At 38.5% G+C, this 72,089-nt stretch overlaps 4 protein-coding genes and 2 pseudogenes across 4 annotated transcripts; 4 read left to right on the top strand and 2 right to left on the bottom strand.

Annotated features, from left to right (window-relative positions):
* Positions 1 to 12,605: 12,605 nt before the first annotated feature.
* Positions 12,606 to 13,593, top strand: LOC121786390 (CASP-like protein 1F1). Its single transcript, XM_042185019.1, has 3 exons — positions 12,606 to 12,892; positions 12,974 to 13,094; positions 13,175 to 13,593. The coding sequence occupies exons 1-3, from the start codon at positions 12,690 to 12,692 to the stop codon at positions 13,397 to 13,399; spliced, it is 549 nt and encodes a 182-aa protein (XP_042040953.1). The 5' UTR covers positions 12,606 to 12,689; the 3' UTR covers positions 13,400 to 13,593.
* Positions 13,594 to 25,824: 12,231 nt separating this feature from the next.
* LOC121786303 lies at positions 25,825 to 29,864 on the top strand (annotated as a pseudogene).
* A 2,251-nt stretch (positions 29,865 to 32,115) lies between these two features.
* LOC121786899 lies at positions 32,116 to 32,976 on the bottom strand. The gene has a single exon (XM_042185499.1). The coding sequence runs from the start codon at positions 32,974 to 32,976 to the stop codon at positions 32,116 to 32,118; it is 861 nt and encodes a 286-aa protein (XP_042041433.1).
* Positions 32,977 to 33,995: 1,019 nt separating this feature from the next.
* On the bottom strand, positions 33,996 to 37,430 carry LOC121786503 (annotated as a pseudogene).
* Positions 37,431 to 37,672: 242 nt separating this feature from the next.
* On the top strand, positions 37,673 to 44,785 carry LOC121787674 (V-type proton ATPase subunit C-like). The gene is made up of 11 exons (XM_042186479.1): positions 37,673 to 37,933; positions 38,036 to 38,104; positions 38,179 to 38,306; positions 38,395 to 38,494; positions 40,446 to 40,513; positions 41,762 to 41,903; positions 42,149 to 42,265; positions 42,444 to 42,569; positions 43,654 to 43,737; positions 43,849 to 43,928; positions 44,403 to 44,785. Exons 1-11 carry the CDS (start codon positions 37,814 to 37,816, stop codon positions 44,500 to 44,502), a joined length of 1,134 nt encoding a protein of 377 aa, XP_042042413.1. The 5' UTR covers positions 37,673 to 37,813; the 3' UTR covers positions 44,503 to 44,785.
* A 4,029-nt stretch (positions 44,786 to 48,814) lies between these two features.
* LOC121786172 (transcription factor bHLH137-like) lies at positions 48,815 to 50,954 on the top strand. The gene is made up of 8 exons (XM_042184736.1): positions 48,815 to 49,268; positions 49,343 to 49,492; positions 49,567 to 49,632; positions 49,746 to 49,814; positions 49,889 to 49,975; positions 50,074 to 50,208; positions 50,310 to 50,412; positions 50,639 to 50,954. The coding sequence occupies exons 1-7, from the start codon at positions 49,002 to 49,004 to the stop codon at positions 50,382 to 50,384; spliced, it is 849 nt and encodes a 282-aa protein (XP_042040670.1). The 5' UTR covers positions 48,815 to 49,001; the 3' UTR covers positions 50,385 to 50,412; positions 50,639 to 50,954.
* The last annotated feature ends 21,135 nt before the right edge of the window (positions 50,955 to 72,089 follow it).

Below are 72,089 nucleotides of genomic sequence, written 5' to 3' on the forward strand. Positions count from 1 at the left end.
ATCCTCTAATCTCACGCTCCAATCCTTCCGAGAAGGATTTACAGTTTTCTCCAAAATCTTCTTTATCTCTCGATTAGAGATCTCGGCTTGGCCGTTAGCTTGCGGGTGGTAGGGGCTTGAAAGTCTATGGTGCACACCGTACTTTTTCATTAAAGCTTCAATTGTACGATTACAAAAGTGTGTACCTTGATCAGAGATGATCGCCCTTGGGACTCCGAAACGGCTGAAAATGTGACTCTTTAAGAATTTGGCCACCTCCTTTGCTTCACACGTACTTGTGGCCGTCGCTTCTACCCATTTGGAGACGTAATCCACCGCGACTAGGATATACAGATTGCCATAGGACGAGGGAAAAGGCCCCATGAAATCCATTCCCCATATGTCGAATAATTCACAAACAATAATCGGTACTTGCGGCATCTCATCTTGGGCAGATATTCCACCGGTCAGTTGGCAACGCTCACAGCTCCGGCAGAACTCGTATGCATCTTTGTTGAGAGTTGGCCAGTAAAAGCCGCTATCCAGAATCTTCCTTGCCGTCTTCTTGGATCCGAAGTGCCCTCCACATGCTAACGAATGGCAGTGGGTCAACACATCCCGCTGTTCCCAGTCAGGAATGCACCTTCTTATCACTTGATCGGATCCTACCCTCCATAGGTAAGGGTCGTCCCAAAAATAATATTTTGCCTCACTCTTGATCTTCATTCGTTGGGCTTTGGTAACACTTGGTACCTCTGGAAGTTCTCCAGTTACTAGGTAGTTGGCCAGGTCCGCATACCATGGCTCCTGCCCTACCTTCTCTTTTCCTTTTGCTGCATCATTCTGACCAGTAAGTTTGTACACTTCTTCCCAATCAATTTTTCTGGGTGCAAAAATCACCTCACATAAGTGTTCCTCTGGAAACTGGTCGTGCACCTCCTCGCTGTTTCCTTCTTGCACTATTCTGCTCAAATGGTCTGCCACCTTGTTTTCGACTCCTCTCTTATCTTCCACCTCCCAATCAAATTCTTGCAACAAGAGTACCCATCGGATCAAGCGTGGTTTTGATTCTCTCTTGGTAACTAGATACTTAAGGGCTGCATGGTCAGTGTATACTACGACCTTAGATCCCAGCAAATATGGCCGGAACTTCTCGAAAGAAAACACCACTGCCAGCATCTCCTTTTCGGTGGTATCGTAATTCCGCTGGGCTTGATTTAGAGTCTTGGACGCATAAAAAATTACGTGCCTCCTCCCATCGATCTTCTGACCCAGCACGGCCCCTACCGCAAAGTCGCTGGCGTCGCACATTACTTCGAAAGGATGGTTCCAATCAGGAGCTCGTATGATAGGTGCGGATACTAATTTTTCTTTGAGAAGATCGAAAGCTGCCTTGCATTGCTCATCAAAAACGAACTCCACATCATTTTGAAGCAGTCTGGTAAGGGGTTGGGCGATTTTGGAGAAATCCTTTATAAATCTTCGATAAAATCCAGCATGTCCCAGGAAACCCCTTATTCCCTTCTGATCAGTAGGGAATGGTAATTTGGATATGACATCCACCTTGGCTCGATCCACCTGGATACCTCTTTCTGAGACTATGTGTCCTAGGACTATCCCTTCGGTGACCATAAAATGGCACTTCTCGAAGTTCAAAACCAGACTCTTTGCTTGACACCTTTCCAAAACTATGTCCAAATGATGAAGGCAAGAGTCGAACGAGTCTCCGTAAACCGTGAAGTCATCCATAAATATTTCTATGCACTCCTCAATCAAATCGGAAAATATGCTCATCATGCATCGTTGAAACGTACCTGGAGTGTTGCATAAACCGAAAGGCATGCGACGGTATGCATAGGTTCCAAACGGGCAAGTAAAAGTGGTTTTGTCCTGGTCCTCAGGATCCACGTGAATTTGGAAGTACCCGCTGTACCCATCTAGGAAGCAGAAAAATTTTTTCCCAGCTAATCTCTCTAATATCTGGTCGATGAAAGGCAAAGGAAAATGGTCCTTCCTTGTTGCGTTGTTCAGCTTCCGGTAGTCGATGCACATTCGCCAACCCGTGACCAGCCTTGTTGGAATCAGCTCGTTCCTCTCATTCTTGACAACTTGGATCCCGGATTTCTTTGGAACCATGTGGATCGGGCTGACCCACTCACTGTCCGGCACTGAATAGATAATCCCTAGCGACAACAACTTCAAGATTTCCTTTAAAATTTCCTCTCGCATGTTAGGGTTTACCTTCCTTTGAGCATCTCGATGAGCCTTCGCTCCCTCTTCTAGCCTGATATGGTGCATGCAAACGTCGGGGCTTATCCCTACTAGATCTGTAAGGCTCCATCCGATTGCCTTCTTATTCCTATTCAACACAGTCAGTAGCCGCGCTTCTTGTTCTTTTGTGAGACTGCTGTTGATGATTACGGGATATGAGTTCTCCTCCCCGAGGTAGGCATACTTCAAGTTCGATGGTAACTTTTTTAGCTCGACTTGGGGTGGAAGTGTGTCTTCGGGTAGAGGGTTTTTCTGGGCCTCCCCGTCTTTCTTTAAGTCTTCCCCTGAAGGTTCTTCCGTACTGACTGGAAGCTTGGCCCCTGCGGCTCCAATGAACGCCGACTTTTGACAGAATTCCTTGATCGCTCCTTCTATTTCTTCGTCGGTCAACCCCTGGCTACTGATCAACTCACACCACGCAGCAGCTTCTTCGTCGGCCTGATCACAAGCATCTAAAGCCTGGAGTTTTTCCTGTAATAGTTCGGTCTCAAGAAAATCTTGGACTAGAGGGTCAATCACATCAACAAAGCATAGATTTTCAGAATCAATGGGTTTCTTCATGGCATCATTTATATCAAAAGTAAACTTCTCACCATTAAAATCAATGCAAATAGTCCCCTCGGCCATATCCACTATTGTCTTAGCCGTTCTCAAAAAAGGTCTCCCTAACAAGACTCCACTAGACTCTCTCGCTTCATGCTCACTCATTTTGATCACATAAAAATCAGCAGGGTATGTGAACTCCTGTACTCTAACCAACACGTTCTCTAAAACTCCTTCAGGGCTTATGCACGACCTATCAGCCAGCTGGATCAACACCCTAGTGTTTGACAGCCTCACTCCTTTCAGTCGGTTATAGATTGATAATGGCATGACATTAATGGAAGCTCCAAGATCACACATCGCATGTTCAACCTTCACATCCCCTATAGTTATGGGTAAAGTGAACATACCTGGATCGGCCCTTTTGGGCGGCAGTTTCTCTTGCACAATTGCGGATGCGATCCCTTCCACCATGATTTGTCCATCTTTTTGAGCTTTCCCGGCTATGAAATCCTTAATGAATTTTCCGAGCGGGGGTAGTTTCACGGCTTGGAGGAATGGTATGGTGACGTCCAACCTTCCAAAAATCGACAAGTAGTCGACCGGGTTCTCTTTCTTCCTCTTTGTAACAAATCGGAATGGGAATGGTTTCTCCCCTTTTTTCTCTTCTACGGGTTCCTCAGCAACTTTCTTTGGTAGCTCTTGGGTCCGAGCCTCCATTCTGGGATTTTTCTCTTGAGGAGGTTCCTTCCTGGTCAGTAAGGCATCGGGTTCACCTCTTATACTTGGTGTATCATCCAGGAAGAATGGATCCTGCATTCGAGGCATGAAATTCCCTATTTCCTCGGCTGAAATTGTCTCGCCTCCTATCTTCGTTCCATTCGATCCTTCACTCGGCTGTTTCGGTTGAGGTGCATCATAAGTAGTTCCTGACCTCAACGTGACCTTACTCACATTTGCCTTCTCGGGCATTTGGACTGTAGATGGGAGTTTTCCTGCATTTCCCTTCAAATCACCCATCGAACTGGCCAGTTGAGCTAACTGCCTATTCATCATATCCATGTTCGCCTTATGTTCTTTCTGGGCATTTTGCATCCCCTGCACGACCTCATTATGGGCTTGCAATTCTCCTTTGATGTTCTGTTGTGATGCTAGCATTTCACTCATCATGTCCTCAACGGATCTCCTCGGCCTGTTCGAGTTTTGGAAATGACCCGGCCCTTGGTGTTGATGGTTCTGGAAGGTTTGCTGTCCTTGATTAGGCGGGTATTGGTTATATTGGGCAGGAGGAGTGTACTGATCTTGAGGATATTGATTCTGGTGCTGGGCTTGGAATTGATTCTGGTTCTGATGGTGTTGGGATGCTTGGTTTGGTTGATTTTGGTAGTTTTGGAAATTTCTCTGATGGGGTGGCACGTAAACAGGGTTCGAGTTTGAGCTTTGTGGGTTATAGTTTTGGGCTTGTTGGTTTCTTCCTGACCAGTTGGGCTGGAAGTCTGGGTTTGCTGGTCCACGGTTAGGGTTTTGGTTTGGGTGAGGGTTATATTGGTTCTGGCCTTGACCTTGGTTCTGGTTTTGGTTCCCTTCTCCCCATCGAAAATTCGGGTGGTCCCTCCATGGTGCGTCCCGTTGTCTCCCCTGGATCCAATTCCCATTCTGGTTAAAATACCCAGCAGCATTAGCTTGCTCCGTACTGATCAAGTCATTCGGATGCTCGTATTGGGCCCCTTGATTCCCCTGCTCTGCACCCTTGTAGTTCCCAGTTGGGAGAGGTGGTGGAGTGCTCTTCTCGATGGCACTCAAAAGTGACTTCTTCAGTTCATCCATCTTCAAGTCCATTTTCTGCTCCAGCTTGTTCTCCTGATCAGTAGTCGATGCAACCGCAGCCCGCTCTCGGTTGTATCCTTCCCTTGAATGGTCATACTCTTTCTTTGCATTCAGTAGCTTCCTTAGGACTCTCTTCGCTTCGCTGACCCGTAATTGCGTGAAGCTTCCTCCCGAAGATGAATTGGCCAGGTCTTTGGTTACCGCGTTCATGCCCTCGTAGAAAGTATGATGTACTTCAATGTCCGCCATGCGATGGTTGGGACACGATTCCAAAAGACCCATGTATCTTGCCCAATAGTCGCTCAAGGGCTCGTCATATCCTTGCTTCACATTCGTTATTTCTCTCTTCAGTGCGCTTGTCTTAGATGACGGAAAAAACTCGCCCAGGAATGCTGACTTGAAGTCGGCCCAAGTCTCAATAGAGTCAGGGGGCAAGCGCATGAACCAGGTGTTCGCTTCCCCCTTGAGCACAAATGGCAGAGCTTTCAGCCTATAATCATCTTCAGTCGCTCCTGCTGGTCTTCTCTGCGCTCTACAAATCTTACAAAATTCGTGAAGGAACTCATACGGCCCTTCATAGCTTTTCCCGCAGTATGTAGGTAGAATCGCTATGACATGAGGCTTCACGTCACAAGCAGTCTGTCCCGGGGTGACCACGATAGCTTGCGGTGGTTCTCCTTCGGTATGCGCATTCAGCGTACCGATCTCTGGATCTTCGTCCATGTTGGCAGCCATTCCTGGATTGCCTTCCAACAGTGGTAACTCCACGGGAATTGGTCCTTCTATGGTGTCCTGTTCTTCGTCGCTACTCGTGTCTAGGTCAGACAGAGTTGTTGACAGGCCAGAACGAGTGGTCACAAGTATGGATCCTCGCTGAAGTATCTTCGGTTTCCACGGATTAGGATCCGAACTGCTTCTCATAAACTGAAACAAAAGAAAAAGAGAAAAAATTATACACAATATTTACGCCAAAGTATCACACACAATAGTATATAAAACGCCATCCATCCCCGGCAACGGCGCCATTTGAAGAGGTTACGAGGTGCGTAGGTGTCGTTCAAGTGAGGATATATCCTACTGGCAGGATAAAGATCCTAACTAAGCCTAGACCTCGTCTTCAAAGATTCCTCAACCCACTTCTACTGATCAGTATAGTGGAGGTAAGGGTCGAATCCCACAGAGATGGTGCGTTTAAACTACTGCGGTGATGTTTTGGAGGGTTGGTTAGCTACCACGCTCGGGTTGAGTTTCTACCTAGGCGAGTAATTAAAGGGTGGCGTCCTACTGACTAGGATGGGGGAGCAGATCATGGAATGCAACTGTGTACGTGGAAATGAGGGGACATGGTGTAACAGAAATTGTTTGGAAAGGACGGTATTTCTATTTTTGGCTAAACAGAATATTCAGAGTGTAGTGGAGGTAGTGGTGACTAGGCTGACAGATCTGCAGGTACAACCAGAGGTGAAGGACAAAAGAAAGCAAAAGTAAATAAAAGTAAGGTGGTCCCCAATCTGGATGTAGACATCGTCTTCTCCAACAACACAACTTAAACTCAGATAACAATTCCAGATCCAACCCGGCAAACGCAGATTAACAACTCGCGAACACAGATCTAAAACTAAGAAATCAAATCTGAAATCAAACGCTGAAACTGGACTACTGCATGCTGGTCAACATGAAAGATCGATTCAGAAAATAAAACGAAGCCTTGCATGCAACGATCTACTTCCAGATCAAATAGTACATGTTTACCTATCCTAAAGAAATTTGTTACGTAACAGAATTTAGAGATTTAGCACTTAAAACACCGAGATATCTTAGATCTAAGCTAACTAGACAAGGAAAGAAAAGAACACTACAATGAACGAAACGGAAATCAACTTCATAGCATTAACACGTTCAGATATCCAAGCAAGCATTTCAAAACAACAAAATCCCAAAATGTAACAGAAATCCAACGTAAAGACGGAGAACTAATTAAACTACGAAAGCAATTTAAAGATTGTTTGCCACTCCGGGCGATAAAATCTCTGACTGGAACTACGATCTAGCTAACTGGAACGGACGATGACTGGAACTCGGGAACATTCTGAACGTCAGGTGATCATGGCTCGGCGAGGCAAGAAGTGGACACGGCTGAAAGACTGAAATTACCGAGAGAACTCTCTACCTAAAGATGATGGTGAATTGAAGTCTATCCCCCCCCGGCTGCTCCTTCTCTCTCCAACTTGGCTACCTTTTATAGGGAGGCTACCCTTGATTTTAGGGTAAATCCTCGCTGCAATTTGACTTCTTTGCCCTTAATTGTGGGTAATCCGTCCCAGCTATCCGTCTTCTTCATCTCAAGCCGTTTCAGCACGTATACGGATCAGTATGAGACCATGCTGGCGCTTTTTCTACCCGAACACTCCGGAACTTCCCTACTGGTCAGAACACTTATCCTGCACACTTTGAGCAACTGCTTTGCAAATATAATCATTTAAACCTGTCATACTGACCAGTAACCGAGGCCTAGAATACGACTTATCATCCCCCAATCGGTAAACGTGTTGAGATCCCACCCGCCGAAGTTGCCTTCGCCGGACATTTTTTGATGAGATGTTTGATGAAAATTGGAGTGGAAATGAAGGTGATTTAGGAAGAATAGATGTGTAGTTGTGTGTGAAATGACGATGAATTAGGAGTATTTATAGAGTAAAAAAATAAAAATAAAAAACGGTAAAAATTAAACGATAAAATCGAATTTTTTTAAAAAAAAAGATTTATTGCGTCAGCACGTAACGACGCCCACTCGCGGGCCGGCGAGTGGGCGTCACGCACGACGCAGGGGCGAGCCACGTCGCCGAAGCGCGTGGCGGCACAGGCCGTGCCGCGTCTCGCGACGACGGCACCCGCGACGGCATGGGCACGACACGGCGACGAAACGCACCCCCGCAACGCGTCGCGCGCCGGTTTCGTTCCGCCGGCACGAAACACGGAACGCCGGCGGCCCACGTTGCGGGTGCTCTTATTAATTAAACAAAAATAACTTACAAATTAAGTTGTTTGAAAATATTGATTTAAATACAAGACATAATTAATAGTTAGCACAACTCATTGCCGGCCTCGTGGGCTTTATAAACCGTCACCCCTTAACTAGAATTTTGCTCATCATAAACGCTTTAGTCATGTTATCACAAACTTGGAGTGTAGTGCTGAAATAAGAGAATGAAATGATAATGATAGTGTAAAAGTTTGCTTTACCACAAACAACACTAATAAATTGTTTAATTATGGTTTCCAAAATTAGACATACATAAAATTAAGTCGGAGTATTACTAATAGTGCGAAAAAGCCGCAATCTTTGAAAAATGGAGTACTTACCAATTGATTAATTACATGCATTTAATATGTCGCATCCCAATTTCTCTATTTTATGGAGTATTTTTATAGTTAATTTAATTTGTCGCTTTAAAACACCAAACCATGCGACATTTTTTTGTGTAATTATGAAATATGGAATAGTACAAGCATGTCCAACGTCGACACTTAAGTGAGCACTTAATATCGTAACATCATTACTTCAAATTATGACCCAGGGTGCTTAAGTATAAAGATATCCATGTATCAAATATGTTTAGACAAAAACTTGTAAGAGGGATATTGATATTAATTTTATCGGGTCATCTTCTATTGCTTATAGCACAATACTCCAGAATCAAGACCAAATCTCCACCCTTAGATTTTAAAATGAGTGGATGAGATTAATCTTACGAATCTCAATAAATAGTAGGCAAAATATCAACAAAAGGGTAAGATCGTCATTTTGTTATCATATCATAATTTTCGTATTTTTTTATATTAACATAGTGTATTACAAATATCAACACAATGACATGAGTATTCCAACACAAGTACACGAAAATATTAACCCAGTTTTATTGAGATTTTACATGCATAATATTGAGATTTTACATGCATAATATTGAGATTTTATATGCATTATATTGAGATTTCGTCAAATCATTAACATATACGAAAACTGAAATAAAAATCATCAAATTTCATCATCCGAACATCGTCGAAATATATGCAATTGAAATCTCGTTAGAATCCTTATAAAGTTACCTTTAATTTGATATATTTTTTTGAAAAAATAATTTAAATTGAGAGAGTTACGCAAATTTAAAGTTTTATGATAATTTTAATAAGAGTGGATTGACATTAATACCATTTAATTTTATTTAATAATTATTTAAATTTAAAATATAATACACTTGGTATTATATCAATCACTAGATCCCCTAATTTAATAATTAGAGGATTGGATGGCTAATTAGTTAACAATTGATCACCTTCCTAATTCTATATACACCTTCCTAATTCTATATACATATATGTTTAGACATAAATTTGTTTGAGCTTATAATTCTATAAAAAGTACCGCATCATATCTAATTATTTTATTTCTTCTATATCAGTAATTCGTATTAAGTTGTTGTTGGTTTAATTCTATGTACATATATGTTTAGACATAAATTTGTTTGAGCTTATAATTCTATAAAAAGTACCGCATCATATCTAATTATTTTATTTCTTCTATATCAGTAATTCGTATTAAGTTGTTGTTGGTTTAATTCTATGTACATATATGTTTAGACATAAATTTGTTTGAGCTTATAATTCTATAAAAAGTACCGCATCATATCTAATTATTTATTTCTTCTATATCAGTAATTCGTATTAAGTTGTTGTTGGTTTATTGTTGGTAATTTTCTCGGTTAACTATAATGCTTTTAACATTAGTTTCGATCGGAATAGACGATGGAGAAGTGCGCGCGCAGCATTTTAATACTTAACAATATTTTTTACTCCATCCAATCCATAAAAAATAGAGCACATTTGTCATTTTTTTCTTGTCCACAAAAAATAGAGTAGATTTATAAAAGGAAAGTTTTCAACAATTTCTCTCTTTCTTTTTTTCTATTCCCTCTTACTTATAATATGGATTCCACATTCCACTAACCCTACTTCTCTCTTACTTTTTTCCCTTCTCTCTTTCTTTACCAATTCCACATTAAAACCCGTGTCATTCACAATATGTTCTATTTTTCATGGACAGAAGGAGTATAAAATAGGGTTGCACATTTCATCACTAAAAACACTCTAAACACGATACTTAAATATGTTTATTTTTAGTACTAATTTATTTTAATCTCATCTTTTTGTTTGGAATATGAATCACGCAATTCGGCAATCATTATTTTTTAGTTTTGATCATTTATCCTTTAAATACTTAATTTGATGCTTTATCAAATGTCATAGACAAAGCTTAGATAGAATTACATAAAAACAAACAAGTATCTCTGAAAATTATATACCAAGTAACAAATTAAATAATACTCGACATTGTAAAAGTTACTGTTGTTTTTATAAAATGAAAAAAACAAAACAAAAATTATACTTATAAAATGAACTTTGTATCTAATTTGTATATATAGAAAAGTCCTAGGTTGTTATTCAAAGTAGTTACGAATCCATCCCAATAGAATTGTGAATTAGAGTATCCGCAACGCGTCTCGCCCCGTCTCGGTCTCGTCTCGGAGAGACGAGACGGCAGCGAGACGCCGATGCAGCCCTCCGTCTCGTCCCGGAGGGTGGGTTCACGAGACAGCTCGCCACGCGCCAGCGCCACGTGGCGCGCGCTGGAGCTAGGCGTGACGCCCACTCATCGGCCCGCGAGTGAGCGTCGTCATGCTGACGCAATAAATCATTTTTTAAAATTTTTTTATTCTATAAATACTCCTCTTTCATTCTCATTATACACACAAACACACATCTATTCTTCTCAAATCATCCGTCTTTCCACTCCAATTTCCATCTCAAAACATTATTCTTCTCTCAAATTTAATTCATTCATTGATTCATTTGAGCAAATGTGTCGAATAATGGAAGAATCGCTAGAAGAAGATCGACGTAGGGAGGAGGAGGAGGAAGCCGAGGCGCCTCAAAGGCGATCCCGGATTTACATCCATCGTAACCGGGAGGAAGCCGCCGCAAGGTTGGTACGTGATTACTTCTGTGAGAACCTGGTATGGGGAGAGACCTACTTCCGTCGCCGTTTACACATGCGGAAACGGCTATTTCTGCATATCGCAAATACATTGGCAGCCCGGGAAGAGTACTTTCATGAAGGGTTCGACGCCGTTGGCCGTCCCAGTCACACGACGTTCCAGAAATGTACTGCAACAATCCGTCAGCTTGCTATTGGACAAACGGCGGATTTGTTCGATGAATACCTGCACATTGGGGAAAGCACTGGGAGAATGTGTTTGATGAACTTCTGTAAAGACGTCCGGGCAGCCTTCATCGACGAATTTCTCAGGAAGCCAAGCACCGCAGATTGTCAGTTTCTGCGAACAAGTGCACGGATTCCCCAGGATGCTTGGCAGCGTCGATTGCATGCATTGGCAATGGAAGAATTGTCATGTGGCGTGGAGGGGGTCATACACGAGCGGCCACAAAGGCACCCACCCCACCGTTATACTCGAGGCCATTGCCGACTACCGGCTATGGATTTAGCATGCGTATTTCGGGGTCCTCGGATCAAACAACGACGTCAACATGCTCAACCAATCCGACCTCTTTACCGAAGTTTTGAATGGTAAAGCATCGACCATCAACTTCATTGCTAACAACCGGCAATATAAAATGGGGTATTATCTTGCCGACGGCATCTATCCGAAGTGGCCAACCTTCGTGAAGACGTTCAACAGACCGATGAACGAAAAACAGGCCCTTTTGCGCAGAAGCAAGAGGTTGCTCGCAAGGATGTGGAGAGAGTGTTCGGGGTTCTCCAAGCTCGATTCAACATTATCAAAGCCCCGGATCGTACGTGGTTTATGGAGAATATGGTCGACATCATGTATACGTGCATAATCTTGCACAACATGATTGTCGCCGACAAAGGACCTGAGGCGGGAAATTGGTTCGACCATGAAACCCCGGGAAGCTCTACCGCAAGTAGTCCGCCTCGCAGTGGAGTGCATCCGTCTATGCAAGAGCAGTTGTCTGTTCGGGCAAGGACACGTGATTCTACCGCCCACGCCCAACTCCAGGAGGATCTAATGGAGCACATTTGGACAAAATTTGGCAACTAGTAGACGCACATGATCATCATTAGACAACTCTTTCTTCTGCTTCTTTGAGTTTTGAGATTTTGAATTTAGAGAGAGTGAGCGGAAGATTTTAAATTATGCATTTTTTATTATTTTTAGGATTTTATTAATGTGGTTTTTAATTTTTTTAGACTTTTAAGTTGTAATTTTATTTTATTAAATAAAGTGTGTTTTTATTAATTGAATTTGTTGGAAATAAAAATAAAAAATGAAATTGAAGATGTTGTCTCTTAGTTAAGAGATGAAGTGAAAAGTACAGTGGTGCTCATGAATAGTGAAGAGATGAGACGGATAAGAGACAGCGTTGCGGATGGCCTAAAAGCCATAGACCGATAGACGTGTAGCAACAATATAGGTTATAACCATACGAACTCCATTTATCATATACTCCCTCCATCCATGAAATGATGTCCAGTTTTTCCATTTTCGTCTGTCCGTGAAAAGTTGCCCACTTTGCTTTTTTTTTTTTCTACTTTTGGTAAATGGTCTCCACTTTCCACTAACTCTTTATACTCACATTCTATTATAAAATTAATATAATTTTGTGCGACTCCCATTCAACTAACCTTTTCAACTAATTTTTTTTCACATTTCTTAAAACTCGTGTTAAATCAAACTTGGATAATATTTCATCACATGTTTACTTTTTCTTAAAAAATAAATAATAAACTTCCATTTTATATAAAAAAAAATTCCATTTATCTATTATACTTAGATGAGTAGTTTGTTTACACGACAGTTAATGAATGGTATTAAATTCCGAACCTACCTTTATTCAACTAGTTTACCACGTTTGCGTTTAAATCTTAACTCCTCTCCTCTATAAACTACCCACCCTCATCACTCCCTCCACCTGTTTGCTCTGCATTCAATAACTTGCTGCAGAGAGAGAGAAAAAAAAAGAAGAGAATAATGGCGACAACTACAGCAGAAAAATCCCTCCCCATCCCACCCCTCAAAACCCACAAACTCTTCTTCCTCTCCCAGATTTCCCTCAGGCTTTTCGCCGCCGCCGCCACTCTCGCCGCCGCATGGATCATGCTCACCGCCAAACAAACCTCCGTCGTCTTCAGCATCCAAGTCGACGCCCGCTACACCTACTCCCCCACTTTCAAGTAACACACCATTTCCATTTAATCAATTCTTCTTAACAATCGATTTAATTAATATACTATATAACAAGGAGTATTTCTCAGGTTTTTCGCGTACACGAATCTCATCGTGTGCGCCCTGACGATCCTCTCGCTCTTCTTCGCCTACATCGGTAACAAGGCCGTGGATCCGGCTTACTACTTCTACATTTTCCTGCATGATTTGGTATCTACTCTATAAATGTTCGATTACTTTTAGTGAAAAATTAGGTTTAGTTTTTAATTTGGTGGAAAATTGGGGCGCAGATGGTGACGATGCTGCTGATGGCAGCGTGCGCGGCGGCGACGGCGGTGGGGTACGTGGGGAAGTACGGCAACAGCCACGCTGGGTGGGTGGCGATCTGCGGCTACTTTGGGAAATTCTGCCACAAGGCTACTGCTGCTTCGTCCATTTCCTATTTGGCTCTTGTTGTGTACCTCATTCTCACTGTCATGTCTGCCAACAAGGCGCGCCATATCGTCGTCGTTTGATTATATGTGTATGTATTTGCAAATTCAAGTTTATTTAGGAGATGATTTCTAGTGTTTGAATAGATATATGTTACTACTACTTATTAAGATATGTAGTTTGTTATGTTAATGTTAAGTAGTGTTTGGACCCACGTGTTGTTTTGACTATGAAGAAACATGAGAATGAATTATTTGCTCTATAATTGATTAGTCTATTAATGGTTCCCTTTTTATATTTCATAATATAAGATAGGAGTACAAATTAAATTTATACAGTTAGGTTAGATACAAAATTATCTAGTTTATATCATTTTTCAACACACCCTCACGTGTGCATCAAAATACATACTCACTTGGACATGTTCTGATATCACGTAGAAATGTTTCACTCGCCCATGTAAAATCTTCAAGTTCAAGCACATAACTAACTTGCACCACGACACTTGAAAATTTTGAAACCCCAATGCCCATTTCACAATTTAATTAATAGTACTCCGTATAAGAAAAATAAAGTACTAGGAATAATAGAAATTAGAAATTATAGTAGTACTACTAATGATGAATATGTTATGGGCTATCAACAATAGTGCAAACAGCCCATAACTCAAAAGTAATATGTGGGCTTTCGGAAACTTAAATTAGAAACAAAAATGATGGCAATATTTTTTCCCCATTAGGACCAAATGATAGTAATATTCTATTGGATTCAAGTTCATGCATGCATGCATAATTTAATAATATGGTCCTAACTCCTTACTATATCTGCAATTCTACATTCATCACAATACATTGTGTGAATTTGTCCCCCTCGGAGAGTATGGAAAAATTAATGAAATAGGTTCGGAAAGGAACGACGATTGGTTTGGATGGTTTAGGAATTGACTTACTAATATCTGAAGAGAGTGGTTGTGACATAGATTTACCATAATACTGTAATACATACGAAAAATAATCTCATTTTGTCATTTTAGAATGTCCAAAAAAAATAATCTCATAAATTATTACTCCCTCCGTTCGTGATTAAATGTCTCATATTTGACCGGCACGAGTTTTAAGAAATTGTTTAACTTTATGTAGTAAAGTGAGTAGAAAAGTTAGTAGAATGTGGGGCATACTTTTATATATTGATTTTATAATAAAATGTGAGTGGAATGAATTAGTGGAATGTAGAATCCACTTACCAAATATAGTAAAAGTGAAATGCGACATTTATTGACGGACGGACGAAAAAGGGAAAATGGAACATTTAATGGCGAACGGAGGGAGTATGATTCTTAATAAGATGTACTGCAAATTACAAAACTAAGAAAGACAGCTCTATGATTCTTAAATGATGTGTTATGCAATTCTTGCCATCTCATATTGGCCACACCACACCGCGTCCATACTTTTTAAATGGTGCAATTCTTAATATTATTATCACTTCACCAAATTGATTTAGCAATCAAATGATGCAATACCAATCATTTAATATCTTTCTAATATTCTTCTCTCTATCATTTTCATTAATATTTATCTTTATCAATTTTCTAATATAACAATATATTTTAGCAAACAAGCTCTAAAACCCAAATGCAGACAATTTCAAAAAATTTTATGAACTTGGCCGGTGCAGCCATCGGAAACTTGGACCACCTAAAGAGATGCCTTGATTGCACATGCAGGTGACGAAGAGAGATAGATACCTCTACACCTTCTCAACCAGACAATCAACCGCAAACTGGCATTAAATTATTACCAATTTTAACTAATATAATACCACCTATAATAAAATCTCAGTAGCTGAGCAATCATCATAGAATTATTTCTTGCTAAATATAAAATCTAAAGTCCACATCACCCAACTAACTTCAATAAGATTGTCAGTGCCATAACATCACATAACCAGTTTCTTTTACAAAATCCATTGTAAACTAATGCTTCAACAGTCAGAAGTTGAAGCATACATATCACAAAATAACATAGCATGATGGGACTTCCAAACTGCACAGATGCAGCCCGAGTTAACCGAATCGTTGGATCAACGAAGAGGACGAGCTCGAATGGCAAAGGGATTGCAGAACTAATAAGCTCAATTGAGTTTATTGTGATGAACACAAACAACTAATCATGTCAGCTATACAAGCACTTTCATCAGCTAACCACATTACTTTCCTACGACAAACTTCAACAACAGTTTATGAACAATGTGTAAGAAAACTAACAAACCATAACCAAAAAAATTACAGAGCAAAACCAACAAATAAATTATTTTACAAAGAGATTGAGACACGATTCACCTCAGGCGTTGTCAGGAGCGGTTAAAAACTCCCCACAGCTTCCCCCGTCCAAGGCTGTCGAGGAGCTTCTTAGCACCTTCGATATCTGCCTCCACGAGCTTCTGCAGGTGAGCAGAGGCGCCTGCCGCCACTATCTGCTTCTGGCATTTCTTGCTATGCAGCAGCGATCCTAATATCGACATGACATGCTTCTTATCCAAGGTGTCTAGTGAAGGATTCAGTAGCTGAACTGCACACACAATACCCTTGTCTTCCTTGCTGAAAATTCTCCTATTTCCGACATAACTCGTGAGATTCGACAACAATTCAGCAGCTGCCTCCCTCTCTTCGACCGCCTTACCATCCAACATGCTCACAAGGTGAGGAATGCACCCCATTTCCCCCAATTCCTTCCTTGTTTTGGTATTGTAAGCCAAATGAGGGAGAGCTTTGGCAGCTGCGATTCTAACCCCTAAAATGCCACAGCTCAATACACCAACTAAGCGGCAGAGGAAGCCATCAGCAACAAGGAATTCAGCGATGTTTGGACACGAAGCCATTGCTCTCACCATCTCCACAACTACCTCCAGACTTTGAGCAGAAGGGGCAGAGTTCCAGATATCTTTCAGCGTTTGAATTCCACCTTCCCGTGCAACGAGCAGCTTCAAATCATCGTCTCCGGCCACCAAATTGCACAAGCACCCAATCGCATTCTCCTGCGACAATGCTGTACCTGAATTGCACAATGCCAGCAATATCAATACACTGTTTTCCTCGATGAAATTCTCCCTCACATCTTCGAAAACGGCTAGATTCCGCAGAACCCTAGCCGCCAGCGCCTGCGAATTGGGGGTTCCTTCTCGACAGATTTCCAACAGCGAAGAAATGCCCCCTCTCGATCCAATTGCCCTAGCGTTTCCTTCGAATTGCTCAAAACCCTAAGCGCGATGCACGACTTCTCCTTGGCGTATACGCTCCCGGATTCGAGCACTCGCATCAAATTGTTCAGCAATACCAAACCCTCAGCCAGCAAATCGTGCTTGCTCGAATCCTCCGTCGAGATTTTGGCGATCGCGCTCACTGATTTCTCCTTCAATTCGGAGGAACTGCTGCAATCGAGAAGGCGCACGAGCACCGGAATAATCCCCTGCGCCACCGCAATCAGCAAAGTCTTAGGGTCTTCCTGTAACAAACCAATCAGCGATTCTAGGGCGGAGCTCTTCGACTGGGTGGACCCGATCTGCAGCCGGGTCATCAAGTAACCGATTTCAGCCCGGACGGATTCCCTCCTCGCGGAGGGCGAAACGTCGGCGTTTTGAGCGAGCAAGCCGCTGTTGACGATTATTTGGAGATCGTTGGTGTGGGCGTCGAGCTTCGCTGACAACGAGTCGACGTCGTTTTGGGTTTTGAGCTTGCCAGCGGGGGGAGTGGGGGAGTGGCAGAGTGAGGAGAGTGAGGCGGCGGAAGAGCACGTGGCGAAGATGGAGCGGAGGAGGTTTGAGGAGAGGGGGTTGTTGTTGTTGGCGGCGGTGGTGGAGAGGCCAGAGAGGCGGTGGTGTAAAGATGTGAGCTTGGTGGTTATGAGCGACCATTTGCCCTTGAGGATTTGGACGCGGGAGATGGAGTCCAAGAGGGAGTGAAGCTGCTGCTGTATCTCGGAGACGGCAGGATTAATGGTGTCTTCTTCCGCTTCCTTCATGGCGTCGCCGCGGCGGTGCGATATGCCGGAAAATGGCGCAGAGAGAAAGCGGGGAATTCCGATTTCGGGAATACTCACAATTATTAGGTCATCATTCTTACTCTTATGAATTTATATTTATATTTATATTCGTATTTGTATTATTAGGGTGTCCACTATAAGGTGGACACGCCCAATAGCCCCGCCCCAGTTTTTTGTCCATAGCCCCAATTTTTTGTCCATAGCCCCAAAATTCTATTTCCGCCACTATAGTGGACAACTCCAATAGCCCCAAAATTTTATAATCAATTTTCATTTTTAAATATTTTTTAGTTTCAATCAAGTGTAATTTAAATAATCGCAGTGTAAATAACTAGAATACGAGGTAATTAGGCCGAATATTCGTTGTATTGCATACCGGTAAAATTATACAACGAATAATGAAAATAAAATACAACAACAAAACTCCGGCACCGTCTACTCGGTGTCGGAGTCGGCTTCCTCGTCTTCCTCTTCTTCTTCTTCTCCTCCTCCTCTCTCGCTGCTGCCGGCCGCGGTATCCCCGGGCGCATTATCAACCAACCCCAGTCGACTCTCAAGCCGATTGATGAGCCTCTTGTAGACGTTCTTGACGTACGGGTCAGTTTCCCCTGCGTATGACCTGCATACGTCTTGCAGTTGTTGCATCAACGTTACGTCTATGCTATTGGCCAATACCTCGTGGGGTTGCACCGTGGGCTGTGGGATTGGGGCAGACTGGGGGATGCGCGATCCGGACGCGGCCGCCGTTTGGCGGGAAGCACTTCTACCTCCTCTGGCTCTGCGGATAGAGGCATGTTGTCCCATGGGCCGTCGTCGCCTAATGTGAGTCGCGGCTGGCTCTTCGACTTGCTCGTCGGACTGCTCGAACTCGTGCGAGCCGCTCCCACTGCTGTATTCCCCGGCAAGGTTGTGCCTTGTGCGCTTCGAGCCACCGGCTGTTTCCACCTCGTTCGCCACGATCGACCTGAATTTCGGACAATCCGCGAGGACAAGATACTCCTCCCACAAGGTGAACTTCGGCTGGCCCGTCTTGCGATATTGGCCCTCCGACAGGGTCTTCACATCTTCTGCGCTTCTGCCACTCTCGGCGTGGCGAAGGTTGTTCTCGTATATGGACGCGAACAGCTTGGTAGCCCGCAGTATCCTACCGAACTTTTTTCGGATCTGTTCTGGGTCGCGCTTCTCGGCGCCGTCGGGCTTCAATTCCTCGTATGCCATCATGACGCGCCTCCAAAAGCTCCCCGACTCCTGATCGGTACCAACCACGGGGTCCGAAGTGATAGCATCCCACGCCTTCGCCACGGCAATGCTCTCGTCTTTGCTGTATGGCTTGCCGCGGCTGGACCCCTCGGGCTGATCACCGCTACCGCCGGGGCCACTGCCCTCGCTACTCGCAATGCCGGGGGAGCTGCCCGAGTGTCCACCGACGTTGCCGGTGCCACGACTGCCGCCTCCGCCCCTAGGGCCTCTGCCCCTAGGGCCTCTGCCCCTACTGCCACCAGAGCCCCGGCTGCCGCCACCTCCTCGGGTCGGAACGGGTGTTTCCACCCGCGCTACCGGCGTATCTGGGATGCCGGTACTGAGCAGACCCAACATAGTATCAAATGCGTCTTGATCTGCTTCGGTGATTGGAGATTGGCTGGCTTGAAAAGGGGAACCCGGCCGCGCCAGGTGAAGCGCGTCTAGGTTGGGTCGGTAATCTCCAAAAGCGGAACGACTCAGATTCCGTTGTAAAGCGGGCGGCGTTGGTGAGGATCTCCACGACTGAGATGGAGGAAGGGGTGGACTCGATGCCCACGGTGGTGGTGATTGATTCCAACTCCAAGACTGTGACGGAGCCGCATATCCGCCAAATCCCGACGGCTGAGAAGCATATCCGGCAAAACCCGACGGCTGAGATGGATTGCTGTCATATCCCGATTCCTCAGTGTCGGGTGATTCGTCGTCTCCTCGGTGCATTTTGTAGAGAGTGTTTTTGTAGAAAGTGGGTGTATGGATGTTGTGAAAATGGGAGTGGGGGAGGAGGGAGAGTGGTATTTATATAGATATGAAAAACGAAAAAAAAAAAAATTCAAACCATGCGGCTAATCGCAACCGCCGCGGCTAATCTTCGTGGCACTATAGGCGCCGCGCCTATAGGCGCGGCTATAGCCACCCCGCCGCGTCCTCGCCCCACTCGCGGCGAAGCCTCGTCCGCCGCCCTCCCCCCACCAGCCGCGTCCACCCTCGCGGCGGACACCCCCTCCACTATAATAGCCGCGCCTACCGCCCCGCTTCCGCCCCGCTCGCGGCTATAGCCGCGTCCACATTATAGTGGACGCTCTTATAAAACCAGTTGGATGTGTTTGATTTTCAAGATTATATATAGAATTAAATTTATAGCTCGTTTGGTTAATGAAATTTAATCTCTTAATTCAATTTTAGATGGATAATTATAGGATAATTAATCATAACTAATTTCTTATAATTAAAATAATTTTACAACTCAATCGTATATTATATCTTGGTATTATTTTATCTTGGCAATCGAACACTATTTTAATAAATTAATCTCTTAGGTGGTGATTTTATATGAGTATTCGGAAATTATAAAGTGGGGGAGTAGGTTAAATTTAAATCAACAAGCAGAATAATGATTTTAATGTCTTGAGAATCAGAAATTAATTGTCACAAGAGCTAATGCTAAATGAATGCTAGGGCAAGCAACTTGAGCTAGGGAGTTAATGTTAGGGCAAGCCCCCTAACTCAAGTTGTTGAGGAGAGAGGCAAGGATACCGCGACATCCTTGAGGTCACGTGTTCGACTCCTGGGAGGCGCATCTTGAGGATTTTTTCCCCTGGGGCTTATGGATTCACTGGCCTAGACCCAGGCATCGGGGGAGTGATCTGGACCCAGGCATCGGGGGAGGCTGGTGGCCTGAACCCGTGCCAGGGGAAGGAAAAAGCTGGACCCGTGCTAGGGGAAGGTAGGTGGACCCGTTGGTTCCCACCTTGGCAACGAAGCGCAGCTCGGTGGTAAGACGCTTCACCTCCGACCGTTAGGTCGGGGGTCCGAGTCACTTCGGGGGTAGATGGGGAACCATCGTCGATCCTCCTTAAATAAAGAAAAATAAGAAAAAAAAAACTTTTTCTACTTTTATTGAAACTATTACTCCATTCGTTCCATAGTACAAGAGTCATTTAATTTTAGCACATAGATTGAAAAAAAATATTAAATATATTGAGTGAAGAGATAATAAAATAGAAAAATAGAGAGAATAAAGTAGATAGGGAAAAAATGTTACTTTTTGCTAAATAAAAAATGTCTAGTATTGTGGAATGGAGGAAGTATGATGTAATTTAGTTATCCAACGATTCCAATCTTTAAAATATTTATTACTCCTGCATAAAAATATTTGAAATGGAATTGGAGACAACCGGCGCCAAAATTATTAATTTTCATCATTGGTTAGGGTCTACAGTGGGACGCCCTAAAGCTTGCCCTATGTACCGCCACGTCAACATTTTATTCTCTTGCCCTTCCACCAGCAGTGGGGCGCCTTAAGGGGCACCCTATAGATTTTACTATTATTTTGTTAATTAATTTAAATGTTTTCAAATATATAAATGCAAACTAATTAAAAAACACAACGATTAAATAGAAACGACAAATAATACATTAATTAAGAAAAGTTACAATGGTTATAAATAAAAAAAATTGACTATTCTACAAAAGCCCCAACTTCCGGCGCAACTCATCGATCAACCCCTGGAGATATTCGGCTTTGGTCGGATCCGTACACTTCATAAGAGCGTTGTGCGTATCCAACAACGTCCGTGCCATCGAGGCCGTTGCCAAATTCGAGTAGGCAATTGTCGCCGGGGTCGGGGTAGGGGCCGTTGCCAAAGTTACAAATGAAATCTGAGGATGCGGTATTTATACGAACAAAATTTTCTAATTAAAAAGAAAAAAAAAACTTAAAACGCGTTGCATCGTCCGCGCCATCGTCCGCATTTCCCACAGTGGGCGGACGATGCCCTATCGTCCGCGCACCCACAGTGGCGGAGCTATCGTCCGCCCCATTGTGGATGCTCTTAAGTATATGATGCTTTTAATGTGGAGAGGAATATTTCGTCTGCCACATTTATTCGTTTATGTTGGATGGAACGATGCGCGCTATCGTCCGCCGCATTGTGGATGCTCTTATGTATATGATGCTTTTCATGTGGAGAGGAATATTTCGTCTGCCACATTTATTCATTTATATTGGATGGAACGATGGGTGCTATCATCCGCCTCATTATGGATGCTCTCATGTATATGATGCTTTTCATGTGGAGAGGAATATTTCGTCTGCCACGTTTATTCGTTTATGTTGGATGGAATTTAATTATTTTTACTTTAGTAGCATAAAATATCTTTACATAGAGTTCGAAAATACATCTTAAAGCTGGTGTAGCCACGTGTCAAAGATCATGGACCAGAAATATAAAGTACTCCATATAACTAAACTAACGAGAAGAGACTCAATAGGAAAGCAGTTGTGACCGCCATTTGGATTCTGTAAATATATTTATTTTGAAAACTAAGGCCATGTTTGGTTGGCGGGAAAGTAAAGTTGGCAAGAAAAATGATCCCTGGGAAAATGAATCCCGGGAATATGATTTCTAATAACTTTACTTTCCCGTGTTTGGAAAATATCAAGATTTGAAGTATATATTTGATTTAAACACCAAACTAAAAATATACTTATTATTTTTTATTTATAAAAAATAATAATACATATTATTTAATAAATTATTAATTACAAATGATAATAATTATATTATTTTATTTATTATTACGATGGATAGTTTAAATATGGATTATACATCATAATATATAATAATATAATAATAAATAAGATTATTATTATTATTATCATTATATTTACATAATTTTTAATTCAATAAATTTTATAATTTAAAATTTCACTACAATTTTATTGTTAATTACTAATTTATAAATTAATAATTATTATATTATTATATAATTACAATTATATTTAATTATTTAAAAAATTATTATTATTATTTTGATAATAAAAATAAAAATAAATATTAATAGTATAGTTATAATTATGATAATTTGAATTATAGTTATTTATTATCCTGAAATTAAGTATGGTTTATACTTTTAAATTATTTTTAAAACATTGTAATAAATAATAACAATAATAATAATGATGATGATGATGATAATAATAATAATAATAAACTGTACTATATTACATTAAATATGTAAGAATCCTAAAACTGGGAAAAAGAATATCTAAGAAAAGTTAGGATTCAGAATCCTGGAAAGTTGTACTAACTTTCCTTGTTTCAGGATTTTGATTAATTTCCCAGTTTGATTAAAAACGGAAACAAACACAGGAATTTAAAATTTAAGGAATCAGATTACTTTCCCAGACAGAATCCTGACAACCAAACATGGCCTAAGAGTATTCTATGTGCAAAATGCATTTTGAAGTGTGCATGCAGAAATTGGGTGTTCCAAATGGACCATATACTTTATTCACATTTTTTTACAAAGTTTGAGCTTGCTTTTCGTTTAAGTTTAAAGTATAGCTTTTAGATTTTGGTGATGCCATTCATTAATTTTTTGTGAATCCTAAATTCGTAAATCAACACTTTGTTGAAATTAAAAAGTAAAGTAAAGAATTGCGGGAAAATGTGGATGACAAATGAGAAAAAAGTGGTGATAAAAATGAAGAAAGACAAAAGATTTACAACTGTTGATAAGCTGGAATGTGTTCGTCATATATTCCGCTAATTTTAGTCGCTTACTTATATCGAGTTGAACATATTTTTAAGGATGGAAATATGTTTTTTATTTTATTGCATATACAAGTTCCAATAGTCAACACTTCACTTAATTAAGCGAACAATAATTATTGAGTAAATTATGAAGTCATTCGCATTTGGTACCAAATTAGAATGGGTTTCTTGCTAGTCCATTTGTAGGGCCGAAACAAGATCCTCTCTCAAAGGCGATATTTGTGTAAGAGCATCTCCAATGGTCGGCTAGCGGACCGGCTAGCCGATTCCCGGCGCTGGCCGGTCGCTAGCCGAACCATTGTAGGCGGCGAGCGGCAAAACGGCTAGCCGATCCGCTAGCCGCCATTGTAGGCCCAGAATCGGCTAACAGATTTTTTTTTAATTATGTAATATTTTTAGAATTTACTTTTTTTTAATTTAAATAAAATTATTGCATTTTTCCGTATTTGTGTCGTAAATTTAATTCCGTATTTGCGTGATTGTAATTTTTTATTTTGTAATTCCATAATCCGTGTGTGGAAGAGGGGTTTTTTTAATTATGTAAATTTTTTAATGAACTTTTTTTAATTTAAATGAAATTATTGAATTTTCCGGTATCTGTGTCGTAAATTTAATTTCGTATTTTGTGTGATTGTCAATTATTTGTTTTATATAATTTTGAGTGATGTGGCTAGGCTATTGTTGGGCTATTTGCTTGTCCTGATGATGTGACAGGAGGATTTTTAGTGCTGATGATGTGGCAGAAGGAGTTTGTGGCTGAGCTATGCCTGGGCGAAAACCATTGTGGTTGCCCTAACTATGCATCGTGGACCAATTATGAAGGCTTGAATAATGTGGAGGTTTAGTTGTTGACCTATAAATCAATAATTCATCTATTAATTAATAAAGTTCTTATTTCTAATTAGTGATGAATGTTTCGGAATGCATAATGAGGTAATTAAATATACAATATATTCTCTTTCATTATTGTAAACCTGGATAATTACAATTATTGTACTTGGATGAAAATGAACTAATCGATGTCAATTAATATGGCCAATTTCTTTAATTAATATGCACATCACACGATCAACAAGTCCACACTTTAAAAAGGATTGATTCTTGAAAGCAAATAGAGTCATTTGGAGTTGACATTGTTTTCTAACTAGTGGACATAGGGATTGGCTTGTGGTATACTACAAGAATATACGAAAAATAGGTCAAATGGAAAATATGGTTTAAAAGCTTGGGGAATTTACAAATGAGATTGGTTACACTTTGAATCTATTCCTTAGTTAGCATACAATGACATTTACACAGAATTCACACACACCCACCTCTCACAATCTCAATTTTATCATGTGTTACAAATTTTGGATTGAATACAATTACAACAAAGATATGGGTGTGGTTGATTGGTCCCTCCTTCAAGCTGCAAGATTCCATTCCCTCCAAAAGATGAAAAACGTATTGGATTCATGTCCAAGGATGAGGCACACTTTTTATCCTCTAATTATCTATAAATACTTAATTGCTCATTTGCATTCAAATTCATCTGATAAATAGAAAATGGAAGATCGGTGTAGCATGAAAAAGTAGAGGGAAGTTTGATATAGCCAAGGATGACTTGCCTAAGCTGTTTTATAGGTTTCGCAATTTATATCAAATTCATATAGATTTTGGGCATTTCATTCTTGGCTATTCAAATTCCCTCTTTTTTTAGCATGTTACGCCCTTTTTTCTTTGAAATACCATTTTGAGGATTTGTCTTTTCATATTATGAATGAACTATGAAGTAAGTGAATTCGTGACTAAATAATTAAACGATGCAAAATAATTTTTTAAGTCGATTAGATGTACGAGTTTTGTGTGTCTTTATTTGCTTCACCAATAGTAGTTCTTTTGATATTGATGTTACTTCTACCCAATGTTTTAAAAATCGGATCGGCCAGTCCGACCGCGGAGTAGTTCTTTTGATATTGATGTTACTTTTACCCAATGTTGTAAAAACCGGACCGGACCGGCCGGTTCGGCCGGTTCAACCGCGGATCGGTAGGCGATCCGGTCCACCCCTAGAAACCGCTGCTGACCGGCGAAACCGGCCAGTCAAATTTTTCAAAATTTATTGTTTGCAAGACTTGAGCCCATGATCTCTTCTCTATATACCAACACTTTTACCACTCCACCGTATGACCATTTTGAAATAATATGAACATTAATTATTCTTATACACTAAAAAATGATATTTTTATCCACATAAAATAATAATTCATTTTAATTTTATATTCTTTTAAGAAATTATTATAATATATATTTTAATTATGCTTTAATAATCACTAGATTTTTAAAATATATGAGTTTGTAATTACACATAAATTTAATATGTTTTATATGTAAATATAATTTATTATTACTTAATATTAATATTTTTCTTATACTATATATTTAATTTATATACACTAACCATTAATATTAATATTTTTACATAAAATAACTAATTATTCATGTTTAATTATTGCTTAATATAATATTATTTCGTTCAATACACTTTTTTAGTTATAATGAAATTTATCTATTTATATATAAAATATAAATTTTTTATCTACAATAACTAATGAATCATATATTAATTTTATTTACCATAAAAATATTTATGAAATTTAGTCATTTACTAGTAAATTTTAATATTTATATTACAACTAAAATATAAGGTTAATATTTTTGATATATTATTAATTAGGGAGATTATCAAAGTATAACTAATATTAAGTATATAACCAGAGAACAAATCTCAACCATTAGATCAAAATGATCTAGTTCATTATATGGGCAATTTAGTTCACTATAAGAGTGATTTAATTCACTACAAGAAGAAGTGAACCAAAACACCATTATAGTGAAATATTTACTTCGTGAAGGATTTAGTTCACTGTAAAGACGTTTTGGTTCACTCCTTCCTGTAGTGAACTAAATCACTCTTATAGTGAGCTACATTCGTGTTCTCTAGTTATGCATTTAAGTAGTGGTTTTCCTAGATCACTACTCTAATTATATGTAAATTTAATATATTTTGTATATTGTATACTTAATTATATGTATTTGAAATAGTAAAACGGTTCGACCAGTGATTAGACCGGTTGAACCATGAACCAGTAGCTTCGTCGGTTCGCCGACCGGCCAAGTTTTTAAAACATTGCTTCTACCGATAGTCACTATATGTATTTCAGTCTCACTCGCTCATTCTATTTTCTCTCATTACCCATCTTTCTCTCGCTCATTCTACCGACTATCAACGTTACTAGTGCTTCTGATAACACTGAACAATCCCACAACTTATAACAATAGTGGGGCAAACTCAGTTTTCTCCCACCATTGATTCTCTCTGTCTCTCCATTGGGTTCTCCTCTGCGATTAGATCAAGATGATCATCCCCTATCTCACCGCCTTGACCACCTACTTCAGCTATGGCCTACTCTTCGCCTTCGGTCAGCTGCGCGATTTTTTCCGCAAGTCTCTCGATTGGTGGTCTGCTAGCACCCTACAGGTAATCACAATACGCATTTATTTGCTTGTTTCTCCAATATGCATCTAGATTGAATTTTCATGCGTTCATTTTCTGAAATGGAAGGGATATGCGCCGATCTGTCCGGGGCTGAGGATTTCTACATTCGCCGCCTGTATTTGAGAATTCAGGTTCCTGTTTTGCATCCGAATTTCCTTGCTATGTTTTGTTGATTTCATCTTCGGCTTGTTTTAATCGATCAATGCTAAAGGTGTTTTATGATTTATTAGTATGATTTATGAAAATGTCAATAGGTTTTATTGTCATGTGCTTACTGGACTTCATATTACATTTGAAAATGGCTTGTTTCTACTAAAGTTTGAAACGTTGCCTGTATGTAAAGTTGATTCTTGTAACTCCGGATAGGAAACTATAGTAAGGAAAGAGGTTAAGGCAGTTCTTTCATCGATGATAAAATGTTATCAGTGCCTACAAAACAATTTTCTTCATTCTTCCCCACTAATAACAACCAAAGTCCCTGATTACTTAGTTATAAATTTTATTTTGATTTGTTCTTTTGCACTATGAGAGACCAAATATCCAGTTAGACTGGAAAATTCCAGCTTCCATATGAATTCAGGACCGTGGTTTTTCTGCATGTAACTCACTCTAAGTGCAATTCTTATTGTAATGGTATTTTCCTGTAGGCGAACAACAAAGGTTAATAGGTGCCTGAACTTGGGATCTTATAACTATCTAGGATTTGCTGCAGCAGATGAATACTGCACACCTCGTGTTGAAGAAATGTACTCCAAGCACCTGTAGTACTCGGGTTGATGGAGGTAAGTGTTTCCCCATGATATTGCCACACGGAAGCATGCATCTGCTTAAGTGTATTTTGATGAATAAAGTCTTTGATCAGGCACAACAAAATTGCATGCTGAACTGGAGGAGTGTGTTTCCAATTTTGTGGGAAAACCAGCTTCTATAGTATTTGGGATGGGTTATGTAACAAATTCAGCCATTCTTCCTGTACTAATTGGAAAGGTACAGAGAATTAGTTTGCTAAATAAACCTGACTTATTTTTTTTATTTTGTATAATAGTCCTCACTCTGGGCATTTTTCAGGGAGGTCTGATCATTAGTGACTCTCTGAACCATAACTCAATAGTCAATGGTGCTCGTGGATCCGGGGCTCCTGTTCAAGTTTTCCAGCATAACAGTATGTTCTACCTCCCAGCCCCCCGGTGTGTGTGTGTTTAGATGATTGATCATAATAACAATAATTATTACTTTATGCCATCATTTGATTCTCTTGATACCCTTTGTAGCACCATCCCATTTGGAGAATGTTCTGAGGGAGCAAATTGCTGATGGACAGCCCAGAACTCACAGGCCCTGGAAAAAGATAATTGTTGTGGTAGAGGGAATCTACTGTATGGAAGGGGAACTTTGCAAGCTCCCTGAAATTGTTTCCATCTGCAAGAAATACAAGGTAGAATCGATACAAGATATACGTATCTCCATGTTTGCTGATTGTTAGCATCTGCTTTCTTTTCTTTCAAATAGTTACTGCATTCATCAGTTCAGATGGTTTTTTGGTCTGTATTTGTCTAGGTTCTATTTATAAGAGTCTTCTACAAATAAATACACATATATATCTGGTGTGATTATTATAAAATAAAACTTTGAGATCTCCTTTTCAAGCCTTCTAAGTGATGATTTTTTTACCTTTTTCAAAAAATATCACCTTGGTGCTCTGGTTATATCATGAGATCCACATTTGATCTGTGTTACTCTCTCAAATTTTTTCCTTTTGAACAGGCATTTGTTTATCTTGATGAGGCTCACAGCATTGGAGCTGTAGGACAAAGTGGAAGAGGTGTTTGTGAACTCCTAGGAGTTGATACTGCTGATGTGGATATAATGATGGGAACTTTCACTAAATCATTTGGATCATGTGGTGGTTATATTGCAGGATCCAAGGTGCATCCCTTAAATACTCTGTTATGATAGCAAAGGGTAAAGCTTTCAGGCTTTATGCCCTCTTTTTCCTACGTACTATGCTAGCAGGCAAAATTAACTCCGACGATGTCATGCCATCTCATAAATTTCAATTGATTGGCATGGATGGTCTTATCACTCTCTTTTATATGACATGCTGACATGGAGAAGTCTGTTCATTTCTTGCTCTTGCAATGGTGCATGCTGACATGTTCTCCCAACCAGGAACTTATTGAATACCTGAAATACACATGTCCTGCTCACCTTTATGCCACGTCGATATCTGCACCAGCTGCTCAGCAAATTATTTCTTCCATCAAGGTTGTTCTTGGAGAAGATGGTTCTAGCAGAGGTAAAACTTATCTGTCGTTCGGTTTTTGCTACTCCACCTTTCAATTTCATGTATCTTCCAAGAGTTTTATCCAACTTCAGGCATTTTTATCATAACAGGGGCGCAAAAACTAGCTAGGATTCGTGAGAACAGCAACCTTTTCAGGTCCGAATTGCAGAAAATGGGGTTTGAGGTTCTAGGTGATAATGATTCCCCTGTTATGCCAATAATGCTCTACAATCCTGCAAAAATTCCTGCCTTTTCACGAGAGTGCCTCAAACGGAATGCAAGCCTTATTTTCATGTCCGAATTACATCCATGTTCCTCATCATTGTTTGATCTAATTGTATATAATGATATCATAGGTTGCTGTGGTTAGGGTTGCTTTCCCAGCCACCCCGTTATTGTTGGCCCATGCTCGCATTTGCATTTCTGCTTCTCGTTCAAGAGAAGACCTTCTCAAAGCTTTAGAGGTTAGCATTACTATCGGCCATTTTCATAATTGAGTAGCCAGCTTTCGTAAACTTGATTTGCTAACACATTTTGGATCACCAAACACATCAAAGCTACCTTTTCTCCAAGATTTTGGCATTGCATGATTCATTTTTGAAGGTGGGGTGATCGATATCTGACAATACGAGACTGACAGGTTATGAGCACAATAGGGGATATGGTGGGTGTTAAGTACTTTCCGGCAGAGCCGAATAAGCAGCAAGCGGAGGTAGGGCAGGTTAAGGTAGATTGAACAAACACCAATGTGACAACCAAGTTTAGAATGATTTAACGTATATAGGAATATCATTACCATTGCTTTTAGCCAATTTATCTGTGAAATTTTGTTCTACTTCTGCTGCGTACAGAAACAAGTAATTTATGCAAGTTGCTTGGTACCAATTTTGGGATTAATATCTTTTTGCAATTGTCAATGTTATCAACTTTGGGATTAATTAAAGAGGTTGGATTAATTAATTAATTAATTAACTAACTATTAAAAATGTTGGATGGTTGGGTGGCCATCGTGTTGGGTTGTGTTACGTATATCATATGAAAAGCCAAAAGATAGATTGATTTGTTACTATAGACTAGAGACACATCCATGTGGTGGCATGTGTTATGCTGGATATGAACCACAACTAAATACTTGCAATACTTAGAAATAATTTGTGTATACTGTAACTTGAAATTGACTTTACATATTAATCGCATTATCACTACACAAACAAATACAAACAATCTTGTGTATATATTTCATACTACTATGTCTAACACAAAATTTGTTAATTGAAAACATTTCTCATCAAAGACAAATAGTAGTAGTAGTAGATCAAGATGTTACGTCATAGGGATTTTTTAATAAATAAATAGTAGTAATTGTGAAGGTAAAATATAAGGAATCGTGTCCAAAAAAATTACTTACTCTGTGGAAGTACACCATTGTTACAAACGACATCACTAACTACACACAATGTAATATGGAAAACTGAATCCAACTATTCAAGGTGTTTATATAAATGTATGCTACCAATAATTTTATTTGTTAAGTTATATTTTAAAAATACAATTATTACATCTTGTATGCAAGCCACTTAAATCTTCGAATTTTATATTGCGTCACTGAAAATGTACTTCAGATTCTAAAGAATAAGAGCATCCACAACGGCGGCAGTCCCGGCGGACGTCCGATCGGGGGCCGCATTTGTCGAAGCTTGAGGTTGTTTTTTTTAACTATATATTTTTTTAATAATTATGTATGTTTTTTGTTTTAAATAAAATGGTTGCATTTTCTCCGTATTCGTGTCGAAATTTTAATTCCGTAAATTGTTTAATTCCGTAAATTGTTTAATTTGGTGAATTTGTGAATTTTTATTACTGTGAGATGTCCGTCGGGATGTCCTTGGGAATGTCCATCATTGTGCAGTGGGATGTCCTTATGATGTGGCAGTGCAATGAGATGTCCTTATGACGTGACAGGAGGTGTTTTTAGGAAGTCCGTCGGGATGTCCGTCGGGACATTCGTCCCACTGTGGATGCTCTAAGGAGATGTCCACCGGGACATCCGTCGCACTGTGGATGCTCTAACCAGAACAAAAAATCCCTAAAATTTCTCAGTTTCTAATCCCTAACAATAAAAATAACCCATACTTATATGTCATTTTCACTCTAAGAAGGGATAATATTATTGCACCAATAATGAAGTTTCACTCGAAAAAGGGACAATATTATTGCACCAATAATGAAGGATAATGTTATCCTTGTTTAACATGATTTAACTTCCTTGTTATAGATATGCATGAAGAAGAGGGATTCAATAAATGAAAATTTTCTTATCTTCCATTTTCCCCTCCCACCTAAGTGAAACCCATAGAAATGTAATTAGCTAAAACAACAAAACTTCAGTCATCTTTGATCATAGAACCAAAGCAATCAATCAGTCTTGGAGGACATCAAAAACCAATGATGGGAATCAGTAACAGACCGATTCTTCAAGGATTCGGCACATCCTACCGAGACATAGAGGTGATCAACCAGGTTCAACTCCGTAAATAAGGCTATGAAAGAACCAATCTTGAAAACGATCATGGTGAACCTTTCTACGCTTAATGCCTTTCATCACGAGCTAACAACGCTTCATTTCTAAGTTATACCTCACACGAATTTCTAACAGCTAAATTCTGATAAAGCCTCACAGAAATGGCATATATTTCATCCAGTCATTATAATGAACAGGCGAACGAGGCATATGGAGTTTTCACAAGGTCAGACACAAAGTATACCAAGCAGTAGCACACCAACAAGACATAGAGAAGGATGACAATAATTGTAGCAGACACCAAGTATTCTAAACTACAGGACGACTCATATCATTTCAAAAAAGAGCTCCAAAAGCTGTTATTCACATTCTCACTACAGCTGCATCATACGATAATAACTGCCACAATCTGAGCAAAAATATACCTCTAGTAGGTTATTATCAAACAGCAAGCTAACAGAGCATCTACACAAAACTAAAAGCAGCAAGAAAACTAATCAACAAAACCTAAACTACATGTAAACAAACTCGTATATGCACTATGATTTTTCAGCAAAACGAGCATCCAAAAACTCCACCAAAGAAGTCTCGCCATCACGAATCCATCAAGGAAACTCACGGGAACCATCTATCGAGTTTCTGGATAGACGAATACAGTTTCCTTCGTATCCCAACCTCATTAATCCCCATATCCTTGAGATCTTCAAGAGTCAGTAATGGCAGAACCGCGTCATCCACCCCATGAATCTCAAACAGTGTCACATATTTCCCTAATCCCAAATCATTCAGCCACATCCTCACACCATTACTATCCCCATCTTCTTCCCCGGCCATCAACGATCTTCCCATTTCACTGGAATGGCGATTATCACCCAATCCCCTCTGCTTTCCACCCACATTGTCACCATCTCCACTCAATTTTCGATTCTCTATATCATCGTCGTCGCCTAACGACTGATTAGGGCTAGACGGATCAGAATCCTCAGCTACTAAATCGTTGCTAAACCGATTCCCACCCAAATCTCCCTCTTCTTCGACGTCTACGGGTTGTTGTTCGAGCTCCCCACCCTCACCATCACTAGACAATCCAAGATTTCCATTTTCTTGATCCCCAATTTCCCGAGATTTCGAATTGGACGACCTGACCCTCTTTCTCTGGAAATCCCTATCCCTATTAGCGGCAGTGAAATTGCTCCAACCCCCAATCGCCGAATCGTATTCGAAATCAAAATTCCCCAATCCCTCGCCCTTGCCGCCCTCCTTAGCGGCGGCGTTCTTGGCGAATTTCGAATGCGCGGTTTTGGCGGAACGAGGCTTTCTGGGCGTGGTGGCGCCTTTCCTGGGCTTCCATTGCTGCTGGATCTTGCGATGTCCTGGGTTCTCGTAATAGGGCTGGTGCAATCTCACGCTGGGACGCCGCATCCGCTTGGGATTCTCCTGCGGCGCGGCCGCCGCCTCTTCGCCGCCGGGCTGCATTGCTTTCCACTCCGCAGCGGTTGTTTTTGTGTTTGCGCAAATTTCAAGAATATAGTGAGTGAGTTCGGAAACAAAAGAGTTATTATTAGAATCGGAAATGAATTAATTCAATTGAGGCGGTGGAGAGAGAGAGAGAGAGCCGGCGAAGGGGGCGCGGGTCTGTTGTTGAATGTGTTACGTGTGCGTTTCTATGTCTTTATATAGGGACCATTTTTATTTTTATTTTTATTTTTGTGAAAAATAGATTATGGAATTACATAATTTTGTCTTATTGAGTCGAGGGTAGAGAGAATAAAATATGAGAAATAGTAATAGTATTATCGAATTCTGCTACATTATGTCACTGTACAATATTTATTGCTATTGATATTTATAATGATTAATAGTTGCTACGTGTTTTTGAATTATTGCACATTTTATATATTTACACTCTATCTGCCAGCGAGTCAAAAATGATGATATAAGGAAAAACTAATAGTGTGAGTATTTTTGCGAAAAAAAAGGTATTCAAGTTCAAATATCACAACTAATCTCGAGTAGCATCAAAATTTTCTATTGCAATTTACGTGGTTTATTTTATAGTACAAGAAAACGATTTATTTGATGCAAAAGAATAAAATAAAAATGTATACAACATAATGCAGTATAACATAAGCTAATTATGTATATCTTGGTCAAAAAAATAATTAAGTGTAGATTGTAGGATACGACTTAGAGGGAGTTTCTGCCAAGGCGTATGGTTTGAGAGTTTCCTTCTTGAGAAGAAAAGCCAAGCCACGTTGCCTATTACTCCCTTTTTTGTGGTAAAGAAAAGTGGATAGGTGGAAACATAGAAACATTGTGAAAAGAATTTCAATAGATTGTAGGTGGGGGCAATAAATCTTGAATTTATTCGTTGCTCTAACATCACTTAAATAAGTAAATGAATAATGTCGTGGCACATGAATACAGTTACACTACTATTTACAGAAACATAACTGATCTAACAGATAAACAGAATATTATGACAAGATAAAAAGTTCATGTAAACAAGAACAAGGGGCAATTCTAAAAGCTACAAAAAGATGACCCTTTTTTTTCTATTTTTTTCTTCTCAGTCATCAATGTTGAAAAGCTGTGTAATTTATCTTCTTTTTTTTTACCAGGATGGAACTGTGCAGAGCTGGCCATGCCTAGGATGGTGCTCCAGAGGATACATTGTTGTGCCTTTCACGTATTTTTGATGCTCAACGGCAGCTTTTCTTGAGCTCGATACTTGCTTTGACTTGCCACTGATTTGCTTTGAGACGATGGAGCATTTGGCTAAGGGATCGGAAGATCCAGCTCCAACTCTCCTACGAAACAACACGACACAAGTTCATTAGATGAAACGTAATAAACAAGAGATATCCGAGTGCCATAATAGGTAACAGGATAATACCTCAATAACTTCTCTGATGCAATTCTGGCTGCTGTAATTAAACTGCGGCTTGGTACCGACTTCACAATCCGATTTGAATCAGACCGCATTGGAGAGTGGATCTTGATAAGCTGTCAAAACATATTAATTACTGAAATTTAGTGAAGGAGTCTGTGAAAAAGTATGAACTTTCGATCGAGTAATATTTACTTGCACAGATGATAAATCTGATGATCATTCATTACATATCGACAAAACTTACTCCAAGACATTCCATCATTTGATAGTATGCCCGACCATGCAGAGGGGTATGCCCTTGTCAAGATTCTGAAAAGTACCTAGTCCTGAGGTGAACAAAGGGTCCATTATAAGTAAAGCATTATGTAAAAATGCAAGTCATTCAGCACATTTTCCAATGATACGTACCATTCTTTATAACCAGGATCAACGGTAAAACCATACATATCAAAAGTGTCACAAATGGAGAGAGCAAATTCAAGAGCCTTTAGCCCGGTGCCTTTTGCAGCTGAACCAAAGGATGCTCCGAGCATTAGATAAACCGGATTTAGTATGGGAACTTCCTACAAAAAACGAAAAAAGATAAAGACTTAAAAGTAAGAGTATTGCATGTTTAATTGCCTATATATCTAAAATGAGTTCCATCTGAAGGGAAACACAACTGGCTAATGATAGAAAAACTCAGACGATGGATCTGAGGGAAAACAATAGTGACTTGCAACTGGAAGGGGAAAACGTATTCTGTAGGCAGAAGGAAAATGATGATCTCATAGAATGAACTTAACATACTAGATGGAAAAAAGTACACACCCGGATCATCTTGTTCATGATATCATGGATTGTTGATTTGATGATCAAGACCTCCTTTCCCTTCTCTGTAGGTTTAAGATCATTAATATGCCTGCTTATGTAAGCTAACAAGATGTGAAATGTGTACATACCATACAACTCTGCAACTTTATCAAGAGCTTTTGCAGAACCCCTGTTGAGGAGGCGAAACGTGCTTTTTGTACCAACGTATTCTGTGAAATTCTGCATAAAAGATTAATTTGTATGCAAGAAAAAGGATAATCTATATAAGTTAAGACTTTCACACAGTATACAAACCTCTATAGGCGCTCCATTCTCTCTGAAAACAGCATCATATATATCTATTTCTTCTCCAAACTTGTTCCTTAGGAGATCACCTGAGATACCAATGACAGCACATCGGCTATATTTCCTTGGTGTAAAAGGAGGATTGTCCGGAAGCACCAGTAATAGTTTCTCAATGCACAGAGTTTTATTCTCACATTGATTCCTGCAGCAAAGAAATCAAAATTTGGTCCATATAGCTTTATTTTAAGAAAAATCGGCATTCGTTTACATTTAAGTAGCAAAGATGATCCAGAAGTTTTTCCCAAAGAAAAATTTTACATCTTCACCAAAGATTACATACTAAACGTACGAGCAAGCTTGCAGTAAACTGTAAACGAGAACGAGAATGTTATTTTTCAGCATTTGGAGGTTTCAGATTTCAATCAGATCTTCCAAGCCATCAGTCACCACGAACATCATAATCAATACCTAAGGAGTTATTTAACAGATACCACATAAAAGCTGAAACAGTAGTAATGATTTGGGCCTCGTATGTGGGATCACAGCTTATATACTATGAGATTATTATGCAGGGCTTATGTATCAAAGCTGCTTACAGTAGTGCTCCCTTATTGATCCTCTGCCAAGCATAATCTCTCCACCCATTTGGCAAAGCATCAATGTATTCTCGAGTCAGAACAGTAGTACTATTTCGCACCTGCAAAAGTCCCTCACTAAACATAAATCAACTATAACACAAGATAGTTCCCAAAATAGAATGTGGACCAAGAGCTATAAGTGAAGAATTTAAGATTATTTATCCACAGAAAGAATGATAGAATGCTATTAAAATTACACAAGCTGCGTATTGAGAGACAAGTAGTTGTTTCATTTTGTTAAGTGATAACGAATAGAACATGAGTATTCTATATAAATTTTGCACAGCACCAATAACACTAACCTTCTCCCATGTAGCTACTGCTTCGCAAAGATTGAAATCAAAAGTCAAGCCTTCAAGTTTTCCTGATTTCGGATCTTTCTATTCAAAAAATTTAACAACAGTATTAGTGATAAAAACACAACAAAATACATCCAGGGGCCGAAAATATTAACTTTCAGATTTTTGCAAAATTATGGTGGGAAAATCTGCAACTTAAAAATAATTTGAAACAAACAATGATGTTAAAGTACAGCATTTACTAAATGCATACCCATTTTGGGACAGTGTCACTGGGGAACTGCAGCGAAACCTCACAATCATCCCTACCCCTTACAGCTTGTAAACCTAATCCATTTGCACTCTGGAAGGTATCGAATGCATCAGATGGATGAACTACACAATACCAATTAAAATCTCAAACATGATCATCGTAGAGTATAATGTGGGAAACGATAAAATACTGGTAGATCTTGTCACCAGAAACTCAAGAGATGAAGCTAGGTTGAGCTGCTATTTTATCCTTTATCAGGAAAATTAAGGTCAAAGTGGCATCTACCACCACTGGGGAATTCATGCAGGGAAAGGTTGTCCCTAGAATAGGCCAACTAACAGCAGAAAATCCTATGCTTGGAATACAATCAGGGACTGGGACTGCAATGGCCGCCATTTCATCCCACTTTCAAATAAAAAGATCATAACCCTTATTTATGCAACATTCTAGCAACCTTTCTAGCTCTACAATCTAAACTGAAAAATATATAGTACAGTAGTAAAATTTAGCATGGCCATGAAACTAGTCAAGTAGTATCAATGTTTTGATACTCAAGAATAAGTTTTGATATAAAACGAACATTGTTTTTGATATATACAGTTACACTCCAATCAGAATTTTGAATGCAAACTGAAACGAACCAAACTTGCATGTTGATTACCAAAATTCGAAACACCAGTAATGTAAACGAGAAGAGCTCCAATCCCAGAGGCTAAAGCAGCAAAAAAGGCCAGCTGCAACAGCCTCATCTAAACTCTGCAATTTCTCGGCTAATATTTCGCCTAATTCGAACGAGAATGCATCAAATCAGAGTTTTCTCTTTTGTTAATCACTTGGATCTTGGCTTTTGTAATTGAGCATTTAAAATGACCCTTCCTCTTTTGACAACTACGATAGCACCCATAAATAATTTCATAATATAACAATGTGGTCCCTTTTGTTTTTTTAAAGGACTAAATCGCAATAACTAGGAAACCAAAAGGGAGAAAAATCACAGGTTAGTCGTTATAACTTATAACAGCAAGAGGAAGCAGGAGCTAATCGACTAAAGCAATTTCAATCATCACATTTCACCTTCGATCTGTCTGCGAATATTCGATCGCATCGCTCGATTTATCTGTGATCGGCGGCAATGGCGACTCGTTACTGGGTGGCGTCTCTCCCCGTTGGCCAAGGCGGCTCCGCCTCGTCCGTATGGAATCGTCTTCAGGAATCAATCTCCAAACAAGCCTTCGACACCTCTCTCTACAGAGTATTGTTCATGCACTATTCGTTTTTTTATTCGTGGCAGATCTCTTCCAAAACTCGTATTTTTTGCGAATCCTGATTCGCCAATTGTGTTGTTTTTGTTCAGTTCAACATACCGAATCTACGAGTAGGCACCCTGGATTTGCTTTTGTCTCTCAGCGACGACCTATCAAAGGTGAGTTGTTTAGCTGATTTGGTTTAAATTGTTATCCTGTTGTTTCGTTGGAGTGTGATTTATTGTTTTGGCAGGCAAACAACTTCATTGAAGGAGTGTCGCACAAAATCCGTCGTCAGATTGAGGAATTGGAGAGGGTGTCCGGAGTTGTTAGTAGCTCGCTTACTGTGGACGGGGTTCCTGTGGACTCTTATCTTACCAGGCAAAATTAGATGCAAATTATTGAGTTTTTCTAATGCTTTGAAGTTTGTTAGCGTTAGGATTTGGTTAAAGGTTTATGATTTCTGTAGATTCATGTGGGATGAGGCAAAATATCCAACAATGTCGCCACTGAAGGAGATTGTGGACGGAATCCATGGACAAATTGCCAAGATTGAGGATGATCTCAAGGTAAGCTCACTCTTTTAAGCCGAGGCCAGTGGGCATTGGTTTTTATAACTTTATATGATACTCCACTATAATATTACTAATCCTTTTGACATTTTGTTTTCAATATGATTTTTTTCAAATAAATAAGCCTAGCAAAGGAATCTTTAGCGGTACTATTACTATTTGAGAGATTAGTTGTGTCATCTAACGTTACCCTTACTTGCTTATTGTGAGAAAACCACCAAAGTTGCTTGGTTGCTCTCTAGTGCACTAGTTTCCTTTTTATGTCCATGATAGTTCAACAAGAGGTTCCAAGCATGCATAATGTCAAGAGAGAAAAGAAGAGAGGTTTGGTCTTAGATAGGATGTTGATGTTATGTATGTACTTCTTTTTTCCCCTTAATACGCATTTTATTTAGCTAGTGTGAGACTACAATCTCTATATAAGTTTAAAGGACCTGACCTCACTTATATCCCATATGCTTCTTTAGTTGTGTAACTTATGTTGGTCGCAGGCAGCAACCTGAATTAATCCTTGCCAAATGTAATGCTCTGTGGGTGGGGTTATTTGACACTTTGCTACAAAAACTTGTCCGTTTAATTCTTTGATCATGTCAACGACATTTCTTCCTGTATACCTTCTTGACCCATCCTGCCTTTCTGGTAATAGTTGCCAGCATTTCCTTTTATGACATGATTATCACTCATTACGTAGTTCAGATATGCTAGGTTCCTGAGTATTTTATGAACATACTTTTACTCATGGTTGAAAGACATTTCTTTCATCCTTATCCATTCGTTCCTCAAACCTACCAAAAATCTTCATTAATACATCTTCTAATCACCTGAAATATCATCACTGAAGATGCTTCTGGTAGTCTCCTGTGTCAGTAAGTAACTGATTATTTTAGATTATAATGATAAAACAGGAAAATCTTTCTGACTGGAAGCCTTTTTCAAATGTGCAAGGGAAATTATTGATTTATATTTCAATTTATGACTGAAGTGCTTGGTAAGATTTTGTGTTATGAGAGTCGTGATAGACTTCATGAGGATATTATAATCTCATAATAGAACAGAGTACTTTTTTCTGCATAGATTCCTTTTCAACTGTCCTCTAGAAAAATTCTGGTATCTGGAATTCATGAATATTCTATGTAGCCTGCTGGATTCATGTAATTGGACCTGTAATTGTTTCATTAGAAACTCTCCAAATAAGTCAATTAGTTTTCTTCTGACCAGGTCTGCATTAGTTGTTAGCATTACGCACTTGTTCTTCATCTTATATAAACTATAAAGTATGTGGATGGTCCTGCGTCTAGTGGTTGCACTTTGCGTTTATTTCCCTATATGAAGTTGAATTATTTGGTATTCTTTGAACTTTGAAGAAACCTGTCTAGTTTCATGCTAAATTCTATTTGGCTACAATCCATCCGACCTGATTATTTTCTGGCTAGGGAAATATTTTCTGCTCTTATTGGTCATCTTACTTCTTTTTCTGTTCTCTTGTGACTGTTGTTATATGTTTCTTACAGTACTTAAACCGGTAGAAGCGTTCACTTTTTGATAAAATTTTGTACAAACACTCGGTAAATTTTCAAATATAAATTTAATGAAATATAACAATGTAGTATGAAACAACAAAGCAAACTTTTTTGTTATTGCTAAATTTTCAAAAGCAATTATGATTGTAGCAATTGCAATCTTGATGTACATGCCAGGTGCCACTGTGATTATGTCAGTTACCTGGTGAAAGGCATTATGGTCAATAGGTCTAAATAGATGTTCTGTCACTAGATACGATGGAAAAGTTGATTCTACGAGTGCATTGCTACTGCGCTCAACCATCCCTTTTTTTGTCTCTTATGTTTTTTTGTTTATGAAAACAAATATATCTATCATGGTCTTGCATGCCTTGTACTGGGCCTGGAGCCATTAGGATGAACATTGAGCTGGTTTATTTCCTTCACAGGTTCGTGTCTCTGAATATAGCAATGTGCGCAGCCAACTGAATACAATTAATAGAAAGCAAGCTGGAAGGTATGTGAGTACTTGAAGTTATGATATATCTGGGGTTTGTGGTATGGTAAGTTTAAGAATGAAACAAACTATTCGTGAATGAATAAAAAAATTATGTTTTGTAAGATTCAAGGTATATGCCAAAATGCTGCAGTTTTCATACCATATAACTATTAATTTAGAACGAGTTCAAATTTTGCTCAGATCTTGAATCTTGATTGAATGTTGTGAGTACTGGCACTCCTTGCTTTTTGTGTGTGACAAACATAATCACTTGTACGTAATGCAAGCCTTTCTGACACAAGTTATGGAATAAAACTGGGAAGTCCATTTGCTATGAACTCTATCAGGATTTAAGTTTCCCAGCATGACTGTCTTGGTAGTTCCTACCGCTTTCGAATATAAATGCCTGTTTTCTCAATTTGGTGGCTGTTAGGCGTGAATGGTTTGGATTCTCACGCACCAAAAGGATTATATATATAAAAAGGAAGTTGGAATAAAGTTGTTTGGTGTATTGAAGAATCAATTATGGGAATACACCTGGTTGAGGACTATAAGTCTATAATACAACTAATACAGATGATGAAATGTCTTCTTTGAGCTGCAGTGGTTTCAAAAACTATGGCTCTAGTTGCTTTGTTGGTATAAATCCTTTATATTCCAAGATAAATCCAAATCCAACTACAACTCCCCAAAAGCGGGAAAAAATTCAATATAGTTATTATATTTCTATCTATAATCTACTTATATTAATTCAGTCCTCATAATTGACTTCTGAAAGGTGTTCTTCTGGATACCCTTCTATCTTTAACAAATCACTTGAGACTTGAAAGTTGAAACATCATTTTGAAATCTAGAAGTATATCAATGAGAGTTTCCTAATACTTTTATTGGGAAATCACTCTCTCAATAATTCTTAGATGGAACATGCAGTTGATATTTTAGAGTTTTCTACTTACTAAGACTTATTCTTAATTTGTTAAAGAAAAAATACTACTCCCAGGATAGTTATTAGATAATTGTTAGTAAGGAGAGAACTTTGTGGTTGGAGGCTTGGTGTTCGTGTGTATTCACATTCTGCTGGAAACGAGAATGGTCTTATATCTCTCTCTCATGCAAAACACGTGCATGTATACACGCACACACAGTCGCTTGCACGCAGTTTGTGCAAACAGGTTTAAGTTTCACGGTGATAATAGCACTCTACTGCATCACTTTATTCAATTATGAATGTATTCTAACTCCTGTTCAACTGATTTCTAAATGCAGCTTAGCTGTTCGCGATCTTTCAAATTTAGTGAAACCAGAAGACATTGTTAGTTCGGAACACTTGACCACCCTTCTTGCAGTTGTGTCAAAGTATTCCCAGAAAGACTGGTTATCAAGCTACGAGTCTTTGACATCATATGTGGTAATTACTCTAGTTACTAAGTGGGAGGTTCTCATTATTCATCCGGACTGCAGAAGAAAACCTACCTGCACTTTTTCCATTACGGATTGTATAGACTAAGTGCTGAGGAATAAAAAAGCATCTCATCAAACAAATTTTTTTGGCATAGAGCTTGTTTGCAATTAACAGCTTAGTTTAGTTTCCTGAATACATACATTCGCTTCTGATTTGGAAAATACCATCTCTTGATTATACTTTTTGTTTAGGTTCCCAGATCTTCAAAGAAGCTACATGAGGATAATGAATATGCTCTTTACACTGTGACATTATTCAGTCGTGATGTTGACAATTTTAAAACCAAGGCCCGTGAAAGAAATTTCCAGGTAAGTAATGGTAAATCCCATTTCTTTTACTATTTTTTTAATCATCTCTACGTGGTTTTATAGTACATCTTTCAACTATAGCACAAGTTATGTTAAATTTGTACTTTTCTAAAGCTGTATCTTCAATAAGACCCTTCACTGATATATTGTATTGTCTTTTACTAATATTGATGTATAGGTTCGTGATTTTGAATATAATCCTGAGACACAAGACAGTCGGAAGCAGGAGCTTGAAAAACTGATGCAAGACCAGGAGACAATGAGAAGCTCTCTTTTGCAATGGTGCTATACTAGTTATGGAGAGGTCTTTATTCCCCCTTCTATAATTTTCTGAAATTAGTTTCTTCAGATGTATATTGTGGCAGTATATGAAATATGTTCTCCGAGTCTCGGTCACTTAGATGGAAACAATAGAAAATTATCTGCGGAGTTAGATATGGACCATATGGTTTCTTACATGGTCAAACATGCCTTCCTTGGGAAGGCTGGGGACACATTTTCTGAAATTGACTAAGTTTAGTCTTGTTTCTAATGCACTTTCCTTGGGAAGGTTGGCGACAATTTCCTGAAATAGTTTCCAATTTAAAGGAATAGGAAATTTTATTTTGTGCAAGATTTTAAACTGGGGTAATTGTATTCTAAAGCCATCAGATCCATTCCATGGATGTTGGATTAGCGTATTTCCTTCTCTTTCTTCCTTTAGATTTATACCAGTAGTTACAGGATTTTTCTTTTCACATTCTGTTGCAAATTGGTTTAGCTCCATTTAACATCTTGTATTCCAGTCATTTATATGACTGGGAAACTATAAATTTCATCATTGAAACAGAATATAAAGTGAAGATTCTTTTGAAATATTGAAATTTATGAGATTGGCAGTTTGTCATAATCATTTGTTCCTGGTGGTGTTAAAACTTAAAAGCAGCCAACAGATTTATTCCATCTCCAATTTTAGAACATTTCACACCTTCTTTAAAATCAATACCCATCTGCTTTCCTTCAGAGCTGAAGTATAGCCAAGAATCAAACAGGCCTGAAAAGTAAACTCCATCAGAGTACTGAGAGATCATTCACGTGTCTGTTGTAATCTGGACTATAATCATTGGATCTACTGTATTTCTAATTTTTTTGATTAACTTGAGTCTACTAGAGGTTATCATCTTCCTTTTCATTTTGAAGCTATTTTATTTTCACGTTCTTATCATGGAATCAATTTGATAACCACTTATATCTTTTAGGGTAATGGCTAATTTTTGTGGCAATTTCTAGCAATTTGTGCATGGACCAAGACTCACTAGCTGTTTTCTGGAATCATCAGCTTACTCCATTGTTTTTCCATATGTTTTATTTTATCCATTTGAATTTTTATTTTTTTCATTCTATTACAGGTTTTCAGTTCCTGGATGCACTTCTGTGCTGTAAGAGTCTTTAGTGAAAGCATTCTCCGATACGGCCTGCCACCATCTTTTCTGGTAATTATACTGCCTCTGTCATTTCTGTTGCTATTTCTAACCATTGGCCTTGTAGGGACCTCTTACTAACCATCTCTTCTCTCTTTTTCTTCGTCGCCTTTTTTCTCTCAGTCTGTTGTACTGTCACCTCCATTAAAAAGTGAGAAGAAAGTTCGCTCCATTCTTGAGGGAATGTGTAGCAATTCAAACAGGTACTACTTTGATTTGCTTTTTAGTTCTTCCTGCATCTCATGAAACTTTTTTGGACTTTCTTTTGATAAAAAACCCAAAGCCTGTGACCATGTCGGGCTATAACTCGAACTAGATTCTGCTGAACTGGTAGTTTTGTACGATGAATGATTTCTGGATTAATTTATCTCCTGTCACCTCACGAGTCATGACTTTGTGGATTCTTTTTCACTCATCATACAACATTTATATGAAGGAAAAATTGCAAAGCTTTCAATGTGATATGAATGTATAGCAGTTACTGTTATATAGTTATGAATAGCTTGTCACCTATCAATCTGAAGAACATGCATCACTTCTGTTTAACCAAGTCAAACAATTCCCTCTGTAGGCAACATTTGTTATAGTAACTCCCTGATCCTTTTGAGCTCGGATATTAGAAAAATATACCACTGAAGAGTTATGTTGTTTCATCATTATCTTCTGTGTTACTGCAGCACGTTCTGGAAAACTGAGGATGATGGAGGAATGGGCGGCCTTGCAGCAGGCGAAGCAGATGCTCATCCTTACGTCTCATTCACCATTAATCTTATTTAAGGTGAGACACTGAAGTGTCACTTTCCCTTTTTGCGACCCGTTGTCTTGTTTTATTGGTCACAATAAAGACATTCTGTCCTTGTATAATATAGTACTAGTATATTCCCTATTCTTTTCTTCCTTCAGAAGCATGTGCTGCCTGTAAAACACTCCCCACATATTCTTTTTCTGCAATTGCTCGCCGAACTTCTGTTGTCTGAAGTTGTGTTTTGATGGATGTTATTGAATGTATCATCAGCACCAAATAAGTTATTGCTATGAAAATAAGTCACTTTGCTCTGAAGCTTTCATTTTCTCATCTCAATGTTGGGATGTTGACATCCAACAACAGCTTTCATAGAGAGATAGAACAGGGTAGATACTGTTAGCCTCTTATTTGTTTGCTAGATTACATGAATATGCAGTCGACATGTCGCAAAGGGAGGGAAATGCATGATCTCTGCAAGTTGGCAAATTGACAGTATGGTGTAAATGTAGTAGCCCCAAGATGTGGAATATAGAATGGATCTCTGTGATTTTACTTATTCGCAGACAACATTGCACATGTTATGCATAACTTAGTATTTTATGAGTTTGTTGCATAGTGCAAGAGATAGATATTTGCCAATTTTGCACTTATCTTGACAGTTGACACAGTCAGTATGAGAAAAACAGGTAGAGATGCTGATCACAACCCACAGAAACACTGATCCTTCATCACCACACCATCTATAAAGAAGATATGAATAGCAGAAAATATAACTAATCATTCGTAGGCTAAATAATAAACCATTTTATTATTTGTGCAAAGAAAATTATAGGCTTTTAAGAATTTCCAAACTGAGATGCATTAATTAAGAATTTGGATTGATGTTGAGAGTGGATTTTGTCTTTTGTGGTATGTTTGAAGAAATTGAAATGTTTGTGAGCATTATGGTAACCTCTGAAATGTATTAATGGGAGTGGTCCTTAATCCTTCTAGCCCATAGACCATATTCCAACTTTTCAACTGTAATTAATCACAATTATTTCTCCTCATCATGCTTATTCAAGAGGACCAGTCTAAAACCAAACCAAAAATAGCCATATGGCACACTAAATAATAGAAATATTTTAAGTATATGAATAAAGAATCATCACTCATTATTTTCTGATTAGGTTGGGCAGGCAAACTAAAACATAATGATATACATCCAAATGAAATTTAAAGATTCAATAAAATATAGAACATAGAAAGGGACCAGACCATTGTCCCAAGTAATCAATAAGACAAATAGATCATAAAAATATTAAGAAGGCAGAAGAAGCAAGTAGGGATAAAGAGAATAGTTCATATTAGGCTGGCCAACCCATATGTTAGCTTCTTCTCCCCTAAACGGATACAAAATTAAGGAGACAGTGTGATTTAATATGAATATGCACCATCCCTCACCAACTAGGTTGGTGGTCCGGTCCCATCAGCCTCCGCCCTAGGCTGGACCAACACAATGCAATTAAATACATAAAATTCGAGGAAATGGTCAAATTTGCGCCTTGTAATAGTATTTTCATTAAGAACTTTTATTTGTTATATGTATCAAATTTATGTGATTCAATGTGTGGTAGTGTTTGTCTGGAATTAAACATGTTGGGAAATGATAAGGGAGATCAGATAGAATCATTGGAAGAAAAAGACGAGAGCAAGGAGAGAAATCCAACTTTGTGTTTTCTTCCACACAACAACATAACTCATGATAGGATGGATATATCTCTACTAATTTTATGCTTTCAACTTTTATTTTATTATCATTATTCACAGTCTAGAATTGTTAGTTATGGCAATGACTAGCTAGAGAGAGGAAATATGCATGGCAACAGATGATAGCAATTTTTTTCTTGATTAAAGTCATCATTATTTCATTGTGGTACTTACCTAGCATATGTAGTAGACTAGTACTATTATTGAATGACGACTTTTTAATCACCGACAAATTATTCCACAGAATTTTTATGTTGAGTTTCATATTAAACTTTTAATAGTTCACCAACGACGTGGTTAATTTGGAATGATAGAATTTATTTTGATTTCTTACAAATTGGACGACAATGCATAAGTAATCTTTTTTAAAAAAAAATAAAAAGAGATCTTAAACTTTTTAAAGATCTTATTACAACTACAGTAGTCTACAGAAACAATTTGATAACTTTTTTTATTAGAGCATTGTTGGACTTATTTTGGCCTTCAATTAAATCAAAGAAAAACATCAAAAGGATTGAGGCCACTTTACACATGGAAAAACTTCAAAGAACCTTATGATTTATCCACTTCAATTTTATTTTAATTTATATTTATAATTCTTTATTTTGTATGTTTGGAGGCAGTTGGATGAAGTTCTGATTGACTCATCACATGTCTTTCTATAAAAATCGAAATAAGAATAACGACACATATATACCACATTTGATCTGAGGAATTATTTCAATCTCGTCAAACTTCAGATATAGTAGTATAAAATATTACACAAATGGATAAAGACAAATATAAACTTGTGTGAGCTCTTTCACATTTTATGACCTTCTAAGTAAGAGTGTCCACTATGGACTCGGCTCGGCGGACGGCGTGAAGGAGGGCGGAGCGAGGCGGGAGGCGCGGCGGTCATAGTGGGTGGGGTGACCGCCGCGAGGGAGGACGCGGCTGGTGGGGGGGAGGGGGGTGGAAGCGGCATCGCCGCGTGCGGGGCGAGGACGCGCCGGGTGTGGGATAGGCGCGCCTATAGACGCGGCGGCCATAGTGGCGGCCTATAGGCGCGGCGGTTGACGTTGAATTTTTTTTTTTTTTTCCTTTTTCCTCTATAAATACAACACTTTCCCCCTTATTTTTACCATTTCCACAACAATCATTCAACATCTCATCTCTCTAAAAAATGCACCGAGGAGACGACGAATCACCCGACTCTCAGGAATCGGGATATGGCAGCAATCCATCAAACCAGTCGGCTAATACCATAGACGTGACGTTGATGCAACAACTACAAGACGTATGCAGGGCGTACGCAGGGGAAACTGACCCGTACATCAGGAACGTCTACAAGAGGCTCATCAATCGGCTTGAGACTCGACTGGGGTTGGTTGATAATGCGCCTGGGGATACCGCGGCCGGCAGCAGCGAGAGAGGAGGAGGAGAAGACGAAGAAGAGGAAGACGAGGTAGCCGACTCCGACACCGAGTAGACGGTGGCGGAGTTTTGTAGTTGTATTTTATTTTAATTATTCGTTGTATAATTTTACCACCTTCCAATACAACGAATATTCGGCCCTAATTACCTCGTTTTCTATTTATTTTACACTGCAATTATTTAAATTACACTTCATTAAAACAAAAATATTTTAAAATGAAAATTGATTATAAAATTTGGGGGCTATTGGAGGTGTCCACTATAGTGGCGGAAATAGAATTTTGGGGCTATGGACAAAAATCCGGGGCTATGGACACAAAACTGGGGCGGGGCTATTGGGCGTGTCCACCTTATAGTGGACACCCTAAGTGTTACTCCTTTTGTCCATGATTAGAAGTTTCGATTTATCCATTTACAATAATCTATTATTAAGAGTCTCGATTTGTTATTTCGATCCGTTCGCTATTAGGAGAACTATGCATGGACAGAAAGATGAAAGTGTCGACTTATGGAGAAAGAGTTTATAATTAATTGTCCCAAAATATTAAGAAAATAGAATTTATGGGTCATCACACCAATTTTCTTTGTTTCTCTTTTTGGCAAGCTGGATCCGAATAAATTTAGGTGTTAGCAAATGGAGGAGCAAGATAGGCCAATCATCAAATCTTGGGGTCAAATATAATTAAAGTACCCTCCCAATTCATTAAACATACCCATAATTTATCTTATCTATTTATGGGTTGGATTAGACTTTTAGATATATATATATAGAGAGAGAGAGAGAGTTACTTAATTAGCACCATATTAGTTTATTCATAATGTAAGTGATAAGTTGCAATTAAATATAAAGCAATTTGCTCATAAATCATAAATGCCACATGCCATGCCTCCACAACCAAACAACATTACTTTTGTATTTTTCCTTGCTCGATCAATATGTATTTAATTCTTCTTGCCCAAAATCCCATTTGGATCGGATATTCAAAGACATCATGTTTCTTCATAATTTTCAAGACTTCTAATATTTGAGACAAATTTAATTATTAATATAAGACGAACTTATAAAATTTATAATAATATTATTAGAGGGAAGACTAGTCAATCTATACGTAGTATATATCTGCATAAAATCTAAACTTACTGCATGGTTATTATTACTACTATTAGATATTCTCTCTCCCTCTCTCTAGTGCTTATATGTATAGCTGAGCCCTCTTGAAATTGCAACAGAATCAGAACCATAATCTGATATCATAGAGAGAGAGATTGAAAGAGAGTAACAATCATCATCCAATTCTTGAGAATCTCTCTCCTATCACTTTCTAAAAATTTTCTTTGTTCCAATTCCAAAGCAAGAGCAAAAAACATGGCAGCCTTTTCATCAACATCATTTCAACAGCACCACCCTTTTCTCCTTGACTCTCTCAATTTCCTCCCAAACTCCTCCACCATTCATCACCAAAACCTAATTCAAACCACTGCCAATGATTTTCTCCCAAACATGGATAACAATTCCTCTTCAATTGTGACTGATCATGATAAGCATGAAAGCAGTGATCAAATCACTCAACACTTCACGGATAAAAAGAGGAAATGCAAGCCGAGATCTTGCGTGAATTCTGCTCAATGCAAGGTTACTATTTTATTTCATTAGATGTACATTATTTTTTTTTTACATGGCTTGTAATTTTATGTGTATTGTTATAGGATAAGAGAGAAGTGAAGGGAAAGAAGCAGAAGAAAATAAAAGATGATGAAGAAAAGAAGAATAATTCCAAGGAAAATAAAGCTGCAGACTACATACATGTAAGGGCTAGGAGGGGCCAAGCTACTGATAGTCACAGTCTTGCTGAGAGGGTATATTAATTCCACATATTTTTATTTTTTTTTAATTTGGACAAAAATTATATAGTACTGTGTGTATATATCAGGTAAGGAGAGAGAGAATAAGTGAAAGAATGAAGCTCCTACAGACTCTTGTTCCTGGTTGTGACAAGGTGAATTCTTCAACTTCAACAATTTAATTTGGGAAAAATATTGATATTATTATTGAAATTTTTTGTTTAGAATTTTTTGGTGACAGCTTCATGTGGTTTTGTGTGACAAACAGGTAACTGGGAAGGCCCTCATGTTGGATGAAATTATTAATTATGTCCAGTCCCTCCAAAATCAAGTTGAGGTGATTATTTATTTATATAATACTACCATGCTAGCTAATTCTTTATATATTTCACTAATTTATATTTTTTGCAGTTTCTCTCAATGAAGCTTGCTTCTGTGAATCCCATGTTCTATGACTTTGGGGTGGATTTAGAATCATTCATGGTCAGGCCTGATCAGGTACGCATATATGTTTTCTTTAAAATTCAACAAACTATTTAATTTTATTTATTTTACTTTTCATGTTTGTTTCTAATTAAATTGAAATTTGCATGCAGGAACTAAGTGACTTGCAATCTCCAATGGCAAGCATGCAAGAATGCAGCCCCACAACAGCCAACAACTCTAATTTTCTTGAAAATCCTATTGTATTTCAACAACCCCAACTTCCATGTGTCCTCACACACCCACAGGTAAACTATGCATCTACATTTAATTATTTTTTTAGTTTTTGTATATATATTTTTTTATATTTTAATGTAAGATGGATAAATTATACTACTATCATTTTCAGGGAAGCAGACAGACCTTGTGGGAAGTGGATGAGCATAGGATTCAACAACAGCCTGTTTTCATTCCATTAATATAAATTCCAGCATCTGCCCTACAACCATCTGGTTAGCACTCATTCACTGTCTCAAAATAGTTCTACTATTATTTTGTTAATTAATTAATCAAAACAAATTGAGTGTATACAGTGGTTTAATTTGAAAGAGTTATTTGCCATTTATTTGATAATGAACTAAACATTTATGTCTTTTAATTTATAACTTGATATATATTTATGCTAAAAGTTTTTAAAATTTTTACTAACAAATTGTTTTCTCCCATGAATCTTTTCAGGTATGTTGTAAAAAATTGATATTGATCGAGGAAGAAGGACAGTGGGAAATCAAAGCTAATGCTCATAATAATTCTAATTAAAAGAGGGGGAAAAATTCAAGTCGCGTTGATAGATTTTATGAGTATCAGATCCCTTCGTTCCTCTTTAGAATTTGACTCTCAAAATGGCAGCACATTTTCCTGTGCTTGTAAATTTAGGCACAAATTATGTAATAGGAAAAGATTTATAATCAGAATTTTCATGCGTTGAGACTATTGTACTGTATTTAATTAATGTTGTGAATTAGTGTATTACGTATAATTTTATTATATCTTATTCTTGCCGACATATGGTTATTTTATTAATTCAATAGATCGACTTATTTTGTTGTATATTTCTTTCAAAAATATTATTTATTTTTGTTAAATTCTACTAGTAATTTATTCGTGAGATTATAAGCCGTGAATTAATTGACCATTAAGTAGTAGGATACGTAAATTTTCTTATCATAACATTATTATGTGACATTGTGACTTGTGTCTAATTAGGAGGACAAATCTCTAAAACTGATATTTTGGGTAAGGGTAGCCAATTTGACGAGTTGGGTTGTTATCGTGTCAACTTGATAATGATCTAATCTAATAATGTTTAACCCGAATCTAACTTGTTAATGAAATTCTCAACCCGATCATGAATCGGGTTTGTTACGTTCAAACACAAACATGTTAACGGCATGATATAGTCAGTGGCGGATGCAGGATTTCTACTATGGGGGTTCCAAATGATTGTTAACGGTTGAAGTGTGTTTTTCGATATTTGTCTCACATTAAGTAGTTGTGGCATTGGTGGTAGGAAGTTATGAGATAGTATATAGATAGATAATGATTGACGAATAATGAAAGGACGGTGACAATTACTTATATGTTCCACTAAATGTGAAACAATTATTTTTCATAACAAGATTTTATTTATTGTTATTCTATAAGTTAAGTAAAGAAATAATAAATAAGAGAGTGAAAAATATGTTAATGATGTTGTTATCATTTTAATGAGAGTAATAAATAAGGGGAAATTTTTGTATTGCAAAATTTGTGCGAAACAAAAAAAAAAATAAGTGTGTGTAACTTAATTAAAACCTTGTGCATTTGAAAAAAATGAAAAGTATTAACAAAATAAAAGGAAATATGGGAAGCATTAAAATTACAAAGGCCTTAGGAGGAATCAAACTCGAATCTCAGCAAAGGGAGGACCAAAGCGCCCGCCACTAACGGATGAAGGTTGAAATATTGTAAAACTTATAATATACTACTCCCTCCCTCTGTCCTATAAAAATATACTCTTTCTTTTTTAGTCCGTTCCACAAGAATATGCACTTTTTAATTTTGGAAACTATTTTCTCTTTAATAAGGTGAGACTCATTCTTCACCAACAATATTTTATTTACTTTTTCTCTTCTTAGAGCACCCTCAACGGTGGACGGACGGCGTCCGTCCGTCCGTCCGTGCCAGCGGCACGGAAGACGACGTCTGCCGCTGCGCTCGCGCCGCTGGCACGACGCTGCTCGATGCATCGAGCACGTCCGTGCCAGCGAGCAGGTGACGTGTCGACGGCTGATTGGGCAACGACATAGCCGTTGCATTTGAATATTTTTAATTTTTTTTTCAAAAATTTGGTTTTTAATTATAAAAATCGATTAAAAATACAAAAAATATTTTCCCCATCCCAAAAAATGGCCGTTTTTTTGCCAGTTTTTCTGTATTTTATTTTTTATTTTTTTCCTAAATTCATCTATAAATACACACATTCATCATCCATTTTCCACATCAAATCATCTCTCATTCATCTCTCATTCATATTTTTCATACAACTTATCTATACCTTCATCTCCCACTCAAAACCTCAAATGGATTTCACCCATCTTATTGCGGAAGCGGAGGGCGAAGAACAAGAATACTACGAACAACATCATGCCGCTTATGATGCATATGTCGCAGCGAATACCCCCACCCCTCCTCATCAACCAACCAGATCAACTCGCCGCTACATCCATCGTGACCGGGAGGGAGCCCACGAAAGGCTCGTTGCCGACTATTTTGCCGACCAGCCGCGGTTTCCGGCGGATTATGTAATTTTTAATTTTTAGTATTTTAATTATACAATTTTTAATTTTTAGGAATTTAATTATGTAATTTTTATTTTTTAGGATTTTAATTATGTCCTTTTTATTTTATTTGTAATTTGTAATATTATTTCGGTTTTTTAATGAATTTTAATGTTATGGGAATGTTTTTATTTAAAATGAATGGTGCTCATCCTTGCGGAAGAGCACAGCTGTAGGTGTTGTGCTCTTGCCTAAGAGCAGGCAGGAATAGTGGCGTCGGGCCTACAACCGTGCTCGTTGGCAAGAGCACGGTTGTGGGTGCTTTTACTTTACCAATTTTGCATTAAAACTCGTGCCGTACATAAAGTGCATATTCTTTGGGGTGTTGGGAGTATATATTATAGCTGCGAATGTTGGGGGTTTCATGGGACCCCATGCCCCATAGTAGGTCCAGCACTGGATATAATACGTGTTAATATATATAACCTGATTTACATGATTAAAACTAACTACATATTATACAATTATAGCGATTAGCAAGAACTTACTAGTTAAATTGAAGTAAAGTCTACTTTCATATTAAATTGAAGTAAAGTCTACATATTATACATATTATACATTTTAATGGATCAGCAATCTGAACTCAATCCAACTCCAAATTATAAAAGTGACACGATAGGATACATGCAATGCGTCCCTAAAATATTTCATCTCCTCAGAACACGACACATGGGACATATTTTGGATGCCTAATTGTGAATTAAAACCATTGCTCCTTCTAAAGTTTACATTTTTAAATAATTGTTGGAGTATATAAAGTAATTCTTTTATAATTTTTGAGTGATGATTGGAGTATATAAAGTAATTTTTTTAATTAGGTTTAAATATAGAATGGACATCTGATCAAGTCTGTTTCAAATAAAAGGTATGATCTACAGAGCTTTAAAATTCTTCTAGGCGACAAAACTATTAAATAGTGTTATAATGGTATGAATTAGACCATCCGCATACTTCTCTCTTAACTGTCTCATCTCTTCACTATTTATGGGCCCCGACTGTACTTTTCACCCCATCTCTTAATTAAGAGACATCACTTGCATCACTCCATCTCTTAATCATCTCATTCCTTACCTATTAATTCAATTTCATTTTTTATTTTTATTTCCAACAAATTCAATTAATAAAAACACACTTCATTAAATAAGAGCATCTCCAGTGGGCGGACATCCCACTAGGACATCCACTAGGACATCCCAAAAACACCTCCTGCCACGTCACTAGGACTTCCCATCCCACTGCCACGTCACTAGGACATCCCCTCCTATGTCCTCCCTTCCCACTAGGACATCCCGCAATAAAAAAAATCATACATTTACAAATAAAACAATTTACATTTACGGAAATAAAATTTGACGTCAACCCCTCCGAGTCCAAACCTCATACATTATTCGAAAAAATTACGGGAAAAATTAACAACTTCATCGGAAAAAACATACATGATTCGAAAAAAAAATTGCATACTAATAAAAAAAACTTCATACATTATCACGTGGTACTTGAGTTCGACGATGGATCGGCCGAGGTACCGCCGCCTGCTGCCGCCGCTGCAACCTCTGTTGTAGCAGCCTCTCTATCGCACCTTCAACAGCGACCTCAAACTCATTCTCGCTATCACTTTCACTAGACATTCTAGATATACTTGAAATTAGAGATGTAGAGAGAGTAACTTGTTAACACAAGTGGTGCGAATGAAATAAAATTCGACGAGCCGTATATATAGAGTTTTAAAAAAATTTAAAAACGGGACGTCCGACTGGACGCCACAATGGCGGACATCCGCCCGCCCGTCGCGCCGACGTCCTCACGGGACGTCCGTATCCGACCCTAAACGCCACAATGGCGGACGTCCCGGTCGCCCGTCGCGACGTCCGACCGGATGTCCGACCGGACGTCTGCCATTGGAGATGCTCTAAAATAAAATTACAATTTAAAATCCTAAAAAAATAAAAAACACATAATTAAAATCCTAAAAAATTTAAAATACATAATATAAAATACAATTTTATATAAATTATAAAAACTACTCCGCCGGCGTATCATCCCCCGAAGGCGGTGGCGGTGCACTCAAGCTACTTGGAGGCGGAATACCAATTTGTCTTGCCATATACTCAATTCCGGCAAGATGAGCTTGATATTGGGGAGGCGTCATGCGGAAAGTGTCAGCCATCGTGGCGACCAAGTACATCGACATTAGGGTGTTCGAGCCCGAGCCCGCCTGGCTTGATTCGCCTCGGCCGCTCCTCCCTCTAGCCACCTTCGCCGCCTTGGTCCCTTGCGGTCGACGGCGTGAACGGGAGGAGCCCCCTGCATCGGTGGCCGTGCCCTCTACCTCTTGTGAGGTGTTGCCTGACCCGCCCTCACTGGACGAGTATTGGCCACTCGCCGTGTGCTTCGTGAGTTTCGAGCTCGAGCCTGTGCTGGACTGGACATCGCCAGCCCACCTTTCAACATCTTTGACCGACTCCCAAACATCGACATGTTTGAATTCTTTATTGCTGTCGTCTTTAAAGACTCGTAAAGCCACTCTCAGAATGTCGGCTCCACTGGCTCCGCTTTGGTAATTCGCCGCTTCATTCTTGTAGATTCCGCAAAATTTTTTGACATCTCTGTCGACTCGGTCAAAATGACTGCGGAGCATCTTCAAGGTGCGTCGGCGGGCCCCCTTTGGCTTATTCTCGTTGTAGGCGTTGGTGACCTTTTCCCAAATACACTTGCGGGTTTGTTGATTCTCGACGATGGGATCGTACGAGATGCTGACCCAAGCGTTGAACAGAGTCATCATATCCTTGCGGCTGTATGGATGACAGCCTACATCCTCGTCCTCCTCCTCGTCCTCCTCCTCCTCGGCGTCGAATGCGCGACCCCCGGAGCTTCCACCGCCTCGTGTTCCTTCCGGAGTGGGTTCATCCGGATAATTCTCCCTAATTTGGGATAATCCCTGCGATTGCCCATACCTCGGGGCAGAGGACGAGAGTATGCATCCACATCAAAATATGGTGTTTGGTACGCCGCCGGCGTCGACGAGCCTTCGGTGCCCGGCGTCGACGAACCGGAACCGGAAGCACCCAAGACATTGTGCATGCCCCCCCAAGTCGCCAAACGTGTTCAAGTCATAGCCGCCAGAGTTTCCGTCGCCGGACGTTTTAACATAAATTGGAGAGGAAAGAGAGATGATTTGAGAAAAATAGATGTGTGTTTGTGTGTAGAATGAGAATGAAAGAGGAGTATTTATAGAATAAAAAAGAAAAATAAATAAAAAAATTTACCGTTCAACGGTAATATTACCGTTTTTTTCTTCTGAAAATTGAATTTATTTAAAAAAATTTATTTATTGCGTCAGCATGACGACGCCCACTCGCGGGCCGGCGAGTGGGCGTCACGCCTAGCGCCAGCGCTCGCCACGTGGCACTGGTGCGTGGCGAGTTGGCGCACCAGCTCTCCCTCCGGGACGGGACAAGGGACGAGACCGGGACGAGATGGAGGATTGCATCGCTGTCTCGATGCGGTCTCGTCTCGAAGAGACGAGATCGAGACCGCATCGAAACGCGATACGGATGGCCTTATTGAGAGCGGTGCTTTATATCACGTGACAAAATTTGTTAACGTGTGAGGGCAATGAGTCCATGGATACTACATGAGTGTATATAGGTAATACTCCCTTTGCCAATAAATATTTTATATTATTATTTAGAGATTTTCATCATTTAATATTCTATTTTATTTTTACTTTTAGTCCATAAATTGAACATTCCATTAATTCATTTCACTATCATTTGGAGCATATAAAAGTAGAACTGATCATGTTTCACTAACTCTTCCTTCCATCACTTTTATATACGTATTTTTTTTAAATATGCGTCGAGGGTCGTTTTTTATATAAGCAAATGAATATAAATTTAAAAATCCGTAATGATGGACTCGAATACGAGACCTATGACCTTTAATATTAACCACTTTACAAGGTCAACTTACGGACATATAAAAATTTGTCAGTGTCGTATTATTTTCTATGCAAGTGTTGTGCTCTTAACGAACTTAGTGTTTCAAAACGAATAAGCAAATAACAGCGACTTTATAGGTGTATATATAGTAAATCTTGGCATCTACCAAAACTTTTGTAAAAGTGAATATTAAAGTTGGTTCTTTTGGAGGAAAGATAAGTGTAGTGCAAGAAAATTTTTGATTGTGATGTAAAGCATAAAAATTACTAGAGTCATAAATAAAATCGTACAGTTCCAAAAGAACTTGGATATATAGACATCACCACAATACATTTGGTAATGAACTTACCCTCATCGGGATGCTTAGAACGAGATGATGATATATTGATATTACGCATAAGCTTTGATTGTAGGAGTTGTAGTCTAACGCATAAATTGAGAGAATTAACTCGATAGAATTTGAATATAGGCTGAGTATAACGTGCATGATGCATGTAGGGTCTAATAATGCACGTCTAAGTATCCCATTTAACAAAAAGAAGCAAGTCAACCTCGAAGGGGTTAGGGTTAGGGTTAGGGTTAGGGTTAGGGATAGGGGTAGGTAGGGTAGGGGTAAGAGGTTATTAATGATATGAAGGTTCGATCCGTAGTTGAGTCAATTCGATTGCGAGGTTTGGACTAATTTATTAGTTAGTCCAATTGTTAACAGTTGAATGACAGACTTTTTTCATAACCTTTAATTCAATCATATTGAGAGATGTGCATCAGTGCATATGAGACCATCCACAACGCGTCTCGCGCCAGGCTCGCGTCTCGTCTCGGAGAGACGAGACCCCCGCGAGACGCATTGCAGCGCCCATCTCGTCTCCAGCTCGCGCCCGTCTCGTCGCGTAGCTCGTCTCGACGAGACACGAGACGAGATGTCTCGCCACGCGCCAGGGACACGTGGCACGTCCCCATGCGTGCGTGACGCCCACTCGCTGGCCCGCGAGTGGGCGTCGTCACTGATGACGCAATAATTCATTTTTTTAAAAAAAAATTGATTTTTAATAAAAAAATTTTTTTTTTTCAAACGGTAATATTACCGTTAAATATTTATTTTCATTTTTTAAATTTTTAATTTTTTTACTCTATAAATAATTCTATTCCATACTCATTTCAAACACAAACACAAACACACATCTATTCCTCTCAAATCCTCTCTATCACTCCAATTTCCATCTTCAATCAACTCAAACAAATGGATCCTTTTGAGCAAATGCGCCAATTAATGGAACAATCACTCGAAGAAGATCGACGACGAGAGGCGGAGGAAGCCGCACCACCCCCACGACGCTCCCGGAAGTACATCAATCGGAACCGGGAGGAACCCGATGCCGGAAATTGGTTCGACCCCGAATCCCCCGGAAGCTCAACCGCAAGTAGTCCGCCGCGAAGTGGAGCGCATCCATCTATACAAGAACGGTTGGCTATTCGGGCAAGGACACGCGACTCTAGCGCCCACACCCAACTCCAAGAGGATCTAATTGAGCACATTTGGGAAAACTTTGGCGGAGAAGATTAAATTATGTCATTTTATTTTTTTAGAATTTTAATTATGTCTTCGTTTTTTTTAATGTTAAGTTGTAATATTGTTTTAATTTTAATAAAGTGTGTTTGTTTAAATTGAATAGGGTTTTAAAAAAAATTATAAATTAAATTGAATGAATAGTAATTAAGAGACGGTATAGAGACGGTTAAGAGACGGAGCGTTGCAGGTTCCGTCTCTTAGTTAAGAGATGGAGGAAAAAAGGACAGTGGGGCCCTCAAATAGTGCTCAAATAGTAGTTAAGAGACGGTTTAAGAGACGGTATAGAGACAGCGTTGTGGATGGCCTGAATCTGGTAATATCAATCATTACAACACAACGAAATAAATCAATTATTTTAGACAGTTCTTTTTTTTCTTAATTTAATTCCATAAAGTCCATTTAGTAGCATATAAAGTCAAACTAGTGACATTAACATAAGAAAGTCCTTAAATAACATTAATTAACACAAGAAAGGGGCTTCTATCATAAATCATAATCAAACCAGTTCAATTTAAATCCTAAACCAACCATAGATTAGTAGTATGAGTTTTCTGTCTAGTTCAAGGGATTGCAAGCCAATAGAAATAAGACCACATTCTTCCTTTTAATATGATAATTACTAGGTTGTTATTAGATGATTATTAATTATTTATTTAATGATTTTGTAAGTATTCTAATTATAATTAAGAGAATGGGAAGGTTATCTAATCTTCATTTTCATCTTTATCATTTCAGTACAGCTTTCATATTTTTTTGTGTATTTTTAAATATAGTTGGTTTTTTTATTGAATGTAATGAATATAGCAAAATAAGAAGAATAAAAATAAACATGGACAGTAGCTATTATTGAAAATATTAATAAGTCAGAACACATGCTTAAAACAAGAGTACTAGTAATTAAGAATCACACAAGATTAATCAGAACAATAAATGCCTATACAGTGATAATAAACCAAAACACAAAAAACCCGAAAACTTTTGTGTAATATATAAACCTATATTTTTTAAAAATATTAATAATCAAAAAAATACATAGCAACTTACTTTTGTGTAAACACATGTTATTCACGAATTGATATCTTTAATTGATCACCTCCAAATGGATTACAAATTTCCACATTGCATGCTTATAACTAAAACTTACAACAAAAGTTTTCGAAAAGATGTAAACCAAATATTTGATCCCAAAAACTACATATTTCCAACAACTACTATACTCAAAAGTGGAAGTTGAGTCATTGTTGATAGGGGGCTTCAAGATTTTTGCCACTTCTGATGGAGCCACCATCATAAAGAAAAGAGACGAATGAATTGCGATAAAAAAAGTATTCTCTATTGCATATGTCAAATCACACACATACTCATGTATATATGTGGCGTTATTAAATAACTAACACATCCCAGAAACACCTGGAGAAACATGAACAGTATTGATGAGATCTATGTCGAAAAAGAAAATAAAGCATGACTTGTGGATTCTATCTTGCCATTTCAAGAAGTGATAAGAAACTGATTAATAAGAGGTTTAATTTGTCATATCTAATTAAAGAGTGAATGAGTTAGTATTTATTTTATTTGATTTTACTAGCTAGGCGCTCTTATATAGATGGACCATCGATGAGCCCACTTTTGATTAAGATGAGACATTCATATTTTAAAAACACTAGAAAAATAAAATAATTGTGGAAGCATCTCGAACATCTCTGTGGCTTTGTACATTTAATGCTTTACTTTTAACCATTCAATCACAGATTTTATCCATGTACAATTCATTTACCATGCAATTTTATAATATATGATGTTTGTATATTTAGGAATTATATTGTCGAGTCATTCCATGTAAAACAATTGAAAAATGTGAATATTTAATGTATTTTGTTTTTCATCCTTGCAGTGGAAATGAAATGGGAGAGAATGAATTGAAAGAAGAGTTAAAAAGTGTATGTACTGATATATGTAACGTAGCTTTCGAAATGACTAGAATTATAAGTTAATACATGTAGTAGAAATAGGAGGTTTGATTGAGATATGTCATTTCGTAACGCTTTAATTGTGTTTCGTTGAAACATCCAACTCATGCCTCCAGGCATCTAGCTAGCCACCTAGATCCACATCTAGGATTATTTATATACTCTATACAAATTCTTTCATATGGTACAATACAAGAACGTTTCACAATTATTTCAATGTTGATTAGTGTACCAATCGTCATATGGAAAAGACAAAATCAATGTCAAATCGATGTAGGGTTGGAATAATTGAGTGGACAATTACATAAAGCTCTCTATGATGATTAACCAAGAACAACGGAGAAGGATCATAAACTGTAGAGCGGAAGCGTACCTTGATCCATAACGAATTAAACGGTGGAATTGCTTTGCAGCGGCTATGGATCTTCCAAACGATCAGAGACGTCCTTCACAATAGTCTGCCGAGAGAATACAGAGATATTGAACGTTCTTCTGACGTCTGGGGACCTAACCCTAGCTTATATTTATATTAAATATAAGACCCTTTATTTTATATTCGGTCCCTCATCAAATAGAAAATTCCATATGGTATCTACACTTATTTCCATAACAAATAAATACACTTCAGCCCAAACTTTAATCTTTAATAGATCACTTTAATTGGGCAACTGAAAGATAGCCATACACATTAAATTAGTCACGTGGAAGCCCAAAATTCTAACATGTAGGACAAGAATAAGAGTGTCAACATGACTACATAATGTAAGTGTAGTTCGGAATACATATCGAAATTTTATACGGGAATTAAATCTAGAGATCTACATGAATGGGCCAATATACACATCGAACTTCCATCGTCGATTTGGGATTGCTCTGATACATTTTATAATGAGTACTTATAATTTATAAAGCCTCATAAGATGGTAGGATTACCCAATAATATATTACTATTATAGAATAAACATAATCGTATCAAGTCGATGTGGAACAATAATGAGTGTTTCAATAAGTTCAACATTTTCTCATGTGGAATTCTTGAGTTTGGTATTTGCACTTTGTTGTTGTTTATATATCTACACCATTTACACATTCTAAGCATTATAACTGAAACATCAGTTGAAATGATGTATTCAAAAACTGGAAATAGACACTATAAAATGTTTAACGTGTATGTATGTGTGTGTGTGTATAAAGATGAATATATATGTTGCGGGTGCATGGTACAATAAAATAGTGTGTAGGCAGTGTATATTAAATGCAATGAGAGAGGTGGTGTGGTTCAAAATTAAAGAGACGAAGAGTTGTGAATCTAATCGACGTAGCAGTTTTTGTTGCAACCTAAACGACATTTCTCTGATAAAGAAATCACCCTACACGGCGCCCCCACCTTTTCTCAATTCATACGCCTACAATTCTATTTCAATTTCTTCCATCATTTTTATCAAATTTAGTTAGCATGTCTCAGTTTATATATGTAGCTATTATTGTTGCATAACATACAATATTAAGGCTAACATATAAATTAGTAGTAGTAGTAGTATTTATTATCACACAAACTAAAAACACTACTACAGTCTACATAAGATATATAAAGTCAATGCATTAGTGAAATTAAATATACTTTACAAGAAATTATTTTTAATGATATAGCCACCGACTCAAGTTGCTTCTTTTTCGGAAGCTGCATGAAAACATACAAAATTTGTAAATGTCGTGTAAGAATTGATATATGGTTCAAAATGCATGCAATAATTGATTTAGACATCCATCTCTTCCATAGAGTGAATTATATATGATATATAACGCATGACATTGTCATATCAAATCAAATGGAGTACTATAAGTATAAGATGTCAGTTTCCAAAATAAATAAATAAAAATCATAAGATATGTCGATTTCGCCGCTGAATACATAAGTACTAAGAGATTATTATGTCACAAATTTGATGATAACAATGTATCCTGGCTGCAAAGTATCACCGTCCATCCATATTGTACAAGCTTCAAATGTATAGAAAATATATCAACAAAAGTGTCCCTATTAAATCATCTTTATATGTATGTAGCCAAGGATAACTCACCATCAATATTGCAAACTAGTAGTAGTACACTAGCTATTTCACTTATAGCATTTTTTTATCAACGTAAGGTAACAACACACCACCTCAACGAATAGATTTTTTGTTTTTCTAAATTAAAGTCACACCATCCGTTTTTTTCATATCCGAGGTAAAGATATATTTTCAAAGTTGAAGATGTTATAATGCCTTCTTATATACCTTTTTACTTGTAAAGTGAATTTTTATGAAAAAATAAATAAGGTAGTTATTTCTGTTACCTCTCCATTTACTTCTTCTCTGGAGACGTCCTAAAGGGGCATTACATTTAGTAAATTAAGAAAAAAATGATTGGGATTAATTGAGACTAGAAAAATGGAATTTAAAAGAGAGAGAAAAAGTAGGAGACAACGTGGCCATAAGTAATCCTTCTTATTATCCAAAATGAAAAAAAAAAAACTAAATTTTTTGGACGAATATTGCTAATTTGAATGAAGAAAAACTATTGATTTTGGACGAGATATGGTGATAAATATATGTAAATTCCTGAATGGGAGTGTGTAAAAAAGGATATTAGGATGTATCTTGTTTAAGTCCACCAACTACGACAATGTTTAAAGAAAATGTGAATATTGCAAGATACTCCAATAATTTGTTATTGCTGAGCCAGAAATTAATGTTGTCCGACTATTTCTTCCCTTTATGATCAGTGTCATGTCACGAATGACTAAACATCTGCGCCTTCAATTTTTGGGAGTCCAATTTCGTATACTGCAATGCATGCTTATAATAAATGAATGAAATCTGAATAATATGAAGTTTAGGGTTTCACACACGGATTTGGATTTAATTCATCATTTAAGTACTGTTTTCGGTATTTTTTGCAGGACTCCGTGATTATTATTCTCTCCATCTCTTAAAAATAAAGATTTTAAGTACAACACAAGTTTTAATAATGTAAAGTTTATAAAGTATAAGAAGAGACAAAAAAAATAATAGTAATAGTTGTGAAAATTCACAGTGGTATAATGTATAGTGAAAAGTCCATAAACAAAAACAGGCTAATTTAAATGAAGAATTGACAAAAGAAATTATTTTTGGAGGATGGAACAATTATTTCATAATTGCCGTTCCAAATGTTTTATTAACAAAAATGCACGTGTTAATTGCTAACTACAAGTGAGATTTTTTTAATAAGCCCATTTTCTAACCCTCACGTTGTCACGACCGCACTTTTGCCAAGGATAGCAAAAACGGATAAATCGCGACTAATAAAAGGATTTAAAGAAATAGGGAAGAAATGATGATAGAACTTGCACATTGAAAAGTCAAACAATATGATAAGATAAGATCCAAGTATTCGATCACAAGGATTTGAATAACAATATCATTTCATCAAAATGACTCAGAGTTTCGATGATGAGAGTTCACTATATTCTCATAACAAACTGCAGCGGAAAGGTCCAAAGAACAACCTCGCGCACGAAGCGTCGAGAGATCCACACTTATTTACTTAAGTAGCATCGACTCGGATCAGCACGCCTCCACCCTATTGCTTAATCTGCACTTTTAGAAATACATGCAGGGCTGAGTACAGGAGTACTCAGTGGACACTATGCCGAAAATCAAAACATACATTATATATAGTTGTCAAGCCATCAACAGTAACACACGGGGGTTTTTCTTAAAAGCCCCGAGCTTACTAAATTCTTTTATGAGCTAAAAGTTCATCTGCGCATACTAAGTTCTTTCATCATTCATCATTCATCATTCATCATTCATCATTCCATCGTTCATCGTTCATCGTTCATCATTCATCATTCATCATTCATCATCCCATCGTTCATCATTCCATCGTGCCGGGAAGGTGGCCACCTTCTGAGGACACCTCGCCGGCCAACCTCTCTAGGATGGCTCACGGCTCTCACGCGCTCTACTCCAATCATAACGTTTTGGCGTAGCCAAAACCAACAAACATACAGTCCAACAGATAGGCCTCGAAAACAAACATTTTATGGCATGACAACAGCTTTAAAAAAAACACATCTCCTTTTTGAGAAAAATGATATTTCATAACTTCAAAAGTATTTGCTTTATATCCACACTATAGTGCTGGATATTTAAAAGAAAGCCCACCTGATACGTCTACTCCTCACTTAAAATTCTCCAGTCGGCCTCCCAGCAAAAAATAATCTTTTTAACAAAAACAGCGTAACACGCTAATTATTACTTGAACTATATCTCTTGAGAAAAGAATGCATGCATCCTATTGGGTAGCACCTATATCTTAGTCTCGGCTTATAGGATTTTCTTAATCCTACCTCGGCTTCACTACTCTACAGAATTATCTACTTTAATTAAATCCGGAGAAATTCTATTTCCTTGAAAGTAATTACTTGGGCACTTATTTAATAAGATACGAATTCTTGGAAAATCCCTTCTAATTTCTTCTCTTGAATTTTCTTAAGGTCGCCCATGGCGTCGCGGGGCGACGCCGGTCGGCCCTCGCTTCTCCAACTTCACTATTTTTCATCTTTGAAAACTTAGTAAATTATTCGGGAATTAATTAATTAAGCTTCAAGCTCAACTTCTAAAATTAATTCCCTTCCAACATGATTTATTTCCAAGCCCAACAATTCAATCTCGGCCCAGCATAACAATAATTAAAACCGGTCCATTTACTAATTAGAGCCCAAACCGTTTAATTTGTATAGTATTTCTACACACAAGTCTCGGCCCACTTTTGATTAAGTCCTTGGCCCAATCTAATTTAGGGACCACATATACTCCCATCCGTCGGACTCTCTTTCTCCCTCAACATCTTTATTTTCTTTTCCTCTTCTTCTCACTTTCAAATCCAATCTACTTTTCCCCAAATCACATTCTTCACAATTCCTCAAAATCCTTCTTTCTCCACCATCGGTTTTCCCTCTCTAATACTTCCTCATTCAACAAAATTTTGGAAGAAAACCCCAAGTGAAGGGGGAGGTCAGTGGCGCCGCTCCTCGCACTACTCCGGCGAAATCGACAATGCTCTGCGTCGCCGGAGCACTACTCCGGCGGTTACTCCCTCATCCACCGCTTCTCCTTCGTTTTACTTTTCCAATTTTCCCCAAATTAGAAATGTACAGCAGCTTCTTCTCCTACCTTTCCTCGGCGAAATCGCCACTCCCGACGGTCTCACGCCGGTCGCCGGCTCTGCCGGCGTCTTCCTCCCCGGCGATTCGGGTCTCCTTTCCCTCACTTCCTTATCGCTACGATCGAGAATAGAGAAGCAGCAGCGTCCGCGCTCCACTCCGTCGCCGCACGCCTGCAGCTGCTCTGCGGAACCCGTTCGGGGTTCTGCTGATACTCGCCGCCGTCGGCTCTGTTCGGTGTGATTTGGGACGCCCCGCGATTAAGCTAAGTCTTTTATAAACTTCTCTTATCCCCTTCATTTAATTTTCCCGTAGTAGTGTAACTACTGTTACGATCCGAGCTCGTAGCTTCCCTATATTAGCTCGCCACTGCCGAACTCAATGACTTCTTCGCGGTCTCCCTATCTTAGCTCGTCACTGCCGAACTCAGTGACTTCTTCTCGGTCTCCCTCTCTTAGTTCGGCATTGCCGAACTCAGCGATAATACGCAAAGCAACTCTTGAATGAACAATTGAGGATCGTATTATTGAATCAACAAGAAGTTTACACGATAGAAACAATCACACGAAGGGGAGGAACTAGATCCACGATCTAAGCTCCGATTTACAATTCAACACTATACTCGACATAACCGAAAGAAATAAGCAACTCCTCTACTTATACTCTTCATCTTAGCTCACTTAACTAACTAACATCCACGTGCTCGACTCTCATTGGCTGCAACACGTCATATCTCACGTGATGATTGCCAGCTGGCTTGAGTTAGTTACACAGCAACTAACTCCTACTTAACTCCCAACTTCCAACGACTTCCTTTATAGCTCGCTATCTTGTGTTGCATGCATTTTACGCATGAATGATCATGCATGCAACAATACCCCCGACTTAAGGTTCCTTGTCCTCAAGGAACTAAGGGAAACGCTCGGTGATCACGTCCGCGAATTCCCAAGAAGCATCGGCAGGGGATCTATCTTTCCAATGGATCAGCCATTTTGTAGCCGCTTGATTGTGTCGCTTCACCATTTTTCTATCCAGAATCGCTTGTGGTATAGCATCATTGATATGAGATGTAGATGGTAGATCTGAAATAGGCCCGAGAGGAGGTGCAGCGGGCTTCAGTAATGAAACATGAAAGACATCATGTATAGCAGCTGATGAGGGTAAATTCAGCTTATAAGCTACCTTCCCCATTCTATCCACGATCTGATATGGTCCAAAAAACTTAGCTTCGAACTTGTGGTGTTTGCCCCGAATAGATTTCTGCCTATAGTCTTGAAGCTTCAGCCAAACCCAATCACCAATCTGAAACTCTCTGTCAAAACGATGAAGATCAGCTTGTTTCTTCATTCTTGCTGCAGCTTTCTCAATATTTTTCTTTAATATGACAATCATCTCCTCTCTATCTCTCAAAGCAATGTCTATAGCTTCAATATCTGAATCCCCAGGTAGGTATGGGACATGTAAAGGAGGTGGAAATCCATATAATGCTTCAAAGGGAGTCATCCGAATACTCGAGTGATAAGTAGTGTTGTACCAATATTCGGCTAATCCCAGCCATTGAACCCAAGAGTGTGGTTTCTCTCCCATAGAGCATCTCAAATAACATTGTAAACATCTATTAACAACCTCAGATTGTCCATCGGTCTCAGGGTGATAGGCTGTAGAATATAGCAATTCCACACCCAATAAAGTCATAAACTCCTTCCAGAAAGCTCCCACAAACACAGCACCTCAATCACTCACAATTTTAGCAGGCATGCCATGTAATTTGAAAACAAAATCCATGAATATTTCTGCTACTTTCTTGGCTGTAAAAGGATGGGACAAAGCCATAAAATGAGCATACTTACTCAACCGGTCTACCACCACAAATATAGTGTCTTTTCCATGCGAAGTAGGTAAAGCCTCTATGAAATCCATAGTGATATCAGTAAAAATTGCAGCAGGCATAGGCAGGGGTTGAAGTAATCCAGCCGGGGAAGTAGTGCTTGGTTTATATCTTTGGCAAGTCACACACATCCTCACAAATTCTTTAACATCCTTCATCATTTTAGGCCAATAACACAAGGCAGAGATCCTCTTGTAAGTTCCCAACACACCCGAATGGCCAGCTGTTGCAGACTCATGGAATATAGTTAGAATTTTGGCCTTCAAGAATACATCATTTCCAACTACAAGTCTGCCATTTCTCCTTAACTCACCATTTTTCCAGCTAAATTTAGGGTGAGAAGTAGTATCAGTCTGTTTTGCATTCAAAATTAATTGAATTTGTTGATCTGCTTTCCAAGATTCCTTAATCTGCTCAATTAATTCCAAGGGAATTATAAGAGAAGTTAGAGCAAATATCATAGATTCTGGCACCCTAGATAAGGCATCAGCCACTGCATTATCACATCCTTTCTTGTACCTTATCTCATAATCGAATTGCATAAGTTTTGTCATCCAAGCTTGTTGAGTTGGAGTTGTCAACTTCTGCTCAACCAAATATTTGAGGCTCTGATGATCAGTTAGGATTATAAACCTCCTACATTGCAGGTAGTAATACCATTTTTTTACTGCCATCAAGATAGCCAGGAGTTCTTTTTCATACACAGACAGGGCTTGATGTTTAGGAGTTAAGGCTTTGCTGATAAAAGCTATAGGATGTTTCTCCTGCATTAGTACAGCACCAATACCCACTCCAGATGCGTCTGTTTCAACTACAAACTCCTTGGAGAAATCGGGTAAAGCTAAAACTGGTGCAGATATCATAGCACTTTTTAATTTATCAAAAGCCTCTTGTGCTTCCTCAGGCCAACTAAATGCAGCACCTTTTGTCACCTCTATCAATGGTTTAGCAATGACTCCATAATTGTATACAAATCGCCTATAATATCCAGTTAAACCCAAGAAGCTTCTAACATGTTTAATCGTTTTTGGTCTTGGCCAATTCTTAACCGCTGCTATCTTGGCTTCATCAGTAGCAACACCATCAGCAGAAATGACATGTCCCAAGTATTCCACCCTTCTACACCCAAAACTACATTTAGACTTCTTAGCTAGAAGGCTGTGCTGCTTCATTAAGTTCATCACAGCCTTCAAGTGAAACTCATGGTCTTCCTTACTTTTGCTATAGATCAAGATGTCATCAAAGAAAACCAAAATAAATTTCCTCAAATGCTCTCTGAAGACAGAATTCATCAAGTTTTGAAAGGTGGCCGGAGCATTTGTTAATCCAAATGGCATCACTAAAAATTCATAGTGACCGGAGTGAGTTTTGAAGGCTGTTTTATGGATGTCCTCCAGCCTCATTCGAACTTGCCAATAGCCAGACCGTAGATCAATTTTAGAAAACCAAGTAGCCCCACCCAACTCATCCAAAAGCTCCTCAATAACCGGTATAGGATATTTATCCTTAACCGTGATAGCATTTAAAGCTCTATAATCCACACACATGCGCCATGATGAGTCCTTCTTCTTGACTAAAACAATAGGGCTAGCAAAGGAACTCTCACTATGCCTTATAACTCCAGATTTCAGCATTTCATCAATCATAGTTTCAATGATATCTTTCTGTTTGGAAGCATATTTATAGGGCCTTATGTTGACAGCATTAGACCCCTCTTTCAAAATGATTTTGTGATCTTGCTCCCTCGGTGGTGGTAATGAACTTGGCTCTGCAAATATGGCTTCATTCTCATCCAATATCAGTTTAAGTTCTGGCCATATTTCCTCTGTACTGATCTCATAACAGAAGGAAATTTCCTCTTCTATTGAAGGCATCAGCTGGCTGATCTTTCTTTCATTTTCATCTTTTTCTTGCAGGTTGCAGATATGTAAACAATGTAATTGATCAGATTTTGGTGACCATAGCTCTCCTTGCAACTTCACAACCGCACCAGATAATTTGAATTGCATAGTCAGCTTGTTGAAATCCCATGTAATCTCACCCAAGGTAGACAACCAAGCACCACCCAATATCAAATCATAAGTTTCTAAATGAATAAGATAGACCTCAGCTTGAAATGTTGCTCCCTGCATTTCCCACTCAAGGTTACTACATTTCTGATTGCATTGCAGTAGTTGTCCATTAGCAACCTCTACAGCCTTAGAGCTCACTGCAGTGAGTTCACACTTAATCTTTTTAGCTACTCTGGAACTCAAGAAGTTATGAGTACTCCCAGTATCAATTAAGATCTTTAAAGCCTTTTTCTGACAGATTCCCCTAATCCTCATCAGTTGAGGTCCATTCTTACCCCAAACAGCATGTAAAGACAGCTGGAGATCCGGTTCTTCACCATCCCTTGTTTCATCTGCCAAATCTGCTTGTTCCTCACTTTCTGCTGTGTCTCCCAGCTCAATCAGTTGTATAACATAAAATTTCCTCTTAGAACATTGATGATTAGGAGTGAATTTTTCAGTGCACCAGAAACACTCCTTCCTAGCTCTTTTTTCATCCATTTCTTTGGGTGATAGATTAGTGCTAGCTCTAACACCACCCAAACGATTAGGCTCCTTATTACCTCCACTCCAATTGTTAGTATTCACCACAGGTTTACTATTAGTGGTGACTGCCAGAGGCTTACTACTCGAGTAATAACTGCTATTAGAATACACATTACTCTGCATCACCTTAGGCTTAATTCCTAAAGCCTTCACAGTTAGTTCTTGCAATTTAGCTAATGAGTAAGCCTCAGCCAAGCTCTTAGGTTTAAACATTCTCACTGGCATTTGTAGTTCATCAATAAGTCCAGATAAGAAAAAACTAAGTGCTTGATCCTCTCTTATACTAGCTCTCGGATACAACTCATCAAAAGTATCCATGTATGATTGTAGCGTACCTTTTTGTTTGAGATTCCTCAGATCTGCAAGCGGATCCTCAAAAGCATGAGCTCCAAAGCGAGCTGCTACGCACGAGATGTAATATCTCCAATCAACATACGCCTCATTTCCATGTAGAGTCAAAAATCCTCTATGCCATTGGAGAGCTTTTCCTTCCATATGAATTGCTGCTACCTTTACTTTCTCCGCCTCTGGTACCCTTGCTACTTGAAAAAAATATTCAGCTCTCATCATCCAACCTTCAAATCCTTCACCATCAAATTTAGGAAACTCATATCGAGTAGATCTTCCCCAATCTGATTTTCCTTCGCTACTTCCTTCACCATTATCCATTGCTGCGTTGTTTTTCTGATTCTGCAAATTAATCGTAGCGATTGCTTGCCTCAATTCCAAAATTTGGATTTCCTGCTCATGAATGACTTGATCACGCTCACTTAACTTCTGATCCATCAATTCCGCCATTTTCTTCTCCATTTCAGCGCCTCGCGTCACCGTTCCAGTTTCCGGAGATCGACTGCTCTGATACCACTTGTTACGATCCGAGCTCGTAGCTTCCCTATATTAGCTCGCCACTGCCGAACTCAATGACTTCTTCGCGGTCTCCCTATCTTAGCTCGTCACTGCCGAACTCAGTGACTTCTTCTCGGTCTCCCTCTCTTAGTTCGGCATTGCCGAACTCAGCGATAATACGCAAAGCAACTCTTGAATGAACAATTGAGGATCGTATTATTGAATCAACAAGAAGTTTACACGATAGAAACAATCACACGAAGGGGAGGAACTAGATCCACGATCTAAGCTCCGATTTACAATTCAACACTATACTCGACATAACCGAAAGAAATAAGCAACTCCTCTACTTATACTCTTCATCTTAGCTCACTTAACTAACTAACATCCACGTGCTCGACTCTCATTGGCTGCAACACGTCATATCTCACGTGATGATTGCCAGCTGGCTTGAGTTAGTTACACAGCAACTAACTCCTACTTAACTCCCAACTTCCAACGACTTCCTTTATAGCTCGCTATCTTGTGTTGCATGCATTTTACGCATGAATGATCATGCATGCAACAACTACCCTGTCTGGGGACTTTGGTGTTTGAGAAGTATATGTGAAATCTTTTCTTGGCTTATTGGTGATGTTCAAGTTTTGATCTTGCGAGGATTTGCTTACTGTGTCAACTTATCGGGGTTTCGGCAGAAACTCTATATTTTGTTTCTTGGCAGAATGATTGTTGAGACTATGCCTAGGTAATACTTGCTCATGTTGTTGTGGAGGAATCGTATTGCTATCTTAAGTTCTTGCGCTATCTATTTGCTCTATATGATGCATAGATGGTGTGGGGTGAGGTTTACCTTGTTTGGAAAATCCTCCTTAGTCGTGGCTGTTGGTTTGCTGTCAATACTTGCTTGTTCCCTCCTCTTTGCTGCTCCTTCGCAAGTTTTGGGGGTGTCTACGGGTGGCCAGAAAGAGTGGGGAGGGCTGATTTTATAGCCAATTTCCTTGTCTTTTGTGGCAGGTTTTGGGGAGTATAACTTGCTACTTTGAGCTAAAGGTCTCTCCTTCTTTTGAGTTTTTTAAGTAGGCTTCCTTGCCTTTTTTTTGTGCAAGTCTTGGAAAACTATCATTGCTGATCTCATTTGGGAGAATATGATTCCTCTCATTTGGGTTTGAAGATAAGCTCATCTTCATTGCTTCACTTGTCACTATTTCCACTTTGGTGAAATGGGGAATAACCGAGGTTGTCCTTAACAGCTCATTCATCTTCATATTTTGTGCATCAAGATGAGCTCCTTTAGTCTTTCTCTC

This window comes from Salvia splendens, chromosome 22, assembly GCF_004379255.2.
Source record: "Salvia splendens isolate huo1 chromosome 22, SspV2, whole genome shotgun sequence".
NCBI classification, from domain to species: domain Eukaryota; kingdom Viridiplantae; phylum Streptophyta; class Magnoliopsida; order Lamiales; family Lamiaceae; genus Salvia; species Salvia splendens.

What these genes read in the sequence shown, in the direction of transcription:
- LOC121786390 (XM_042185019.1), top strand. Translation starts at nt 12,690, where the DNA reads ATGGCGACAACTACAGCAGAAAAATCCCTCCCCATCCCACCCCTCAAA. An exon ending in ACCTACTCCCCCACTTTCAA is followed by an intron (nt 12,893 to 12,973) that starts GTAACACACCAT and finishes AGTATTTCTCAG; the next exon opens with GTTTTTCGCGTACACGAATC. An exon ending in ACATTTTCCTGCATGATTTG is followed by an intron (nt 13,095 to 13,174) that starts GTATCTACTCTA and finishes ATTGGGGCGCAG; the next exon opens with ATGGTGACGATGCTGCTGAT.
- LOC121786899 (XM_042185499.1), bottom strand. Translation starts at nt 32,976, where the DNA reads ATGCAGCCCGGCGGCGAAGAGGCGGCGGCCGCGCCGCAGGAGAATCCC.
- LOC121787674 (XM_042186479.1), top strand. Translation starts at nt 37,814, where the DNA reads ATGGCGACTCGTTACTGGGTGGCGTCTCTCCCCGTTGGCCAAGGCGGC. An exon ending in AGTCTTTGACATCATATGTG is followed by an intron (nt 41,904 to 42,148) that starts GTAATTACTCTA and finishes CTTTTTGTTTAG; the next exon opens with GTTCCCAGATCTTCAAAGAA. An exon ending in CCCGTGAAAGAAATTTCCAG is followed by an intron (nt 42,266 to 42,443) that starts GTAAGTAATGGT and finishes ATTGATGTATAG; the next exon opens with GTTCGTGATTTTGAATATAA.
- LOC121786172 (XM_042184736.1), top strand. Translation starts at nt 49,002, where the DNA reads ATGGCAGCCTTTTCATCAACATCATTTCAACAGCACCACCCTTTTCTC. An exon ending in GTCACAGTCTTGCTGAGAGG is followed by an intron (nt 49,493 to 49,566) that starts GTATATTAATTC and finishes TGTATATATCAG; the next exon opens with GTAAGGAGAGAGAGAATAAG. An exon ending in TCATGGTCAGGCCTGATCAG is followed by an intron (nt 49,976 to 50,073) that starts GTACGCATATAT and finishes ATTTGCATGCAG; the next exon opens with GAACTAAGTGACTTGCAATC.